Genomic DNA, 72,089 nt, shown 5'->3' with positions numbered 1-72,089 from the left:
CTGGGTAGGATGAGACATTTGGATCAACCAGATAGTTTTTGCTTTGAATCTTCAGGAGTGATTGTGAGAGAACTTCATCAGTGTTTGATTGAGTGCCAGCCATTGTTAGGGTTTGAAAGAGATGAGGTTGAAAAAGTTTGAAGCTTTTTAGGAATATGAGAGTTTTGTTCGCGTAACCATATACAATAATCTTGATCCCCCATTTATAGGTTACCCAAATCGATTTGAAATTAAAGCGGGGTACATTTAATGTTATCTGACGTGGCACCTTGAAAATCGGACCATTACTACAAAAGTTAGCCATGTGTGAAAAAGCAACTGTCATATCTCCTTGAAAACCGGACCGAATACCATTCATCACGTATACACAGCCTGTCAATATTCCTTTGTTGAATTGTAACCGTTAGAAACCTTCGCATGGAGGCAAGGCTCTTTCACTTTTGGGATGTAAAGTGAAATCATGTGCCAGATTTGCGAAATCATTAGCCTGAGTTGGAATTACTCACCTCAAGGATTTCGTGTGTGCATTGTTCCAAAGAAATAAGATGAGAAACAATTATAAAAAAATTTGGAATTTTGTGATGTCAAAAATTGAATTTGACACGAATGTAGTTGAACCCCAGGCATAGGTTGCTTCGTTAAACCTTTTCCCTTCATGCCCGCTTCATCTACTCGAAGGAGGTTGTATGATTATGACAAAATAGTTTTCATTGTTGTTGTTCAAATGATAGGTCAATATGAACTGATCATAACAAATGGGCAGATTTTTCAACACTATGTCGATTTCCAGCTCTTCGTCAAATTTCACATTGAGCTTGATTAGCCTATCTACGTATCGTTGCATTCTCAAAATATGGTTGCTCACAGACTCTCCATCCTTCATCTTGCTAGCAATGAGGGGCTTTACTACCTTGTACTTTTCTTGACGAGCTCGCTTATGGTATTTGTCCATATGGTCCTTGTTCATCTTCTACTACCAGTAATCCTCATAGTGCCTTTGCAATTCTGGAGTCATTGTTGCCACCATGATGCACACAACTTTTATGGCATCATTATAGTCGTTTTTGTAGGCGACCATTTCATCAAGAGTGGCCTTCGTTTCTTCAATCTCATCCAAAGGTTTTTCAAGGACGTATTCCTTATCTTCGAAGCAAAGGGTCATTTTGATGTTGTGCATCATATCATTCTAGTTGGTGCCATCTAATTGCACCTTCGAGCAGATGTTCAACAGAGAGAAATTGTTCTTGTTGTTGGAGGAGGATGAGGAGGAACTAGAAGTATCAATTGGAGTATACATTTGAAAGAGTAGAAAGGATAGTTTTAGTTAGATAAGAATTGTTGGAAAGAGTTTCCATGGTCATTAACTATTGGTAATATTTCTAATATTTCCAAATTGAGTAGAATAAATAAATGAGATATTGACTTATTAATTATTATGGTTAATAGTTAATTAGAAACTAAATTGAAATATATTTTGGGAATTAATTAACAGTTTAATTAATTAAATGGTTGAATATTCATTAGTCGATAGTTGGTTAATCAAGAATGTTGCAGAACTCTTATGGAATTAGGGTTGGATGAAAATAACTCCATCCCACATGGGAAAATCAGTGAATTTCGTTGTTGGACTCTTATCCCACATGGGAAGGAGTACAAAATCTAGGAAGGTATCCAAGGTTTTAAATAGGGCATTCGGGATTTGATGTGTGTAAAACTCACTTAGTTTTAAACCTACTTTAATTATCAAATAACACACAAAAGGCAGTGAACCTATCAATTGTGGTATAGCTAAATAAGCAGGGTATCGAACACAGGGAACGGCAAATTAAATTAAAAACTAATTCTATCTAATTTAATTAAGCAAATAAGGGTTTTTTCTCTAGTTTTACAAGACTAGAAACTTACTAACTAAAACTAATGCAAGACTAGAAAAGAACAAATTAACTAGATTCAATAATGGGAAAGAAACTTCTGTTTAGTTCAACTCGGTTAACTTTATGGTTGATTTTAAGGTAATAGTGCAATGGATTAATTCTTTCGTTGGTTACCGATTCAAGTGATTAGGTTTGTGTTCACTACCCTAATCCTTAGCAAATAAACTAATTCAAACAGTGGCCAATTGCTTAATTTAATTATATTTACTAGATTAATTATTCGGGTTAAGTTAGACTTGCAATAGCTAATTAATTTGTTATTCTTAATTAACCTCTTGTTTGATGGTCATCTTACAAGCTTGCACATGAATTTACTCAATTTCCTTATTAATCCTAGTTTCATGTTCATTAATTCTAGATATATGGTATAGTGGTCACATATCATATGAGGTTGATAATCAATAGATGTTCATGCTAATCAACTATCTTCCTATTAACAGAAAATTAATTATCATTCATACACAAGGTTCTTTAGCAAGCTAAAATAACAATTAATCACCAATTTAGAATTAATCCTACCAATCAATCAAACCATATTGTCAACTTTGTATTCCCAAACAGAAGTCTAAAGAACTTAGTTCATAACTAAGGTAAATAACAGCAAACAAATAAGTTCAAGTTGCTTAATCATGTTGACAAAACAAAAGAATTAAGTAGAATGGTGAAATTACGCATTAATTACTCCCGGGATTGGATTCTAGCTTCCCTGGTCGACTTCTAGGGTTCTTCTGGCTTCTTATTCGCAGCTAAGCACTTCTGAAACTTCCCAGAATTCCTTCTTCTTGAATTGTACAGTTATCTTTATATATGCGTTCCGACTCGTCGAGTCCCTCTCACATTAGTCGTCATCCGATAACTATCTTGACTTCCGAATGGTTATCTTTCTGAATCCGCGACCAGACTCGTCGAGTCAAGGGGCAACTCGACAAGTAGAAGCCTTTTATGGGTGTTTTCTTTCTTCTTTCCACTCTTGAGCTCCTAACCGCTTCTCTTGCTTCCTTTCGCTTCCGAGCTTCATCTTTGGACTGAAAAACATAATTTAACACTTTTAAGTACCTTTTGTCCATAATATGCAACAATTTAGCTAATATATGAATAAATACTACACTTAATACACACTAAATATGCACATATCAAAATACCCCACACTTGTCTTTTGCTTGCCCTCAAGCAAAACTGAATTTTAAACACATTAAAATCACATTAATAACTCCAATCCAACCCAGCCATTATGCCAAGACCGCAACGCATGCATTTGTGTCTAAAATTCCTAAAAACCCCCCATACTTCAAATAGTCACAATCCTCATAAACATTCGCCCACTCACCCCGAACTATGCTCATTTTATGCAACCCTCCGAATCCATCCTCAGAAAACCTCTTTACCCTCAAGGTATTTTTAATTGAGCAACCCAAGCATACATAATCTAGAATTACAACTTTTCGATACCACTATGGAGCTCTTTGGAATTCTTCACTTGCTTTACATTTGATCTTTGATATATTTGAATTCACCACCTTTATTGTTTGATTTTTGGTATCTTCAACTTTTTGGATTTCTTGGAATTTTGATCTTCATATTTGACATTTGACTTTGATGCTCCAAAAATTCTTCAAACTTTTCTTGTAATTCTCTCTCTTTTTTTTTTACATGTATACCTCACTTTTTTCACTCAAATCCCTACATGCTTAAGCAGGGGCGCTCAATCTCAACCTTTATTGGCTAATGATAAAAATCTTCCTGGATACATTTCAGGTTTAGGCTGCTAAACATATTGCATCCCTCGGGCTGAGCAAGGTCGTGTTTTTGTCTCATGATTTCACTGAAATAAGGAAGCCACAAATGCACTAGAACGTATATAGGCTCAACTAAACATTTGGGTCTTCATGCAATTATTAACACAATTCTAACATGGAATCCTAATTTTTTACCAAAATTTTCTAAATTAATATCCTAAATAATCTTTTTGGTATGCAAAAATTTTTAAAATTGACTAATATGTAACCAACCCCCTACCCCACACTTATGTGATGCAATGCCCTCATTGCATATTACACATAAAAACAGAAAAATAAATAGGGAATTGGAACAAACTCCCCTAGGATAGCAGTGGATAGGTCGATCACTCTCATTTAAGCTCCATCTTCAATAAACGTTATACATGGAAACATCCCATCCATGTCTCGTGTGGGTCGCTCTAAATATGCGAAAATCGGCGTAAGATCTTCAAGAATGGATATGGAATTAGAAGGATGCAAGTGGTATAAGTATTAGCATCAAATCAGCAGTCGTTCGGCTCAAAAAATGAATGACTCGTCGAGTCTGATGATGGACTCGTCGAGTAGCAGCGCGCCGTCTCAGAATTTCTGGAAATACAAAGCGACTCGTCGAGTCAGCTTAGTGCACTCGACGAGTTGGCCACTGAATGAAAATTCTTGGTATGCGGCAACTGTTTTAGCCTCTAACAACTTCTTTAACACTTCCTCACATGCGGACTCAATCGCTCATACCCCTAAGACCGGACTTGACACTTTGACGTTAAAAACTCGCTTCCTTGACTCGCTCTCACACGCAAAAACATCCATGCTTTATTTCTCTATACCATCCTAAGCAAGCAATCAAAATGCAATCCTGAAAATAACTAAAGGAAACAACTATTAAACATAATAATATCTCAAAGCATACACACCAAAAAAAACAAAATAAAAATTGAAATTGTTTGATTAAAAACACAAAAACACAAAGATCAATCTTCATCTTCCTCCTCATCATTGTTGGCTCCACTTCCCCCAGCTCCGCTTTGTCGTGCACCAATCCTCTCGTCCCACGATGGAATGTATGGATAATTCCCACCATCAATATGTGGAATATTGAAGTGGTCAAAAAGTCGTATGTGGGATTGGTTGCTAAAATTTAGCCCCCTTGCCATTTGATCTTGCATCCGCCTCATCTCTACATTGTACCAATCCATTGGTACATCTTCAGTCTCTACCGGAATCACTGGCGGCTCATCCTCCACATCCCTTTCCCTTCGCGATCTCACCCTCCTTCCCGGTGCTTCGGGACCTACAACTGGGTCATCATTTGGGATGGCATAATGGCCACCACCATAGTCTTCAATGATTCGTGCTCTGCGGAAAAGAATAGGATTAAATGGGGGTGTCGGGATCAATGTCAGGAGGTTCCAGGCACCACGGTTCATCAACCCGAATGAATTAGCCAATCGAGTGACAAACATGCCTCCATTGATACGAGACGTTTTGCGATCTTTGACCACACCCGCTGAGAGGTATGAAGCAATGCACCACGGGATGTTGCAAAAGACGCCGGGTGTGATAATGCTCCATAGGTAGAAAACATCAAGGTTGGAAACCTTGTCATCGTCCTTCCTTTGGTTGATGGTAGAGGATATAAGGCGGTGAATGAGGCGGTGAGTCGGGGATCGGATGCTCCCTTCTTGTGCTGACTTCGGGATGTAAACTTTATTCCCTATAGTATTCCACCAACCCGTGCTAGTAACTCCATCGGGGAACACCATGTGAGTGTTTGCCAAAAAGACCCGAAAGAGGCTCGTTGAAACCAAAGGTTGATCATAAATCCCTAGTCGGCAAGCAAGATCCACCACCGAGCATTGATGATACTCGCCCCCAAGACAAAACGTGAAGCTCGCCGGATGATATAAATCCACTCCACCGGTAAAAGATACCGTGGAGAAGAACTCCAAGCAAAGCTCTAAATATACCGGCTCTTGTATGCGGAAGACCCGGCTCCACCCATCACATATCATCGTCTCACCGTTATGTTGGAACTCCTTTAAAAGGTACGGAGCTAATTCTTCTTCATATCGTACATTTTGCAACCACTCCTAATCAATTCTGTTCGGTACATATATCTCCTTCTTTTTGATATCGGAAAGCTTCTTCTTCCACTTCCGCATTGTTGAAGCGGATTCGATTTACGGGAAATTCAACCATGGAAATTCCCCTTGGCTACCACTTGAAGATTGTCCTCTTCTAAACATGATTCCTGCAAAACATATAAACCAGACCCAGAAAACACAGAATATAATTAAAAAAAATCGAATTATTTCTGTAAATCGACTGGACTCGTCGAGTCCATGCCCGACTCGGCGAGTCGCGCGACCTGTACGAGTCGGTCGACGGGTCTCACAAAATTGAACCATGAAACCTTTAAATTCTTGCAAGGGTTTTGTTCAGGGACTTCCTACTAAGTAATAAGGCCACAATAAACGTTCAAAACAACAATATTCATGAAAAAATCGAAAACCTAGAATTTAATTACTTTTCAAAAACGGGTTTTTTTCATGAAATTGCAGGTATAGATGACCTTATAATCACATTCTATCTATAAATCAAGAAGAAAGTTGTTACCTTTTTGGTTTAAACCTTGAGAATTTGAAAGCAAAGTTGAAGAACACTTGAATGCTTGAGAGAGAGTTAGAGAAAGAGGCACCCGGCGAGTGTGGTGTGGAAACTGAATTTTTAGGGTTAAAACCCTATTAGATGTAAAAGTAATTTCGAAAATGATTATTTTTTTTCTGTAAACAAAATAGACTCGTCGAGTCAGGGTCAGACTCGGCGAGTCCAATCGCGCAGTCAAAGTTTTTTTTTTCTGAAATCAGTATATACTCGTCGAGTCAGGTCAGACTCGGCGAGTCTCTTGTAAAACATTACTACTTTTTAAAATTTTATTATTTATTCAAAATCTTTTCACCCCACTCTTAAGCTAGGCACTCCCTTAAGCAGACAAGTCCGATGATTTGGAAGATTAAAATTGAAACGCAAAACCAAAACAATAAAAAAAACTAAAGAGTAAAAGAAAGCAAACTCTAACGACGGGTTGCCTCCCGCCAAGCGCTTCTTTTTGAGGAGTCATTAGCTAGACTCCTTCCCATTTACGTTTTGTCGTCTTCAAGCATCGGGAATGTACGCCTCACTTTTTGTGGTTTGTACTTAGTCTTGTAGGCGTGAATCTTTTTCTTGTAAGCCCTTTTCAATTCGTCTCTTCTCCTTTTCTCAGTATCTTCCTCAGCTGGTCGGGCTTCTCTTTTCCTCTTCTTCTTTTTCAACCCATGCTTTTTCACCAACTCTTGAACATCCTTTTCTTTGAATTTAATAACTTCATATTTCATAGTGGTCCGTGCTCTAGGTTTAGTGGTGAACTGGTGACCAGCTTCCGCTCCGCTTCCATTTATGTCTTCATCCTCTTTTGTGCTCAACTCTTCTCCAAATGGCATTGTATCAAGGCATGCCACATCGGCGTGTTGGACCTCCATTCCTTTTACTTCTTTTGCCGATTGTTCTTCCAAAGAATCAATAACAGTAACTGAACCCAGGGTATGTGAAGAACTTTCAACAAACAAATCAGCTTTGGTCAAGTTTTTATCCAAATCGACTGGACTCGTCGAGTCCATTATGGTGACTCGGCGAGTCGGATCGAGTTCCATCAATTCTGGAGTGTTGTCTGAGTTGGCTCCTTCCAGTAGCTTTTCTAGCTCCTCCAAGTCTTTGTTAGCATCTTCAACTTCTTCTGAGTGTAGCGTGAACTTACTTGGGTCTTCTTTTAGTAAAATTTCAAGCTCTTTTTGTAATACCTCATCATCCAATTGGATAAATGAGATTTCTTCTCTCTTTTCTTCTTCTTGCTTGACCTCTGGATTAGCTTTAAACGTCACCGACTCATCACCCACTCTTAATGTCAATGTAGACTCACATATGTCAATTAGGGCACATGCGGTGTTTAAGAATGTTCTTCCCAAAATAATTGGTATTTCGGGGTCTTCTTTCATCTCCACCACCACGAAGTCTACTGGGAAAATAAACTTGTCCACCTTGATAAGGAGATTTTCACATATGCCTTGTGGATGAATTATTGTTTTGTTTGCCAAATGGATTCTCATATTTACCGGCTTTGGTGCTGGTAAATTCAGCTTCTTAAAGAATGAATAGGGCATCAAATTAATGCTTGCCCCTGAATCAGCCAATGCTCGTGTAGAAACTTCATTACCAAATTGGCACGAAATTACTATGTTACCCGGATCACCCTTCTTCTCAGGCAGCTCACTCATCAATATCTCCGCGACTTCAGCAAGATCTTTCCTGGCAGCAAACAGGCCTTTAAGCAAGTTAAAGTATTTAGGAGTTTGGAGCATTGTGTCCACGAATGGCATATTGACTTGTAAGGATTTAACATGCTCCATGAAGGTTCTATAGGCTTGAACTGTTTCTGAAGGCATGGCTCTGGTTGGGTATGGCAAAGGAGGATTGTATGGCTTCAGCAAACTGGCATTTTCTTCATTCCCGACTGGATTCGTCGAGTCCATTATGGTGACTCGGCGAGTCGGATCGAGTTTTTCTTTTTCTGGTTTTTCTTCCTTTTCTGCCTTCTTCTTGGAGACTCTTAATGTTTCTGGCAATTCTTCTTCACCGCTGGAGGTTATTACGCTCACGTTCTCATTTCTTGGATTGGGTTGGGTGTCGCTCGGAAGTTGGCCCGGTCTTCTTTCGTTTACTTGATGTGCAAGTTGGCCCAGCTGTTTCTCAATGTTGGGAATAGAAGCTTGCTGATTCCTCAACATGTTTCTGGTTTCTTGCATTGCCACATCATGATCATTATGTCTTTTCTCGGACGCGGTTATGAATTTTGTAAGTATTTCTTCTAAATTCGTCTTCTTGTCCGTCACCGGTTCTTCCTTTTGATAATATCCCCTCTCCCTCTGTTTATACTTCTCCTCCTTAGCCTTTCTGTACTCTTCGTATGGGAGCCATTCCTTCTTCGGTTTCCTCCAGTCTTCATCGTATCTATCGCCGCTGGAGTAGAATACTTGAGCCTTTTTATTTCCATTCTCGTCTCGATCACATTCCTTGGTAAGATGGGGACCGCCACAATTTTCACATCCAACTCTAATAGCATGGATCGTTTGATCCATTTTCGTCATTCTTCGGTCTAGGCTATCGAGTTTAGCTATCACCGCCGCCATGCCATCATTTACCGAGTTTACTGCTCCGCGACTCACTTCATTCCTTGGGTTGTGGTATTCTCTAGAGTGCCTGGAGAATTCTTTAATTAACTCCTTTATTTCCGGAGGTGGCTTTCGGGTGAGTGGGCCTTATGAATCGAGTAGTTGCCTTATGGTGACATTTACTCCATCATAAAAGATAGAGACCTCTTGTTGGCTATTAAGATCGTGGTGGGGGCAATTTCGAAGTAGGCTATTGTATCTTTCCCAAGCTTCATAAAGGGATTCGTCGGGTTGTTGCTCGAAGTTGGCAATGGCTTTCTTTAGCTTGGCTATCTTTGAAGGTGGGCAGAAGTGATCTATGAACTCTTCTTTCATTTTGGCCCATGTGGTAACTGATCCGGGAGGGAGTGACTTCAACCAATCCTTTGCAGCTCCTTTAAATGTGACAGGAAGCATGCATAGTAGCTGGATCTCGCGGGGCAAATTAGGTACATTGAAGTAATCCGCCACATCATTTACTTCATCTAAGTGCTTATAGGCGTCTTCATGATCTCTCCCGTGAAAAGGTATCTCCTTGAGTTGAGCGAGAATATGGCCCTTTAGTTCAAACGTAGCGGTAGCGGGGATTGCGGGTTGCACAAGTCCCGGGCCGGTGTCATCACGCATCCTTTTCTTCCACTCCCCCATGGGGATTTCGTCAATATTAGCCATAGCGGTGGCTAAGTCTTCTTCAAACTTGGATGTGTGCTCGCTTTCTTCTTCAGTCTCGTAATCGGTGTCTTATGGGATCAGATCTTCGGTGGTCAACGATGCATTGGATGCTCCTGATTTGCTGCTCCTTTTCTTGCTAAAAACGGATTTGAGGTTTTTGAGTGGTGAGTTCTTTGAAGAAGCGGTTTCTCCAACGGTTTTGCCCTTGTTTCTTCTTAATGCGGTTTCTGGATCTTCAAGAGGGGGAACTAGAGGCGTAGCAGATCCTCGGGTCATTAACCAACTGCAAACAAAAACAAAACAAAACGCGTAAAAAAGAACAAAAATTAAATCTGATTCAGCGTCAGACTCGCCAAGTCGGGGCGAATGCACTCGGCGAGTCCAAGTTAAAATCAACGATTTTTTTTTTAACTAAAAAAAAAAGACTAAAACAAAAATGAAATAGAAATTAACTTTGTATAAGATAAATCTTACACAAAGGATCGATTGAATTAGAATTTTAATGCTAATTTTAGAACCGTTCCCCGGCAACAGCGCCAAAAACTTGATGTGTGTAAAACTCACTTAGTTTTAATCCTACTTTAATTATCAAATAACACACAAAAGGCAGTGAACCTATCAATTGTGGTATAGCTAAATAAGCAAGGTATCGAACACAGGGAACGGCAAATTAAATTAAAAACTAATTCTATCTAATTTAATTAAGCAAATAAGGGTTTTTCTCTAGTTTTACAAGACTAGAAACTTACTAACTAAAACTAATGCAAGACTAGAAAAGAACAAATTAACTAGATTCAATAATGGGAAAGAAACTTCTGTTTAGTTCAACTCGGTTAACTTTATGGTTGATTTTAAGGTAATAGTGCAATGGATTAATTCTTTCGTTGGTTACCGATTCAAGTGATTAGGTTTGTGTTCACTACCCTAATCCTTAGCAAATAAACTAATTCAAACAGTGGCCAATTGCTTAATTTAATTATATTTACTAGATTAATTATTCGGGTTAAGTTAGACTTGCAATAGCTAATTAATTTGTTATTCTTAATTAACCTCTTGTTTGATGGTCATCTTACAAGCTTGCACATGAATTTACTCAATTTCCTTATTAATCCTAGTTTCATGTTCATTAATTCTAGACATATGGTATAGTGGTCACATATCATATGAGGTTGATAATCAATAGATGTTCATGCTAATCAACTATCTTCCTATTAACAGAAAATTAATTATCATTCATACACAAGGTTCTTTAGCAAGCTAAAATAACAATTAATCACCAATTTAGAATTAATCCTACCAATCAATCAAACCATATTGTCAACTTTGTATTCCCAAACAGAAGTCTAAAGAAATTAGTTCATAACTAAGGTAAATAACAACAAACAAATAAGTTCAAGTTGCTTAATCATGTTGACAAAACAAAAGAATTAAGTAGAATGGTGAAATTACGCCTTAATTACTCCCGGGATTGGATTCTAGCTTCCCTGGTCGACTTCTAGGGTTCTTCTGGCTTCTTATTCACAGCTAAGCACTTCTGAAACTTCCCAGAATTCCTTCTTCTCGAATTGTAGAGTTATCTTTATATATGCGTTCCGACTCGTCGAGTCATAAGGTGACTCGTCGAGTCCCTCTCACATTAGTAGTCATCCGATAACTATCTTGACTTCCGAATGGTTATCTTTCTGAATCCGCGACCGGACTCATCGAGTCAAGTGGCAACTCGACGAGTAGAAGCCTTTTATGGGTGTTTTCTTTCTTCTTTCCACTCTTGAGCTCCTAACCGCTTCTCTTGCTTCCTTTCGCTTCCGAGCTTCATCTTTGGACTGAAAAACATAATTTAACACTTTTAAGTACCTTTTGTCCATAATATGCAACAATTTAGCTAATATATGAATAAATACTACACTTAATACACACTAAATATGCACATATCAGGATTTAATTCTTCCTTGCACCTTGGCTTGAAGTTTCGCCTTTTCTTCCTCCTCCCATAGGGATGATTTCTAACCCTCTTTGTGTTTGTGAAATTGACCTTTCTCCTAGTTATTTTATTCCACCCTTTGGTTTCATTGGGTGTGATACCATTAGAGGGATTCTGTGTTGGGTCCTCTCATCCAAGCAACTTCATGGAGGATCAAGATCTCAAGCATGAAGATTAAGAGCTAGATAAGAGTGTTTTATTCTTTATGTTTTTGTTTTCCAGGGTAGATGTAATTAGCATGAAACCATATATCCATAGGTTGCATGTACACTTAGGTATATCATTGTTTCGATTTTTTCGCTACCAAGTTTAGAGTCTATTTGATGCATAGAAAACCAAACAGTGGTATCAGAGCCATTAGTTCATGATTACATTTACCCTAGGTCCATATTTTCTTAAAATAATTGTTTGAAATTGAATGAAAGAAGAATAAGTGAAAATTTCATAAGTGTTAAAACCTAATCGTTGCTCACGATGTGAGCACGACAAAATTAGGGTTTCGATTTTTCTTCCATTTTTCAAATTAGAAGTTTTATCAAATATGGATAAATACCAAATTTAAAATGTTTTAAATATGGAAAATTGATAAATATTATTTAAATATGTTTATTTGAGTTTGAATATTTATTTATTATTTAAATAGTGAATTTAAATATTTAATATTATTTATAATAGAGATTTATAAATTTGAATATTAACCCCTTATGATTTATTAATTGTTACATTGCGTCCTCGCAATTAATTAGAATTAATAATAGACAACTAAATTTAAAGAGTTTTAAATTACCCTTTATATATATATATATATATATATATATATATATATATATATATATATATATATATATATATATATATATATATTAGAACTGTATCTATTATATGTATAAGAAAGTACCAACATGTGTCCTCGCATGTTTAAATGTTGACATTATCAGTCTTACCATGACTAGGCTCACTTAATTTTATGTAGGGGTTTAAGGAGGTCTCTATGATTCCTAATAAGGTTACATCGTGTCCTCACATTTAATTAGAATTAATAATACATAATTAAATTTAAATAGTTTTAAATTTACCCTTTATATATATTAGAATTGTATCTATTATATGTATAAGAAAGTTACAACATGTATCCTCGCTTGTTTAAATGTTGACATTATCAGTCTTACCATGACTAGGCTCACCTAATTTTATGTAGGCGTTTAAGGAGGTATTTATGATTCCTAATAAGGTCGGTTTTTAATATGCTTCGTGCTTACCACCCTCATCGCCCTGTTGCATTTTAAGAATGGAGTTACGGAAAGGGTTTGATAGTGGTAATGGTCAATCTAAAAGTATTCTAAATACAAGTATAAAACAAAATCTCATTTTATTAATAGAATGTGAGGTTTATAGTATCCATGAGAATTACACATTCTCTTTATATTATGTTGGTGCAGCTCATGTGGTTAACCGACACATCAATCTAAAATATAGTTGAGAATGATATGGAACTCGTGAATCTCAAGCATAACTTGAGCTATGGACCATGCGATTTTGCCTGGTTAATTCACAATCTATTTAATGTGAATCTAACGTTATCCATAAAAGTTTCACATTCTCTTTATAACTTGTAGATGGATCTCGTGTGGTTACTCGTCACATCAATTTGATAGTATAGGTAGAGAATGATGTGGAACTCGCGAATCTCAAGAGTAACATGAGTCAGGGACCACGCAATTTTGTATGGTCGATTCACCATCTATTTAATGATCCGTGGCGACCCTACAATTGAATTTGATATGAATGTAATCGAGATTAACATGCCATTGATAGTTAATGAATCTTAAAGATCTAGGAATTTCTGGTGATCGAAATTGGCAAAGGGGTTTACCTACCTAAATAACTTTATGGTGTGTTTACCACATCCCTTTACACATCATAAAACTATATATGGATCCTAACCTTCTTAAATAATTTTGTTAAGGGTAATTATTTTCTAAGGATAAGTAAAAACAAACTATAATGGAAATTGATATTGAATGATGTCTGTAACCTTATCCACTAAAGTCAATTGCTATAACACCTTTGAAAGGATAATCTATGAGGATGATCAATCTTGTCAAATTCGTAGTTTGGGAATAGTTCTCATAAATGAAAGGAAAGATCATGCCTTTGATAAAGCTCTTCCTAAGTTACTCCAAAGATTGCATTCTAAACTATTAGAAAAAAGAAGTTATCAAGTGTACGTTGTAAATTGATATATTGAAGTAAAATGGAATTTCCTTGAGTTAGAAGTTGACTAGGGTTGGTCAACTAGTTGACATGTACATATAATCAGTTCACTTTGATTTTCATATGAACAACTTGGAATGTCCATGAAGGAGTTGTGTAGCATGTTGCGGTTTCCTTTTGGAACTAACATGGCCAATCATAGAAAATCAAACTTCAAAACACTTCCATATTTTTACTATCATGCATAAAGTGTCAAGAAGAAGAAAGAAAATTGCCCATGGGTTAAAAGGCGATTAGTGTTGGTATACCTAATCTAGTTCCAAATGCTAATAACAAATGAAGGCCTATTCTGAGACATGTTCTGATAGCTATTCGTTTCCATAACAAGAAAGGACTAAGAAAGCATACATGCCCAATATATATATATATATATATATATATATATATATATATATATATATATATATATATATATATATATATATATATATATGAGGTGAAAGGACTAAAACATGAAGAAGTTAAACTTGATCATGGATCACCAGTCCTTGCTACTTTCCTAGGATCAAAAGATAACTAGTTCTCCCATGTTAGGTGTTAAATCAAATATATGGACTTATAATGCCATTAGAACATTACTTCCAATCCTTTAGTGTTTTACTAAGGATTGTGTATTGACATTTGCAAGAATGTGCAGTGACTAAAATGAAGTAAGACTGAAACATGGAGAAGATAATTTGATCACGAATGTCAAGCCCTTGCTACTATTCATGGGATCAAAAGACAACTCTTTTCCAAATGTTTAGTCTATGGTATCATAATTGAAATTATTTATACTATGATTCATGAGATAGTTCTGACTTATTTAAAGGTGGAACATTCTAACATGTTAAAAGAAATTCATGAAATCTATGAAGTTAGTATAGTAGCAATAGTTCAAAGTTGATTTGAATATTTGAATAAGGTGTATTATTGTGGTGCAAATATCTGTTGAAATTAGTTTACCTAATGGATCATTCAGATTGACCATAATACGTACTGATTCAAATACCTCTAAATGGTTTGGGTGAAGTGTATTTGTGGAATCATACTCTTGGATACATAAATGAGAGATGCATTACCAAGTATCCAGTTAGATCAGATTTTGGATATCATTTGACCTCGAGGATGGCACACTTATTGGCCCAAAATTGGGCCTTCAGTTAAATATCAAGAAAACCGAGCTCTTTTGGCCCTCATGTGATGGCAGGAAGCTACATGGGGGGATATTCCCAGTTGGCATCGAGAGGCCACCATTGGGGGTGAAAATTCTCAAGGGAGCTGTTAGCAGAGATGCTAGTTTCATTAGCAACTTAGTCATAAAGAGAGTTGAAGGCGTTGTGAATTTGATGCGCCTTTTTCCCCAATTTTCTGACCTACAGAGTGAGATCCTTCTACTTCGTTCTTGTATGGGTATTGCTAAACTTTTCTTTGGGCTGAGGATGTGCCAACCAGTTCACATGGAGGAGGAAACGTTGTGCTTCGATAATGGATTATGCGGAGCGATTGAGGACATTGTGGTTTGTGGTGGCCTCTTCTTTGGCGACTTACAGTGGAAACTTTCTTCCCTACCCATTAGGTTTGGTGGTTTGGGTTCGGCAATAGAGGATACCAAATATGCGTTTGTTGCCTCAAGGGCCCAATCTTGGGTATTTCAAGACCACATCTTATGGGATAGCGACATTTATGGTATGGATTCTGATTATGCTTGTACCTTAGATTCTATTCGTAACAAGATTTCGGACATTGACCTTAGCAGTTTTACTACTAAGGACACCGCCCCCCCCCCCCCCCTCCAAATCCCAGAATACACTGGCAAGTGCCCTTTTTAGTAAAATTATCCAAGATATGGAAATGAATTTCAATATGACATCTAGGTAGAAAGCAGTTTTACAATGTTTATGTGCATCACATGCTCAAGATTTTCTTCTAGCTATCCCTATATATGGGCTTGGCCAAGATATGTCTCCGGTGGAGTATCGTATCATCCTCAAGTATCGACTCATGATTACTATATTCCCAGCCAATGGATATGTCCAGTGTGTCGCAAGGCATGTTTGGACTCTTTCGGCGAGCATACAGTTCATTGCAAAGAATTCTCGGGGTTCAAATACAGGCACGATATGGTTAGGGATTTTTTGGTCAACATATGTAATCATGTCGGGGTTTCTGCCAAGAAAGAGGCTCCTATGAATTTCTTGACTGACCCGATAGAAGGAAGGTCAACCCTTAGACCGACTGGAATTTTGATTTTTGGATAGGTTGGAGGGAAGCACACATGTGTGGACCTTACAAGGGTATCCCCTCTCGTAAGCTTAAGGGTCAGGGGTTTCACGGCAGGACAGACTGCATTAAAATTTGCTACATGAAAGGTCACCAAACATGAGAAATCGTGCATGAAATCAACACGCGTTGCATTTGATACGTTTGGTTTCCTTACGCTAGATGTGGTGGAGCTTCTTAGTAGACTACAACGGATCATGCATAGCAATGTTATATCCCCTAGATCTATGGATGTAGTCTCCAAAAGAATCGGTTTTACCATACAAAAGGGCTTAGCGGCATAACTTGTTGCTCGTTTGCCTTCTCATTTGTTGTATGATGATAACTAAAATCGTATAATTTATGGTTATTTTAAAACCTATTTGAAATATTTTTTTTATCAAGATAAATGATGAATACATCATTGGGTGATAAGAATATATGTTGGAATTAGTTTGCACTAATGGACCATTCATATTAACCACGATACATGGTCGGAACAACCTCATATGAGTGTGAATCTAGAACCTTTTAGGTGTTCAGAGCTCTCATAAAGCAAAGTTAAGAGTCAACTGGGCAATAGGATGAGACACTCATAGTGAGCATCTTATTCCCAACTTTATCGATCATCTAAGAAAATTGTGAAAGATTCTCAGGAACTATCTCCACCCAAAACACTACCACTAGGAAGTGTTAGTTGGATAGAGAAACAAATCATACATTGACTTTGTACTAGATGAGTCACATTGTGCATACTAACAATTTATGGATTATACCATGAATAATGTTATGAGAAGTCCTTTGGTCTTGTACCAACTCAGAAGATTCATGAACCACTCTATGATATGTAAAGTAGGATTCAATCCTCACTATAACATATGGAAGTCTATGATTATGAGGCTTACGCTCGTCATGAAGCGCTTAGCAATCTCAAACTTGAATAGAGATGTGTTATCTCGTTGGAGAGCCCGTCAAGCATTTTGGATAATTATTCAACAATCCTTTTGAGAACACAGTGTATGTTGCTCGAAGGGAAGTCTTCCAAGAGAGGGAGCTGATATCCAAAAGGGCTAGTGGGGGCCATATTGTTCTTGATAAGATTCAAGAGTCGACCAACAAAGAACCTAAAGTTGGACCTAACATTCAATTCGAGATTGAAAGAGCTATTGAGGAAACTAACATATTTTCAACTCTTCCTTATATATATGATAGAGGACGTCATACGCCTAGTTATATAAGAGTTTATATTACTAAGGTAAATGAGTCGCTGGTATGGAGAAATCAGAGTGTACTGGCTATTGGAAGCTATGGTAGACCCTAAAGGCTACAACATGGAAGGAGGAAATGGAGAGCGAGATTCAGTCCATGTATGTGAAAAACTTGGTAGATCAAGCACTTGGCCTTAACCATTAGTTATAAGTGGATCTTCAAGAAGAGAAAAGCATGGATAGGAACATAAACATAATCAAAACAAGTTAGGTTGTGAAGGATGTATAAGCTTGAATGAAACAAGCATCTCGTAATAGGAATCTTTGTTTCAATGACAAAAGTTCAAGGAGTTTAACTTTCGTGAAATAAAGATGTACCATACATATGTCAAAGCTAGTGAGAGTGACTGGAATCTTTGTTTCAATGAGAAAGTTCAAGGAGTTTAAATTCCGAGAAACATAGATAAACCATATATATGTCAATGCTAATAGGAGCATTGTAGTCACCCTTGTATTGTACATAGATAATGTACGATTTATAGGAAACTATATTCTAACTTAGCAAGTGTAAAAAATTGGCTTGGTATGAGAATTGTTTCACTATGATATACATAGGAGTTACAGAACATGTACATAATAAGGATCTATGGAGATAGATCAAAGTGATTCGTTCGATTAAACCAAAGTACATGGACTCTTGAGGAAAATCAACATGCAGAACTTGGAAAGGTTCAGGATAAATAAATATGGCATGATATTAAGTGATGATAATGTCCTCGTTCTACTAGTGAAATAGAGGTTATGAGTCGTGTCTTACATGCTTTTGCTATGGGATCGATCATATATGCCATGACATGTACCATATTTGATGACTCGGATGCCTTGAGCATGACAAGTTGGATCAGACCAATCTGGCAAGAACCAACAAATCAATATCAAGAACATTCTTAAGTGTGCTAGGAGGACAAAGGCAATGATCTTGACAATATGGAAGATGTCATTGTAAAAGTTACATTGATGCTAAGTTCCACACCGATAAAGATGATTTGTTCGCAGTCGGAATTCGTGCTTTTACTGAATGGTGAAGTATCGACTTGGAAGAGTACCAAGTAATACACCATAGTCGATTTGAAAAACTTAGAGTACATTGTAGTTAGTTAAATTGCAAAGAAAACAATGTGACTATAAGAGATTCATTAGTGACATCTTTGTTGAAATTCAATCATTTATGGTCTTTTTGGAGGCTATTTGTGACTTTAAGGGTGAACTTACCTCGAGTATGGATCCCAAGTCACACAATCTCACATGATACATACTTAGTAAGTTCCAACACATTTTATAGTGAGTCAAATGTGAAGACATCATCGTCAAATTCATATCAGAAGATAATCTTGTCGATCCATTCCCTAAGCCAATGTCACTGACCAAGTCTGACAATCAGACAAAGTCAGGAGGCATTAGATTTACAAATGAATTGGATTAAACACTTTTAGTTTAGTTTGTTTTAAACTTGAGAACTTAAGCAGTATAAGTGTTAATTCGATTTGGCGATTATTAAGTGGAGATCTTACTATATGATGGAGATCAGTCATTTCAATTCTCTTATCACCGTGTTCTCCTTTTTCATGTTTGGAACCCACTTCCCAAGTATTAATTTACTCAAACGTCCACAGTCAATCATACTCTTAGAAGTAAGTAGTGATTCAAGACTGTCATAAATATTAGTGGATTGTCCATAGTGATTGGGCATAACATAGAGATAGCGCTAACACTCATGAGTACTTAATATAGATTTAAGTATTAGACCAACCCGTGCTTAGAGATTACTTCATGGATCCAATCACAAGTAATTCTTAGATGATAATATCTCCTATTCTTCAAACCTAGATACATGTGGGTTTTTGCTATATGATTTTGTTATGCATTAGTCTACTTCAATGCTACCCGTAAGTGGTAGTTATAAAGGGTTTGTCCATGTGTGACATGATGAAGTAGACAAAAACTATGTACTCAAAGTTTATTTGTTCCTTCTACCTTAAAAGGAGAAGTGATATCTATGGTCCCCTCGATGATTTGGTGCTGACATCTAAAGTGTTTGGCTGACCTTGATTGGAATTGATGTGTTCAATTTAATAGTCAGATGCAGTCGTCACAAATCTATATCGGGAAACATAATCTTGAATTCTGAGATTGACCATTATCCATGTCTTGAATTCATACAGATATCATAGAACAAAAGGATAGTTGATCACTTATCTAAGGGCTGAATCTTGATTAGATCAAAAGTTCGGTAGTTGCATTTTATGGCTAACTCTCTGTTGATTATTGGAGAAGTATTGGACCATGTATAGCTGATGACTTATCCAAGTGGGAGGCTGTTGGAAAGAGTGTCCAAGGTCATTAACTATTGATAATATTTCTAATATTAATAGGTCCTTTTGGGTAGCCCTCAAGACCCAAATTGAGTAGAATAAATAAATGAGATATTGGTATATATATTGGGAATTAATTAATAGTTTAATTAATTAAAGGGTTGAATATTCATTAGTCGATAGTTGGTTAATAAGGAATGTTCCAAAACCGTTATGGAATCAGGATTGGATTAAAATCACTCCATCCCACATGGGAAGGAGTACAAAACCTAGGAAGGGATCTAAGGCTATAAATAGGGCCTTAGGGATTTCATTCTTCCTTGCACCTTGGCTTGAAGTTTTTCCTCTTCTTCCTCCTCCTATAGGGACGATTTCTAAACCTCTGTAGGTTTGTGAAATTGACGCTTCTAGTTATTTTTATTCTAATCTTTGGTGTCATTGGATTTGACACCATTACAGGGATTCTGGTTTGGGTCCTCTCATCCAAGCAACTTCGTAGAGGATTAAGATCTCAAGCATGGAGATCAAGGGCTACATAAGAGGTGTCTTTTCTTCTTTATGTCTTTTTTTTTCAAGATAGATGTAATTAGCATGAAATCATAGATCCATAGGATGCATGTACACTTAGGTATATCGTTGTTTCAATTTTTTCGCTACCTAGTTTAGAGTTTATTTGATGCATAGAAAACCCAACAAGAATAATCCTCAATATAACATCCAAACTGAAATATCAAGGTTAGGATACAACTAAATAATTTACAGCTTAGAAAATGGATTCCGTAATCTAATTGTAACTTACACATAAAGGTGGGTAAATGACATTTTACCAATTTCAACATCGAAAGCATAATTTTAACGAATTTGGTTTTAAATAAGATTCCTAGATCCTTTTGAGAATCATTGAGCTTTTCAATGGCATGTTTAATCTCGATTATGCTCTTTCATTTGTGACTGGGATATCAAGGATCACAAATAAGATGTGAACAACCATGAAATTTAACTTGGTACTCTCAATCTCATTTATCATCGCATTTTAATGTGTTGGTTAGCCACACAAGCTCGATTAATCAATGATAATTTCCGATACACCCGTTGCCACTCTTTATTCGTCCCTAATAGTGTGTCAATTAACCACACGTGCTCCACTAACGACTCGTATAAAGTGTAATGTGTAATTTCATGGGATAGCATATAAGTTCACATTTTTCCTAAAGTAACTAAGATTGAGAATTCTATAAAATATGTTTAGTTACTTTATAATTCAGTATACTTATTAATGAGGATTAGGTTGTCTTATCACACCCGTTCGGCTAATGGCCCTCCACTAATCAATGGAGAGGTGGGTAAGAGTGGATACTCAATGACGGTTATTTTCTAGGCCGCTTCTTTAAACTCCCCTTATAGATCGGCTTCATGAATGATCGTAATAGCGGTTCGACTGACTTTTCTTATATATATATATATATATATATATATATATATATATATATATATATATATATATATATATATATATAGTAATATTAGACTTTTAATGTTACATATAATATAAGGGTGTACTTTTTAAAACTTTTCAAAAAATACTAGGTTATATTTTTAAAATTTTCAAAATTAGTATTCAATTAATTAAATTAAAAATAAACCAATCATGAATTCAAGATAAGGATATCAAATTACTTTTTACAAATATTCAGTTTTATACAATAAAAACATTATTAATGGTATCTATCCTAATCAACTCATGAGATATCTTTAAAACCGAATTTTGTGGATTTGCCTATCAACCACGTCGTGGTAAACAATCACCGTGTTGTGTTTGGATGATTTCGCAGGTCAACACGCCGTGGTAGAAGAACACAATGCCATGTTGGCGGAACATAATGACGATGATGTTAACTTCTTCTTGTTCAAGTTAACTATTGTATCAATTTAATTGAAAACTAAAACTACGCTATGATACCACTGATGGGTATTATGCAGAACATATAATTCCTATGTATGCATGCAACCCTAATTGTTGATCTATTTTTCTCTAACTGAACATACAACTTGAACAACAAAATAGAAAACATAGAACACAAGCATATTTTCGAAATACGCAACTAGGGTTAGAAGAATCATACCTTGACTGCTATATAGTAATAGCAATGAAAATCCTTGTGTTGTTGAAGCCTTGAGAGCAAGCGTCAAAAATGACACGCCTCTAGTGGTTCACACTCAAAACTAGAAATGGAAGATTATTGAGAAGGAGGAAAGATGATCTAAAATTCGGCTGGCACTTCAAAAGAATAGGTGCTCGGAATTTCTAGGGTTGAGGCTGTTTATATAGTGCAGTCAGGAAACCTTAGATAAACCATAAGCCAGGATAATCTTAAACTGGGTAATGATCCACTTTCCTGTTTATCTAGCTAGGACAATTCTAGAAGCCCTTAGGTTTCAGGAAACCGTTCATGCCTTGTGGAGGGTTCTAGATTGCCTCTTGCTAAACTATTGAACAAATACATTTCAGTCCCTGCACTTTTAATTAATTCATTCAATCCTAAAATTAATTCCAATTAATTTTTGATTAAGTATTAATAAAATATTACAACTTCTAATTAATATATTATTTTCATAATATATTAATAAATCATTTATTTCAGTTTATTAATCAAATAATAAATCAACTTCTTTCTCCAAAATGATCCTGTCTATTTTCATAATATATTAATAAATCATCTATTTCAATTTTTTGTTACTTGTTGGGGTGATGAGATCTTATAAAGTTTGAAACTTTATGAATTTCTGGGACATTTGGTATAAGTTGTGCCTTAGATCTGGAGTTTGGGTTGAATTTCAAGGCACACATGAAATTTAGGCCATGAACCCTCATTTTGACATAATATGGGTTCAACACATGCATTAGGCATGCATGTCTATAAAGCACTAACTTTTAGGTTAGTTTTGGTGCTAGAATCACTTCTGGAAAGGATGTGGCTTGGACTTTATCACTTAATTTCTTATTGGTTAAGTCTTGTATAATTAAGCGTTTTATGACTTAGGTTTTAGGCCTTTGGGGTGGTTATGATGGATAAAGTTGGAAACTTTATCATTTTAGATCACATTTTAGACCAAATCTGAGCATTGGGGTTATTAGAATCGAAGAAAATAACTTAATGCATTAAGTTGTTAGAACCTCGACAACCACGACATGGTCCTAGGTCACCACGGTGTAGCGGTTGGGATTTTCCCGCCTGTTTGGTCGTATATGGACCACAACGTGGCCAAGGAAGACCACGTCGTGGCGGTCGGTTGAAGTCAACATTGACTGTTGACTTTGACCGTTGACCTTAAGGGTTGAATTTTTTACTTATAGATTTTGTTTAGCTAATGATAGATAGATTAAGGTCTTTCCTTGTGTATTGTCTAGGTGATGTTAGCACCTGTAGTGGGATTTTGAGAGTGTGTTGGCTTTTGAGCTGCTTTATGAGGTGAGTTTCCTTCATTATACTTGTTGGTCGAAAGCACCAATGCCGACCTACTAGATTATGTTTGTAGGATGATAATTGTCTTCGTGGCAATTTCCTGTTGTGCAGGTATATGTTTGTTGTCCCAGTGACTCTTATTGTTATGATTATATGCTGGTTGTAGGGGGTGTAATAGACCCGATATCGGTTGAAAGAGATGAAGGGGTTGAAATATACCCAATACCGGTTGAATGAGACCAAAGGATGGGTGAAATAGACCTAATACTGGTTGAAAGAGACCTAAGGGGTTGAAATATACCCAGTACCGGTTGAAAGAGACCAAAGGGGGTGAAATAGACCCAGTTATGTTTTAATTGTTACACATGTATGGTATCGGGTATTTTGAGGGAGCTCACTAAGCTTTGTGCTTACAGTTTCCAGTTTATGTTTCAGATACTTCCAGCTTGAAAGGGAAGGGCCCAACTTGATCGTACCGCATCCGCCCTTGTTTTTCGCATTATGTGATTTTGGGATTTGTGCTCTGATATTATAACATTATGATACACTTTTGGTTGTTTTGACATGATTAATGGATGTTTTGAAATGAATTAAAAATGAAATTTTTTTTCTGAAATTTCTGGGATGTTCATGCAGTGCGATCAAGTCGAGCCCTTCCTTTTGAAACCACAAGTACATGAAAACATTTTAAACATAAACCTCAAGGACAGAGTTAAGGACATTGTATCTTTTCTTTTGGCATCTATTGTGTTGTTTTATAATGGATCCATATCATTGAGATGATTATTACTCTTTATGGTGGCTGCCATAGGCTACACCAGGGTCTTACAACCAAGTGGCATGGGGCACCCCATGGTATTTCCTTGGAATGTCATAGGCTACCCCCAGGGTCTTACAGCTAAGTGACAAGGGCTACCCCATCATCTTTCATGAAAAAGCCATGGGCTACCCCTGGGGTCTTCCATGCAAGCATCATAAAGACAACTAGCATTCTACATAACTCAATTTAATGGGCCGACACTGGTGCCTTCGACCCCTAAGTACAGTGAGAAGACTCACCTTAACTACTCAACAGAAGCCCAACATCTACCTCAACATCAAAATAGCCAACCCAAGCTTCCTAAAACCAAACCCTAACCAACCCTCAGTAAAAAAAAAAAAAAAAAACTTAATTCTAACCAAGTTTTACTATAAGCCAAACTAATGAAAAAGCCAACGATCAAAGCTAAGGTCAAAATTGCCAACAACAGCCCTCCAGGTCGTGGCCTTCCTTGTCCACGTTGTGCGCTCAAAATTCCTAAACAACCGATGATTCCCCATTCACCACACCATGGCAGCCTAAGGCCATGTTGAAGGGATTGGTCTGAACAACTTAAATGAGCTTAATCTATTTTCTTCCGATTTCAAGAGCTCCAAAGACCAGACCTGATCATTTTCAAGGTCTTAATGGATAAAGTTTCTAACTTTATCTATTAGGAAGGTCCAAACCACCAAGATGTAGACTTTATGTCTCAAATGGACCCAAAAATGCATCTTTCTCCACTTAATCCATTAATTCCAAGTCTCCCACTTTCAAATATGAATCAAAAAGATTTGTAGAGGGATAAAATTTCCAACTTTATCCATAATAATACCACAATCTTTCAAGATCTAAACTTTAATGCACCAAAATAACCTAAATGACCAAGATAACTTACATGGCTAAAATGGAAGGCAAAAGATCTTAATTTTTCTAGTTTATGAGGTCCAAGAAGCATTCCAAACTAATCAAAGATGTTGGAGTCTAATCAGCTCCATGATCACTTATAAAATGGACCAAAGTGCCAAAAACTACAAATGAATAGATCTAAGGAACTAAAGAGCCAGACTGGAACTTTATACTCACAATGGTCCAGAAATACAGTATCTTTGATGGATCCAAACCGGAAGCATCATTCCTTGCAATCAAAAGAACTGATGTGTGTAAATTCAACTAGTTTTATCCCTACTTTTTATTAATAATTTGAGCACACAAAGGCAGTGAACCTGTCTTTAAGTGGTATAGATTGATAAGTAAGGTATCGAACTCATGGAACGGAAATTAAACTAATAGCTAATTTTAACTAAAACAAATAATAAAAGTAAAGGGTTTTTCTCTAGTTTTGCAAGACTAGAAACTTAAACAAACTAAATTTAACTAATTAACTAAAGCAACAACTATTCACCAAATTTAATAAAGATGTTTCTATTTAGGTTCAACCAATTCACTCCTATGGTTATTTAAGTTAAGGTAGATTAATTGCTATTGGTTACCAATGATAATAGTTAGGTTCATGTTCATTACTCCTAACCCTTAGACAATTAACTAATTTAAGCATTGATCAAGTGTTTAAACTAATTAATTCCCTAGATTAATTATTTGGATTAAATAAGATTTGTAATGGTCAATTAAGTTATTAATTCAATTAATCTCTTGTTGATGGTTTCTCAAACAAGCTCACACATTAATCTTCCTATTTTCTTATTAATCTTAGTTTCATACTCATTACTTCCAAGCATACGTTTTAGCATTCACATAGACATATGAGGTTAACAACTAAGTGATGTTCATGCAACCTAATTGCCTTCCAATTAACAGAAAATAGTAGTGATTAATACATAAGGTTCTTTAACAAACTTAATTAAATAAATCACTAATGGACAATTAAACAAAATTCAATAATTAAACCATAGGATTTCTTTGGTATTCCCCAAACAGAAACAAAAACGAGTTTAGCTCATAGTTGCAGTAGAAACAAGCATAAAAACAAAGTTTATGAAAGCAAACATGTTTAATTCCTAAGTCTAAGTGGTAGAATTAACCTAATTGCTTGAATTCTTCCAACTCTTGAAGCTTAGGGTTCCTTAGCGCCTTCTAAACCTTTTAGTCGTAGCTAATCCTTCAAAATTCGCCAGGAGTTATATCCCATGTGATAAGGATTCGTCTTTTAAAGATATCCCAAAACAGAGGGTACTCGGCGAGTAGCAAAATCAACTCGCCGAGTAGGTCCATACTTATCCGTCTTTAGATTAGCAGTCGTATATATCTTCTGGCATATCATCGTGTACTCGCCGAGTAGGGTCGATCTACTCGCCGAGTAAGTCCTTCCTTCACTCTTTAATCTTCACTTGCTTTCCCTTTTCTCCTTTTTGCCTCCAAGCATATCTTTTGGACTGAAAACACAATTCAAAGCATTTTAAGTACCTTTTGTCCATATTATTCTCATAATTAACAAAAAAATAACTAAGAATATATGTTAAATAATTAACTAATTATGCACATATCAAAATACCCCACACTTGACTTTTGCTTGCCCCCAAGCAAAACTAAATTTTAAACACATTAAAATCACATTAACAACTCCAATCCTTCCCAGCCATTATGCCAAGACCGCAACGCATGCATTGTGTCTAAAATTCCTAAAAACCTCCCATACTTCAAATACTCACAATCCTCATAAACATTCGCCCACTCACCCCGAACTATGCTCATTTTATGCAACCCTCCGAATCCATCCTCAGAAAACCTCTTTACCCTCAAGGTATTTTTAATTGAGCAACCCAAGCATACATAATCTAGAATTACAACTTTTCAATACCACTATGGAATTCTTTGAATTCTTCACTTTCTTGATAATTTGATCTTGGATATCTTTGAATTCACCAACTTGTATTGACTTTTGGTATCTTCAACTTTTTGGATTTCTTGGAATTTTGATCTTCAGATCTTCACTTCATTTGCTCCAAAATTCTTACAATTTTTCTTGTAATTCTCTCTTTTTTTTACATGTATACCTCACTTTTTTCACTCAAATCCCTACATGCTTAAGCAGGGGCGCTCAATCTCAACCTTTATTGGCTAATGATAAAAATTTTCCTGGATACATTTCAGGTTTAGGCTGCTAAACATATTGCATCCCTCAAGCTGAGCAAGTTTGTGTTTTTGTTTCATGATTTCACTGAAATAAGGAAGCCACAAATGCACTAGAACGTGTATAGGCTCAACTAAACATTTGGGTTCTCATGCAATTATTAACACAATTCTAATATGGAATCCTAATTTTTTACCAAAATTTTCTAATTTAAGACCTAATCATTTTTAATATTCAACAAATTTAAAAATTAGCCTAAATTAAGATTCTAAGTGTTCTAAGATGTGATGTGACTAACCCCCTACCCAACACTTATTTTATGCAATGCCCTCATTGCATTTTATAACAACTTAAAAAGAATGCAAATAGAGAGAAAGTTGGAACAAACTCCTCTGGGGTAGCAGTCGCTAGGTTGACACTCTCTTCTTCAACTCCTTCTTCTAGTGACTTTAACCATGGGAACAGCTCATCCATGGCACGGGTGTCATATGTCTCGTGTGGTTGATAGCTCGAAAACTCCAAGGAAAAAGGGTTGTTGCACAATCCTCAGTAATAGTGCATAAAGAATGTATGAATGGCGCATAAACAGTAGCCAGAACAAATCAATAACTCCTCCTGCAGCAGGCTACTCGGCGAGTATGCGAGTAAACTCGGCGAGTAGAAGGTGTCGGACAAAGCAGATCATGCAGAAGCAGATGTACTCGCCGAGTAGTATTAGTGCACTCGGCGAGTAGAGCGTATAATTCCAGAAATTTTCTAACCGCTGTCTCTCTTTACTCTAGTGTTGACATGCAAATATAAATGCACTCTCCAATAAACTTCCTAAACAGCAACACTTTAATAAACTCTCGATTCGTACGGACTCAATCCTAGGAACAAGACTCCATAAGCCCTCATAAAAATCCTCATTTCTCGCTTCTAAATAGCATGCATCCTAGCTTCAATACCTGAAAAGAAAACTGAAAGTAACACTAATATTCAAACCACATAGCCAAGTTCACATGTCCACAATTGTCTTAAAACAAACATCATAATCAAACAAAAACAAAAGCAAATAAAATCTTCATTCTTCCTCGTCCATCCCGGCTCCTCCAGCTCCATTACCTCCTTCTCCACCCCTTCTTCGCATCCTTTCGTCCCAATCCATAATGTAAGGATAACCAGGTCCCGGCCGCGGGGCAATATGCATTTGTTGGAAAAGATAGTCGAAGGATTGATTGGTGTAATTGACTCCTCGCCCTATATCATCCAAGTATCGCCGATACTCCACTTGATTCCACCCCTCGTTATCCTCCACCAGAATCACCGGTGGGTCTTCTCGTACCCGCTCGTTCCTCGGCCTAACCCGCCTTCCCAGCTCCTCAGGGACCGCCGGCTCGTCCTCATTCGGGATAGTAAAAGAATCACCAAATTTTTCCACTATCCGAGCCCTCCTATAGAGTGCAGTATTGAACGGAGGAGGGTGGATAATCGTTAGCATTTGAGCTTGCGGTAATTCCAATATCCCAAATGATCTTGCAAGCCGAGTAATGAACATGCCCCCATTGATCTTCGAGTTCACTTTCTCCTTAACCGCTCCCTCCACAAGAAATTTAGCAATACAATATGGAAGGTTGCAGAAGACATCGGGGGTGATGATACTCCACAAGTAAAAGATATCAAGGGTTGGCACTTTATCCCCATCTTTCCGCATATTGATCGTGCTTGCAATGAATCAGTGAATGAGTTGATGGATTGGAGAACGGATATGACCTTCTTGAGCAGTAGAAGGTATATAGACCCGGTTAGCAATTGTACTCCACCATGTCGACGCCACCACCCCCTCGGGAAGTTCTTTGTGGGTATTTTCCAAAAAAGCTTCAAAGTATTATGTCATTGCTATGTCTTGATCGTAGATGCCCAACCGCCAAGAGAACTCAACCATGCTGCATTGTCGCAGCTCTCCCCCCAAAGAAAACGAAATCGTGTTTGGGTTGTAATACTCACTACCACCTCGGAATGAAATGGTAGCAAAGAATTCCCAACACAACTCCGCGTAGACTGGCTCTTGGATTTTAAACAATTGCAACCAACCATCACAAGTGATGTTGGCATAACCCAAGTTACAGTCTTTCACCAAATATGGAGTAAGTTCCTCTTCCAAGCCGACATTGGCCATCCATCCCCAATCTACTGCAGTGGGCAAGTGAATTTCCTTCTATCGCAGCGCTTCCAACCTGTTTAAGGCTCGGGTTTTGGAGGATTTGGAGGTGATGTGTTGAAAGGCTAACCATGGCATATCACCATGGCCTCCTCCACGTGATGGCTGTCCCCTTCTTGCCATGCTATCTGCATAAACATTCCAAAAACACAGCAACAAACAATACCCCATTATTAAAAACAGGAAAAAATTTCATCTTTTTGGGATCTACTCGCCGAGTACGCGAGCATACTCGCCGAGTAGTATGAACACTCGGACAAATCGAAATCGGATCTGTGTAATCTGTGTAATAGTCCAATTTGTTCATAGGGGTTTGTTGTAATTGTGTATCTAACCATATATCTTGAAGAAATTACACCAAATAACCTCTAATTCATGAGTAAATCAAAGCCCTAAAAATTGGGGAAAACTCCCCAAATCCGAAATCATACCAAATATGGGGAGATATGTGATAAAGATTGGACCTTTCATAAAATTAAAGAGTAAAGATGTTACCTTGTTACTTGAATTAAGAGAAAGAGGAAGAAAATTGACTGGATCTTGAAGAACCCTTGAGAGGCGGCTGAGAGAAGATGCTCGGCGAGTGTGGGGATGAAATGTTGAATAATAGTAATTTTTACAGACTTTAATTTACTGGGTTTGAACCGTCTACTCGCCGAGTATAATGGATCTACTCGCCGAGTAGATACGCGTGTTATGGACTTTTGGCTGTATACGAACATTTACTCGCCGAGTATAGCCGATATACTCGCCGAGTAGATGTCTCAGGTTGAAAATTTTTAAATTTTGCCAATTTTTACTATATTAATTTCTTTGTTTAGACTTTCCACCCCACACTTCCAGTAGAGCTTGTCCTCAAGCACTTAGAGAAGTAGAATGAATGAAGAAAAATGAAAAAAAAAAAACAATACGAAAAATAAAGAAAGGGAAAGAAAATGCAAACGTGAAACTCGGGTTGCCTCCCGAGAAGCGCTTCTTTTGATGGAGTCATTAGCTAGACTCCGCCCCTCCTACGTGTTTGCGATTCCGCACAGCAGCAGCTCCTCCATTCCTTCATTTCGGGGGACTCCTTCTTCATATTTCTTCACTCGATGGCCATTGACTTTAAATGGCGTGCCATCTCTTGAGATCAATTCTATAGCCTCGTGAGGAAACACCGTCTTGACCACAAATGGACCATCCCACCTTGATTTGAGTTTGCCCGAGAAAAGTTTTAGTCGGGAATTGAAGAGTAGTACTTTTTGGCCTTCATGGATGTCTTTGCTTTTGATTCTTTGTTCATGCCATGTCTTGGTCTTTTCTTTATAGAGCCACGAACTAGAATAAGCCTCATTTCGGAGTTCTTCAAGGGCATTCATTTGCATTAAACGGTTGGTCTTCAATTCTTCCATGTCAAAGTTGCACCTCTTTAGCGCCCAATATGCCTTGTGCTCGATTTCAACCGGTAAATGGCATTGCTTCCCATAAACTAACCTATATGGTGTAGTACCAATAGGTGTTTTGAAAGCGGTACGAAATGCCCATAGCGCGTCATCCAATTTGTCCGACCATTCCTTGCGGTTGCTTCCCACCGACTTCTCTAAGATACGCTTCAAAGCTCGATTGGTCACTTCCATTTGCCCACTCGTTTGCGGGTGGTATGATGTGGAGAACTTATGGGTCACCCCATATTTCTTGAGCACCTTGTCCAATTGATCATTGGCAAAGTGTGTGCCATGGTCACTAATTAAGGCCTTCGGAACACCAAACCGGGAGAATAATTTTTTCAAGAACCGTACCACTACCCGTCCATCATTTGTAGGTAAAGCCTGCGCCTCCGCCCATTTTGAAACATAATCTACTGCCACTAGGATGTACTTGTTTCCTTTGGATGTGGGAAATGGCCCCATGAAGTCTATGCCCCACACATCGAACACTTCACACACTTGAATGCTATGTTGTGGCATTTCATTACGGGATGAAATGTTTCCCACCCTTTGGCAAGCATCGCATTCTCTGACATATTGGGCTGCATCTTTGAAGATTGTAGGCCAATAGAACCCAATGTCAAAGATCTTCTTCGCGGTATAGTGTGCTCCATGATGTCCTCCCGTGGGCCCGCTATGGCAGTGTTCTAGTATTTTTCGACTCTCCTTTCCGAACACACATCTTCTTATAATTCCATCTGCGCAGCTTCAGAAGAGGTATGGATCGTCCCAAAAGTAATATTTGATCTCCGCAAAGAATTTCTTCTTTTGCTAACTATTATAATCCTTCGGGACGTAGTTGGTAGCTAAATAGTTAGCTATGTCTGCGAACCATGGCTCCTCTCCCACGGACACCATAAGGTATTCATCCGGAAAGTCGTCTCCATCCTTATCTTCTTGCAATGTCGGGTTCTCGAGCCTAGATAAATGATCGGCCGCTACGTTCTCCATTCCTTTCTTATCTCGTATCTCTATATCGAATTCTTGAAGAAGCAGCACCCATCGTATTAGTCTTGGCTTGGCATCCTGTTTGGAAAACAAATACTTGATAGCCGAGTGGTCAGTAAAAACAGTGGTTTTAGATAAAACCAAGTAAGGGCGAAACTTATCAAAAGCGTAAACTACGGCTAACAGTTCTTTTTCAGTAGTAGTATAATTCTCTTAGGCAGGATTTAAGGTCTTGCTTGCATAATAGATGGGTTGAAAGTGCTTATCAACCCTTTGTCCAAGGACCGCTCCTAGTGCATAGTCACTAGCATCACACATGATCTCGAAGGGTAAGTTCCAATTTGGTGCTATAATGATCGGGGCATTAGTTAATTTTTCTTTTAGAAAGTCAAATGCCTCTAAACACTCTTTAGTAAAATTAAAGGGTGCATCTTTTAGTAATAATTGTGTTAGAGGTTTCGTGATTTTGGAAAAATCTTTAATAAAACGCCGGTAAAACCCTGCGTGTCCCAAAAAACTTCTAATGCCCTTCACATTAGTTGGTGGGGGTAATTTGGCAATGGTGTCTATTTTTGCCCGATCCACCTCAATTCCCTTTTTAGAGACTTTATGTCCCAAAACTATGCCCTCCTTGACCATGAAGTGACACTTTTCCCAATTTAGGACCAAGTCGGTTTTCTCACATCTAGCAAGCATCGAGTCAAGATTTGTGAGGCAGTCATTAAAAGAAGATCCGAATACAGAAAAGTCATCCATAAAGACCTCCATGAAATTTTCCACCATATCATGGAATATGGCGGTCATGCACCTTTGAAGTGTCGCAGGTGCATTGCATAGTCCAAATGGCATGCGTCTATAGGCGAAGGTCCCACTGGGGCATGTAAAGGTGGTCTTTTCTTGGTCCATTGGGTCTATGGGTATTTGGAAATACCCGGAAAACCCATCTAAGAAGCAATAGTACCTATGGCCCGATAGTCTCTCTAACATTTGGTCTATGAAAGAAAGGGGAAAATGGTCTTTGCGAGTGGCATCGTTTAGCTTGCGATAATCGATGCACACTCGCCAACCGGTTACCATTCGCGTTGGAATTAACTCGTTCTTCTCGTTGGTAATGACCGTCATTCCTCCTTTCTTGGGCACCACTTGGACCGGACTCACCCATGGGCTATCGGAGATGGAGTAGATGATTCCTGCATCCAAAAGCTTGACCACCTCCTTTTTGACGACTTCTTGCATGTTCGGGTTTAATCTTCTTTGATGTTGCACCACCGGCCTTGCTCCTTCTTCTAAGTTGATTTTGTGAGAGCAGTAGGATGGACTTATTCCCTTTATGTCGGAGATGCTCCATGCGATGGCTCTTTTCCTTTTCTTCAACACCCGTACAAGCTCCTCCTTTTCCGTCTTGGATAGATCCGAGGCTATAATCACCGGCTTCTGATTTCCTTCTTCCAGAAAGGCATACTCCAGATGGTCAGGTAGTGTTTTGAGCTCCAATTTGTTGTGCACAGTGACGGACTCGCCGAGTGCAGGTTTGGTACTCGGCGAGTTGGTGGCGGCATTCACGACTGCTGGCTTTTCTTCAGATGTACTCGGCGAGTAGATCGGGTCTACTCGGCGAGTAGGGCTTTCAGCTTGGTTCTTTATTTCTTCATACTCTGCTTCTTCCAACAGTCTTTCAATCTCTAATAAGTCTTTTTCTAGATCAAATACTTCTTCCAAAGCTGCAAACTTGCTGGAATCTTCAGGTATGTCTTCTTCCAATAACTCGTCAAGCATGTCGATTGAGAACGCCGTGTCGTCACTACTCCTTGAGTACTTCATGGCTTGGTCTACCCCGAATGTCACTTAGTCGTCCCCAACTCGCAATGTGAGCTTAGAATCTCTCATGTCTACTATGGCGCTAGCGGTGTTGAGGAAGGGTCTTCCAAGGATGATTGGTACTTGCGGATCCGCCTCCATGTCGAGGATGATGAAATCAACCGGGAAGACAAATTTGTCTACTTTCACTAGCAAATCTTCACATATGCCTCTTGGGAAAGTAACAGTCTTGTTTGCCAAATGAATTGCCATCCGAATTGGCCTTGGCTCCGGAAGGTCCAGCTTCTTGAAGAACGAGTATGCCATAAGGTTCACACTTGCTCCAGAATCAGCTAAAGCATGAATTGCAGCCAAGTTGCCAAATTGGCAAGGAAAAGTTAAGCTCCCCGGATCACCCTTCTTTTTTGGTAATTTGTTTAGCATTGCGGCGGAGCAATTCTCATTAAGTACTACTTTCTGCACTTCCTCCATCTTTCTTCTATTAGTGAGGAGTTCCTTAAGGAACTTTGCATACTTGGGCATTTGCATGACGGCTTCAATGAAAGGAATATTTATTTGAAGAGTTTTAATATGATCAAGGAACTTATGATATTCCTCTTCCTGCTTCTCCTTCTTGGCTCGGGCTGGGTACGGCATTGGAGGCTGGTATGGTTTCAAGGGAGGCTGTTCATTTGTTTTTGCAGATGTACTCGCTGAGTCCATCGGTCCTACTCGGCGAGTATGGCTCTCAGATTGTGAGTGTTGGTTTTCGACTTGTACTTCCGTTTCTTCCTTCTGTGAGTCCTTGTTCGCTTCAGTTCGAATGGGGGCCAGGAGAGTAATAATCTTCCCACTTCTTGTGGTAACAATATTCACTTGCGCGCCTCGTGGGTTGTTCTCGGTTTTGCTAGGAAGCTCACCCAGTGACCTTTGGTTTAGTTGTTGAGCAAGTTGCCCAAGCTGGGTTTCTATGTTGTGGATGGATGCTTGCTGGTTCCTGAGCATTGTTCTTGTTTCTTGGATAGCAACATCATGGTCACTGTGTCTTTTCTCGGAAGCAGCCACAAATTTAGTTAGCATTTCTTCCAAGCTTGGCTTCTTCTCTTGCACCGGCTCCTCCTTTTGGTAAAAGCCTCTCCCTTTTTGTCTATACTTCTCCTCCTTGGCCTTCTTGTACTCTTCGTAAGGCAGCCACTCCTTCTTTTGTTTGCGCCAGTCTTCATCATACCGGTCACCGCTCGAATAGCATACTTGTGCCTTTTTGTTGCCGTGCTCATCCAAATCACAATCTCTAGTGAGGTGAGGTCCATTGCAATTCTCGCAACCCACCCGTATGGCATGGATAGTTTGATCCATTTTGTCCATTCTCCTATCCATGGTTTTTAACATGGCCATGACCGCGGATAAATCTTCAGTAGCAGCGTATGCGGCTCCCCTCGTGACATCATTCCTAGGGTTGTGGTATTCTCTAGAGTGTTTAGAGAATTCTTCAATTAATTCTTTGATCACCGGGGGTGGCTTCTTTGTAAGTGGGCCTTGTGAGTCTAGCAGCTGTCGGGTCGTGACATTGACTCCATCATAAAAGATGGAAACTTCTTGTTGGCTATTTAGATCATGGTGTGGGCAATTTCGTAGCCGACTTTTGTACCTCTCCCATGCTTCATATAACGACTCTCCAGCTTGTTGTTCAAAGTTTGCAATGGCCTTCTTGAGCTTGGCTATCTTGGATGGTGGGCAAAAGTGATCAATAAATTCTTCCTTCATTCTGGCCCAAGTAGTGACTGGCCCGGGAGGAAGTGATTTGAGCCAGTCTTTAGCAGCACCCTTGAAGGTTACCGGAAGCATCCGAAGTAGTTGAGTTTCGCGGGTGACATTTGGAATGTTGAAGTAATCAGCAACATCATTTACTTCATCCAAATGTTTGTAGGCATCTTCATGATCTTTCCCATAGAAAGGTATTTCCTTGAGTGAAGCTAGGATATGACCTTTTAGCTCGAAGGTGGCAGTTGCGGGAATTGCGGGTTGCACAAATCCCGGGCCATGGTCGTCGCGCATCCTCTTCTTCCATTCTCCCATGGGAATGTCATCAATATTAGCCATAGTGAATGCTAACTCTTCCTCCGATTCGGTTTCTTGTTTGTAAGTTGCCTCGTCTTCTTCCTCGGTTTCGTATCTAATCTCTTCTTGAATTGGCTCCTCAATTATCAAGGAAGCGCTTGAAGCTCCTGATTTGCTGCTCTTCTTTTTCCCAAAAACAGTTTTCAAGTTGGACAATGGTGATTTCTTTGGTGTACTTGAACTCTCCACGTCCTTCCCTTTGTTTCTTTTCAATTCGGATTCGGGGTCTTCAAACGGGGATACCAGTGGTGTGTTTGCTCCTCTGGTCATGAAAGTCCTGAAATTAATCAAATAAAAAGCGTAAAAAGAACAAAAAGATTGTAAACAAATAAAAGAAAAAAATTTCTAACTAAACTGTTACTCGCCGAGTAGGTGCGAGTGCACTCAGCGAGTATCAGTGATTTTTCAAAAAAAATCTAAGTTTTTAACCTAACTAAAACAGATACTAAAACCTAATTACCAGTTACTAAATTGCAATAAATGAACTTTATGCAAGTAAACTCACACAAAGGATCGAAAAAATTAGGAATTAGCTTAATTATTTAGAACCGTTCCCCGGCAACGGCGCCAAAAACTTGATGTGTGTAAATTCAACTAGTTTTATCCCTACTTTTTATTAATAATTTGAGCACACAAAGGCAGTGAACCTGTCTTTAAGTGGTATAGATTGATAAGTAAGGTGTCGAACTCAGGGAACGGAAATTAAACTAATAGCTAATTTTAACTAAAACAAATAATAAAAGTAAAGGGTTTTTCTCTAGTTTTGCAAGACTAGAAACTTAAACAAACTAAATTTAACTAATTAACTAAAGCAACAACTATTCACCAAATTTAATAAAGATGTTTCTATTTAGGTTCAACCAATTCACTCCTATGGTTATTTAAGTTAAGGTAGATTAATTGCTATTGGTTACCAATGATAATAGTTAGGTTCATGTTCATTACTCCTAACCCTTAGACAATTAACTAATTTAAGCGTTAATCAAGTGTTTAAACTAATTAATTCCCTAGATTAATTATTTGGATTAAATAAGATTTGTAATGGTCAATTAAGTTATTAATTCAATTAACCTCTTGTTGATGGTTTCTCAAACAAGCTCACACATTAATCTTCCTATTTTCTTATTAATCTTAGTTTCATACTCATTACTTCCAAGCATACGTTTTAGCATTCACATAGACATATGAGGTTAACAATTAAGTGATGTTCATGCAACCTAATTGCCTTCCAATTAACAGAAAATAGTAGTGATTAATACATAAGGTTCTTTAACAAACTTAATTTAATAAATCACCAATGGACAATTAAACAAAATTCAATAATTAAACCATAGGAGTTCTTTGGTATTCCCCAAACAGAAACAAAAACGAGTTTAGCTCATAGTTGCAGTAGAAACAAGCATAAAAACAAAGTTTATGAAAGCAAAAATGTTTAATTCCTAAGTCTAAGTGGTAGAATTAACCTAATTGCTTGAATTCTTCCAACTCTTGAAGCTTAGGGTTCCTTAGCGCCTTCTGAACCTTTTAGTCGCAGCTAATCCTTCAAAATTCGCCAGGAGTTATGTCCCATGTGATAAGGATTCGTCTTTTAAAGATATCCCAAAACAGAGGGTACTCGGCGAGTAGCAGAATCAACTCGCCGAGTAGGTCCATACTTATCCGTCTTTAGATTAGCAGTCGTATATATCTTCTGGCATATCATCGTGTACTCGCCGAGTAGGGTCGATCTACTCGCCGAGTAAGTCCTTCCTTCACTCTTTAATCTTCACTTGCTTTCCCTTTTCTCCTTTTTGCCTCCAAGCATATCTTTTGGACTGAAAACACAATTCAAATCATTTTAAGTACCTTTTGTCCATATTATTCTCATAATTAACAAAAAAATAACTAAGAATATATGTTAAATAATTAACTAATTATGCACATATCAAGAACCTTCTTGATCTTTAAACTTCATCAAAATAACATAAAAAGCTTTCAAAAAGAGGAGAAAGGAAAGAGGAGAAACTCAAATCTGGAAGGTGGAGGCTAGGGTTTCTCCCAATGGGTTATAAAGGTGATTGAGGTTGATAAAATGACCAAAAATTCAGAACCTTTTGCTTAAGTACGTTGAAAACCCTAAAATCATATGCTTAGGCTTGACTGATGGTCGTGCCATGGCAACGATTCGCCGCGCTGTTAAAACTGGCGTGTGGTGGCAATTCTCGCTGTGTCGTGGCGATGGTTTTCACCCAAATCCACCTCAACTTAAAATAACCATAACTTCTTCGTTTCAACTCTGTTTTCGGCAATCTTTATATCCACAGAAAGGCATTGATGAGCCCCACACTTTTATCTAGTTACTTTTGCTTAACACGTATCGAACTAAAAATCATAATCCATGCAAGAAGCATAACATGTAACTTTTACCATTTTACCATTTGGCTCCAAAACACAAACGAAGGGCTTAGATTACACCAATATTATCAAAATCCAATAATTTCTAAACCCTATTCCCTTGAAGCCCAAGGTCTTTAATCAATCCATTTATTGTCCATAATCCCGAAATAAGAAACTTCTCGAAACAGAATGTTACAATGTCCTTGTAGAAAAATTTGAAAAAGCAGCGAATAGCACGAATCAAACAATACTAGGAGAAATAGAAGTATAAAAAAATACTTCGATGGTAATTCCTTAAATTTCAAAAATGATGTCATTGAGTGTTTTGGATAGGTCAAAGCAAGTAGGAAAATAATGCAAGATCCATAAATTGTGTTAAGTTTTCGGAATTTAGAAGGAGAAGCCCCGGAGGATTTATGAGGTTCATGTTGGAAGAGTGATATGATTATGCACTATGTAATATTGTATTTAGACATTATTTTATATAGCACGTGGTTAATTTTTATTTTATTTTATTTTTTTATACAATTTTAGATTGAAAATAATGAATAATATTTATTTTTTTTATATTATTATATATAATCGTTTTGTTTCGATTTAAAAATGTTCTTTTGATTTGTATGTGCTCAAGAAATACATGTTAGTTATTATTTTTTTTAATTTACATTTTATAGAAGAGTTCAATAAGGAAACGTTGCAATTATATAAAACTTTGTCATTTTTATTTAAAATATAATAAGTTACAAAAAACCACCAAAATGTACTTTTCTCATGTTACAAAATTTATTTTTCAATCCTGTTAAGAAATAAAAAAACCAAACAGAAAACAAACCAAACAATTTCATGTCAACCAAATACATTTAGCTTCTAATATATTTAAATTCTAATTCTTTTGATATATTTTATTTCCTTTAAAATTATTTTATGAACCAAACGCAACTTTATATTGATACTAATACAAAATTGATGGTCATTGTGTATAAAAAAAGAAATTCTATAAAATCTATTAAGTTAAAAGAAAAAACGAATTCGTAGTTGCCATAAAAATCTCAAAAAAGAAAATTCCAAAAAGGAAAGGGCAAATCCACAATATTAAAATCAAGTTTTTATGAATGTTTAATGCCATGTTTTAAAACCCGGGTCGACCCGGCCGGTTCAACCGGTTGGACCGTGACCCGGGGTAGAAGGCGGGTCAAATTAGACCGGTTTTTTGTAAAAATACGAACCGGATCGAACCGGCCGGGTTTCCCCTAAACCGCGGTTCGACCGCTTATGTTGAACCGGTTAAACCGGTTTGACCCGTTTCAATAGAGTTTGGATGGTTGGATACAAGTAGCGAACGCCAAAACAACGAGCCGTTTGCGGTTTCTTCAATGTTTAAACTTTGTGGACATCAAATTATTGGTTTTATATGTTTATGCATTATGCATGAAAGTAAAAATATATAGAAATAGAAAAAGACCATAAACCGGGTTGACCCGGCGGTTCAACCGGTTGAACCGGTTGACCCGTGAACCGGTCATCACACCGGGTCAACTAAAAACCCGAGTTTTAAAACATTGGTTTAATGGTTTTTATGGAGTTTGTCCTAAAAAATATCTTTATATTAAAAATCTCGACCATTTTGACTTTTTTTTTTTTTTTTTTTTTTTTTTTTAATTTATGATTTTCCCAAAAATGAAACATAAATTTATTCATTTAACCTTAATCTTCATATTAAAAAATAAATAAATAAATAAATAAATAAAATCAAATGTACTATCGGAGATGCAAAACGTACACCCCTTTTCTTTCTGTCAAGACTTCACCGTCTGCGCCATCACAGATTATATAAGTTTAGGCTTTTTACGTTTTACCCCCTCCAAAACCTCCACCCACCGTCGCTGCTTCCCGCTTGAAATCCCTAGCTTTGTGCTGTGTGGGCGATGCTCATATACTCCCTCCCTCCAAATTCCCAACTCCATATCCACACCACCTCTAATTCTTGTTGCACATTTCTTCCAAGGGTCTTCGCTTGTTGACTAGTTCTTCTTAATTTCGGTTTTCCCCCAAATTCTATAGCGTTGAATCTCTTCTTAAAAGGTAAATTATTTTATTCTCGGTCATTATCAACTCTTCTCGTTTATTTTCTGCTCAAATTTACAGTTCGTGTTCGGTGTAATTTCTGTTTCTTGCTGTGTGTTGTGCTGATTTCTTTGTGCTTCTTCGACGTGGTTTTTGTTTGAAGAACAACGTTTTGTTTTTGCTCGTAAGGTTGTCATTGTGCGAGGGCTTAGGCTGTAATTGATTTTGTGAGAACGATGACTGGTAATGCTGGAAATAATACATACTATACTTTTCGGATCGTATCGATTGCTTCATTTGTGATTTTGTCATTGACTTTTAATCAAATTAAGTAAGTTAAGCCGTTAATTTGGAACACAAGGACGAATTATAGAAGGTTAATCATCTTAGCCTGTTGGTGATTTATGTTAGTAATTAGTTTTTTCGAGTAACTCCTTTCATGGTTTTGCAAATCTGATTCTTTTGATCCTAAAAATCAGAAAATCAAAATCATAATAAGTTTTTATCAACCATCCTAAACTAATGATTGTGATTCAGTTTAAGAACAACCTGTAACAATGCTGAATAACAATGCTGGCTTATGTTTATAGATGACAAATTTCAACCTATTTATGTGTAAATTGGTTGATTTGGGATAGATTCTATTGATATTTATCTATGAACTTTAGAAAAAAATAGAAAATAAAGTGATGGCAGGTCAACCATACCCGTTTTGACTTGACCCAATCGACCTTAATTCACTCATCCCCCCTATAGTTATATCACCTTCTACCTAGAAATTCTGTAATTGTGTTTAAAACATTAAAAGATATATAGATATTTTACAAAAAACAGTCAAGTTTATGTTAATGCTAACATCAATAAGTGAATAATATTAAAGTTGACTTGAATTATATATCAACATTGTCCAACATATGTTGATGTTTCAACAGGTAATTACTAAAATACCCCCGACACAAGTCATTCACCATGGTTGAACAAATGGTCAGCTCTAACCTCAGCAAATACGGGCTCGGAAAATTTCCAAGCATCATCAGCAGCAGCCCTGATAAACCACCAACACCGCTAGTTACCACCAAGGACAAAACCGTAAAAAACTTGCAAAATCCTCCACCGGTTGCCGCCAAGGACACAAATGTGAAAAGCGTGCAAAATGACAGTAAAACTGGACCTCCCGAAACCCTTGAAGCCAAGAGTCCTCCCGGGGGTAGTAATGTCAATAACCATAATCTTGTTTATGCACGTAGAAAATCCGATGGAGAACATATAGGCGATAAAAGGCGCAGTAGTCCTCAAAAGGGTAATGATATCGTGAATGAGCAATCGAGTGTCGTTAATTTGTCGGCAATGGAGCACTGGAATACGAGATTTGTTCAGTTGCAAAATTATTTGAAGCAGTGTGATACCTCGAATCATGAGGTTTATCTTCAAGGTTAGTTTCGTACTTTTACTCTAGTTATATTTTGTATTCCTGATTGGAATTTGGAATTGAATCGATTCAATTCCAGTCCCACCTTTTTTAGAAGGGATAAACGTCATCCCATCTAAAAAAGGTGGGACATACGACACTCATTGTCCCACCTAAAAAGGTGGGACATGGGACAGGTCGTTGTCCCACTGTTTCATAGTCATTGTCTCACCTAACTGGAAAAGGTGGGACACGGATAGTGAATGTCATACGTAAAAAGGTGGGACGTGTGGTTCCGTTTGATTTCTTCTGTGCAAAAGACGTGAATGTCCTCTTTATTCTATTACACTGATATGATTCGTTTCTTTCCTATGATGCTAGAACTCCGATCGTTCTCTCCCGATGAATGTAGTAGACATGCGGTTGACCTCGAGAGGCGTGCCATCCAACTAGTTGTGGAAGAAGGTAAAAAAATAGTTAATATTTCAAATATTATTATAAAAAAGGACAAAATAAATGTTGATTGCAAAACAAAAAACAGGGAGAGAGATACAACGGGTGAAGGATTTAAATGTACTCGGTAAATCCACGGGAAACCATCTACTTCTTCGACAATCTATTCCTATATTCAAGTCGGAGAAGCTTGTGTAAAGTACATTGCTATTTCTTGCTTGTGTGATTTTATCGCGAATTGTTGTTTTTAAAATGGCCTTCATGGACGTGTATAACTATCGAGATCTTTCATGTTGGAGTAGATGAATATATATATATATGTAATGTTAATGGATTATTGCAACTCTCTTACCCTCTTAAAAAAATCTTATTTCATGGATGCAAAATCACAAATAGCAAACATAGATCTAAAAATTTATGGTGAAATTTGAGTTGTTAAGGTGGTCTTCTTCATATGTTTACAAGAGACTACTAGTTGATACTGGTTGAGGTGTAGAATTCCAAAAAGAAAGTTAAAGCACATACAAAATATTGCTACTTGTCAGCAATTTATCTGTCATGTGATGGGCCTTAGGACAGGTTCGATGTGAGCCTTCCTGATTGTGTAGTTTACTATTTTTATAAGTTGTAGTGTGGTTGACATTTATTGAAATAAGACTCGGATTGATACCATTGAAATAAATGTTGTAATTTTCCGTCCCATAAAAAACAAGTTGTAGTAAATGTGCCAAATTGATTTTTCTACTTGGGGTTTTACGATCTCTTTCTCATCTAAGAACTTGGACATTTAGATTGTACATGTCAGTAAAAATATAAATAAATCATGCAAAAAGGGTTAAAGTTGTCAATGATATGATTTGACTGATTTATAAAGTAAATCTGGCTTCTATTATTATGGATACAAATCATACAATCATATCTTTATTTCCTTTTGATGTTAAAGTCCCTATAAAAGAACATCCATAAAAATTATTTGACGTGTGACAAAAATCTTGTAATATGCTAATAATGTAGAATCAAAATTTGTCATTACAATGTTTAAAAAAAAAAGGATAATCACAAAAATATCACGTTCTATAAAGTATTAATTTGACAAAAAAAATTATTATTATTATATTTTTTAAAGTAAATTACACGAATGGTCCCTATGGTTTAAGGTAATTTGCGTATTTATCCCTAACTTGTTTTTTTTAACTCGAAAGGTGTATATTGTTTGTTTTTGTTACACGTTTTGTTCTTATGGTTTGTTTTTGTTACGTGCTTGGTCTCTGTCTTATCTAAAAAAGACTATTATTTAAATAGGAAAAAATTGCGGGTTGGTAAGGTAAAGTGAGGAGGGTGGGATTAGGGGTGTATTTAATTAAATAATTTAAAATTAAGGGTAAAATAGTCTTTTTAGGTAAGACAGAGACCAAACACGTACCAAAAACAAATAATAGGAACCTTTCGAGTTAAAAAAATAAATTATGGACCAAACACGTAAATTACTCTGAACCATAGGGACCGTTCGTGTAATTTACTCTTGTCTAAAATATCACCAAGTTTGAAAATTGGTTATTTTCGAACTCCACAATAAGTTTCAGACTCAAATTTTGCGGCTCCCTTATTTAACTTATTCACTTTTCACAAATGTCAAACGTCTATCAATTTCAAATCATCTATATACTTCTCTTAATTTGTAATTAGAAACTATGTTCTGTGATGATATGAAAGGTTGTCGTGAACATTGAGCACTAACAAGGTATAATATTATCCCATTGTGTATAAAGGGCACAATCGCCGGTTTATACATAGATATAATGAGTTTGAAACTTACTATTAAGTTGGAATATGATATATTACAGGTTTTTGTTATAAGTTTTGTGAATAATTATTCATTGATGAATAAGTTCGAATTTCTTTATAAGAACAGCTTTAAAACCCACCAACAAGTTCAAAACTATATTTTTACCGTTTTTGTTGTAAGTTTTGTGAATTATATTGCTTAGTAAGTAAACATGGTATGTAGGGGTCACTATTCTTCATTTACTTTGAATAACATGTTTCGAAAATCCTCTGATGATAGAACAAGTTGGAAATTATCTATTAGAACAAATTTGAAACTCTACTTACTACCACTTTTGTATATAATTGTTTTATATTGCTTAGGGTGTGTTCATGAGATTGCTTATTGTGCTTTGGCACCGATAATAATTAGTTATTTTAAACATTTGAAAAATAGAATATTATAAGCACTCATTGATTAATAATCAGGTGTAAAATTCATGTATTAAATGGGTTCATTTAAAAGAAAATTTAAATATGAAATTCTGAACATTTAAAAGTTTGAAAGAAAAATATTGAATTATTAAAATTAAAGTGTTTTTTCTTTTTTAAATTTAAACAAATAATTTAGATAAATAAACAAATGAAGCTAATGAGGTTTTAATTTATAAATTTTAAAATTAAAAGGAAAGTCAATTAATGAAATTGATATGCATTTATTATTACATTTAAATATTATATGGAATATGATAAAATGAAAAAAAACCACAAAATATCATATGGAAAAATTTTAATTAAAAAAAAAACCACAAAATGACATATGATCAAATCAATAAGAGTATAACATATGATAAAAAGATTTTCATGGATGGGTTTATGATAAGTTATATTCTCATTGCCTATTAAGCGCCCCACATTGAACCCACTGCAGGAACCATCATCTAAGGGTAATCGTGGAGGACTAATGTTATTTTATGCATGTCATGGTTTGAACTAAATGAAATTCTGCACCTCAACCATTAGACTCCGTCGATGGGGTTTGACAAGTTATTTAATGTTAAGTTAAAAATAGAATATGATTCCATATAAAGAGCAATCTGAACGCTGAGTAAGTTTGCGAAGGTTTATTTATTCATTCAAATCAAACATAAGAAAACAAGCGTAACTTTAGGAGCAATTATTAGAAGGCCTATCGCTACTTGAGGCTCCCAACTTTGAAGTATCTACCGGTAACAATAACATACATAGAAAGTTAAGGACATTGTATCTTTTCTTTTGGCATCTATTCCATTGTTTTATAATGGATCCATCTCATTGGGATGATTGTACTCTTTATGGTGGCATGCTTGATGTTTGTTTCTCAACGGTGGTATAACGATCACTACTTTGTCGGAATGTTACCATTTAGAGGGGATGATAAATGATGCTCTTCTCCTGGTACACAACTTGAAAACGCTCTATGGAGAACCATGTCGCAAGCTAAACATGCTAGTGTGACTATCCTAAGTATTGACATGAAATCCTTACATGACCACACGGTAAACTAGAGCATTGTCACTTTTTACATGTACAAGTTTTTTTCTTATATATTAATGGTGACATTCGTTCCACTGTCACGTACTTCATTTTTCAATTATAAAAGGAGGTATACATTATATGTCTCACTTCCAAACATTCTTCTTTTTACTTCGTCTCTTTCCAAGGGTGATATCGTGTTTAACAATCATTTCAAAATATGAATAAATAATAAGCATCTTTTATAAATTTCTTCAACGTATAAACATTTGAAACATTTATTTTTGCATCATGGAACAAAAAATATCAACATCATTATTGGCAGTTTTAATTTAGAGACATATAATACATTGATAAATTCGACACTATTGGATGTCGTTATATCATAATGCACCATAGAGAAGCACGCTCTTGCCTATATTTAATGATGAATATAATTACCATGTAACATTTCAAAAATCACGATAATATTTTTCATTTTTAAATTAAAAAGAACCATTGTTTTCAACCAAGTCATATCAAATCAAGTATCAAATACAAATATCCCCAATATCAGTGTATCATAAAATCTCCCAAACATATCGTCGAATGATGTGTACGATGACGCCTTCGCCTTGCTCCGGTCACCCAAAGTACCTGAAACATAAAACTAAAACTGTAAGCCAAAGCTTAATGAGTTCCCCCAAAGTACCACATAGTACAACCAAACAGATATACAAAATGCATGTTAGGTCTACAACCTCCCGGTTGGCTTACCCTGGCCCACAACCTCCCGGTTGGATTGACCTGACCCATAATCTCCCGACTGGATTGCCCTAGCCCACAACCTACCGGTCAGATTGCCCCGGGTTTGTTGATTGTCCACACAAAGCAATACAATCTCAACCCAACTATATTATGTCGACATATAACATATAGTATATACTCAACAGACATATAATCATATAGCCACACAACAGACTCAATATAATTCATGCGATCATCAACCTGAACATCATCCAAATGAACAACTACTGATTCATAAGCCACACACTTCCAAAGCTGCAAAACATGAAAGGTGTTGTGAATCTGACTAAGCTCCTCGGGCAAATCTAGCATGTAAGCTACTTGTCCCTCTTCCTGAATCGTATTACACCCTTCCAGGGTGATACCTTCATCAAAACCATGTCACAAACCTGGAACTCTAGCTCAGATCGATGCTTGTCGGCATAACTCTTCTGTTGACTCTGAGTTGCCTGCAGCCTCCGCCTAATCTGTTGAATAAGATATGTTGTTTGAAGGACTACTTAATTCCTTCCCATAACCCGATGACCAACCTATCCCCAGTAGATTGGGGTACGAATATTCCTCCCACAGAGAAGCTCAAACGACAGCACACTAATACTGGAGTGATAGCTGTTGTTGTAAGAAAACTCCACCAGAGGAAGGTAGGAGTCCCAACTCCCACCTAAATCTATGACACAAGCTCTAAACATATCCTCAACTATCTGGATGCTCCTCTCACTTTGGCCGTTAGTCTGTGGATGATAAGTAGTGCTAAAATGCAACCTAGTACCCAGTTCCTCATGGAACTTTTGCCAAAAACGAGATGTGAATCGAACATCTCAATCAGATACAATGGAGACTGGAACACCATGATGGGCCACGATCTCAGGCACATAAACATCGGCCAATTTCTCAGTCAACGAGCTCTATCAGATGGATAAGAAGTAGGCACTCTTGGTCAAACAGTCTACTATATCGCATCAAATCCCTTTGTAGTACGAGGTAATGTGGTGATGAAATCCATGGTGATCTGTTCCCATTTCCACATGGGAAATTCTAAAGGTTGAAGCTTTCCATGCGGCCTCTAGTGCTCGACTTTGACTATCTGACATGTCAAACACCGCTCGACATACCAAGCTATCTCTCGCTTCATGAACGACCACCAATAACTAAGCCTCAAGTCTCGATACATCTTGGTGGCTCCCGAGTGTATCGAAAATCTAGACTTATGTGCCTCCTCCTACATAGCCTGTATAACCCCACCAAAATCTGGTAACCAAACACAACTATACCTGGTCAATAATCCATGATTGTCGGTAGAAAACTTGTCAATCTCACCTCTAAGTTGCTCCTATTTTCAGTTTTCTTTCTTAACTCCCATAGTGTGAGCCTATCTAATCATAACCAATAATAACGAATCAATTGAAATCCTCATACAAAGGCTCCCAACAGAAGAACTAGCCGTCTTGTGGCCAACAACATCAACGACCACATTTGCTTTCCCCGGGTGGTACAGAATCTCACAGTCATAATCCTTAACACGTTAAGCCACCTACGATGTCTCATGTTTAGATTTGGCTGGTCCATGATATATCTCAAACTTTGGTGATCCATGTAGATAGTACACCGGACCCCATATAGATAGTTCTGCCAAATCTTGAGAGCAAACACCACTGCTCCCAACTCCAAATCATGGGTCGAATAACAAACCTCATGCATCTCCAGTATCCGGGAAGCATAAGAAATAACCCTCCCTCACTGCCTAAGAACTACTCCCAGGCCGGTGATGGACCAGATATACTGGAGCAGAAATAGGTGCAAAACTAGGATGAGTTTCGCATCCCCGATAGGGAGAAAGGCGGTCGAGTGGTTGTCTAGATTGAGGATTGTGAGTTGGGAGTTCGGAACATGTTCCAACATTTGGTTCATGCTTTTCCTTGGCGTTAGATAGCAAGCTTTTGGGAACCAGGTTAGAGCTTCAGTTAGGATTCAAGTTCAGTTGAGTGTTAGGTCGAGTGCATGTTTGACCCGATTTGGACAAGTGTTGTAAGACTATGGGGGTAGTCGTAGTATTCACTAGCAGTCAGATAGTATGGAACGTGTTATAAGACTACAGGGGTAGCCGTAAAATTCACTAGCTTTCTGTTAACATGGAAAGTGTTGTAAGACTATGGGGGTAGTCGTAGCATTCACTAGCAGTCAGTTAGCATGCAAAGTGTTGTAAGACTACAAGGGTAGCTGTAGCATCCACTATCAGTCAAATAGTGATAGAATTTTGTAAGTCTATGGGTGTAGCCGTAGCATTCATGAGGTTAGCAGATAGTGATAGAGTGTCGTAAGACTGCGAGTGTAGCTGTAGCATTCATTAGGTTGGTAGATGGCATGAGCGTGTTGTTAGAATGTGGAAGGAACAGTAGTACCCACCAGTTCAGGTGTAGAAGTGAGGGCATGGCAAATCCATGGATTGGTTTATGGATTTCCCTAGAGGGATTAGATCTAGTTGAGCCAGTGATACGACTGTAGGAACGCCGTTATAGTTATGGGTGTTGGATTAATGTCTAAGTCCATAACTATATTTGGTATGTACTTGACCCGACCTGGAATGGTCCATTTGGGTTGCACTTCACTGGCACAATTTATATGGATAGTCTTTTGAGAATAGTATATTTATGATTAATATTAATATATTATAAGTCCTAATATATTAATATGGAATCATATTATATGGAATGGGCCAAGTTCATTTAGGTTGGGCTAAGCTATCATGGATAGTCCATAGAGCTTTTAACCCATGGATCCTATGTAAATGAAAGGTCATGGTATTAGGGTTTACATGGATGTAACCCTAATCCTCCATAATATATAAAGGGGTCCTTGGCTAACAAAATTGGACTAGTGTATGGAAATAAGAGTGGGCCGATTTTAGTGTGCATATATATTCTCTCAAGTTATTCCAAGGTGTTTTGGTGATTTGTCATTCCACTTGAGGCTTCCACACTATTGGGGCTAAGCTCTTAAAGTTTGAAGACATCAAGCTACATCAAAAGGTATGTTATCTAACTAGAACTTTGTAGTATAGCTTCATAATATGCTAGTTAGGATGAAACCTTGGAATATTTAATATTTTCATGTGTAATAGAGAAAACATAGATCCAAGGTTTATAGGGTTGCATGTACACCATAGGAGTGTTAGAATGCTCAAAACCCATCAATGGGAACAGGGAAGCGATGAACCGTATGAGGTCGTTTATGATATAAGGCTACCATGGGCCAGACAACAATCACTTTTAGCTTTGGATTTGTGATGTTAGGACTCGACGTATGGACCCGATTGGTCAGGTCAGGAGGTTGTTAGAGCCATAGTGGTAAGATAACAAATGGTAATTATTGACAGAAGAGAATTCCATTCGAAGGTCATTTGGGAACCTTTATAGCTCAGTGATCGGGTTGAAACCCGATATTTCAGATGGTTGGCAAACAAATTGAGACCAGACAGGTGTTGGTAGATTTTGGAAAGCAGCTATGTGGCAACATACTACTTCAAGCAGTTCAGTGTTCGGGCAGTTTCAGCGTTTGGGTAGTGTTAGTATTTTTGTTCTAGGTTGCAAGTATGGATAGAATAGCTGGTTGATTAGGAAGTGACAAGTCGCTCCCAGTGGGATTAACTGAGCATTGGCCACGTATAAGTGATCTGCAGGGATAATTAGGTTTGTGATCCTGTTTTATAGTGGGAACCCCGAGCTATTAGAAGTTGAGTAGTTAGTTGAGGGATAAACGGACTGGATTTAATGATAATGATTCAGTATGAGTGGTCTGTCGGGGATTCAGACCATCTCGAGACAGCAGATTTCAGACGGAGTAGATGTGATTTTTTTTCGAGGAATTCGTTCACCTGTAGATTTTAGTGTTTTGCAAAGATTGGTCACGGCTACCCTGGGAAGGCTAGGGTGTGCCCAGGATGGTGACCATGTTACTAGAGTGGTTGGGCATGTAAGGAATGGTAAGGAATGATTTCGAGGACGCAATCTAATTTAAGTGGGGGAGAGTTGTAACACCGCGTTTACTAAATAAATACATCAATTAATTAATAAGTGTATAGTAGCCCTAAAAGCAATAATTATATAGCAAGGTGTTGATTTTGAGGAGTTAACTGACATAATTTAGAAGTTGGGGGTTAAAAGTGTAAGTTTCGGGTTGGTTTTGTAAGTATTTATGAAGGTAGGGACTAAATGGTAACTTCTGGGACTTTATTTGAAAAGATTTTGGAGGCAAAGGGGCTATTTGGTAAATATTGTACCTAGATTGCAATGGATTATTAATGCTGGGGTTTAAAGGGTAAATATAGGATTTAATTTGAAAAGATATTTCTGGAGAGGGACCATTTCTACCATTATGGAAATGACTTTTGTAAGGCATCGGATATATAGATCTTAAGGAACTCTAAACCTAATAAAAGCAATCAGCCGCCACCTTTATACCTCCAAGCCTCCGGCGCTGCTACCTTATACCAACCTCCCTCCGCCACCATTATTGAAGCTGGTGTTGGATAAGGTGTCTAAGTCCATAACTTATTTGGTATACTTGACCCGACCGACATGATCCATTTGGGTTGCATCTCATCCAAACTATTATGGATAATTTTATGAGAGTTATACACATATGTTTATTAATATATTATGAGTTATAATATATTAATATGAAGTTACGTTATTTAATTGGTTTTAGTCTTAAATTAATTATGAATTAATTTAGAGATTAAAAGGAAGACTAATTAGATTATGGGCTATTTGTTTTATATATAGTGTGGGCTAATACTCATTTGTTAATGGGCTAGGCTTATGTGGAAGTCCATGGATGATCCATGGAGCTTTTAACCCATGGATCCTTGGAAAAGGAAAAGACATGGGTTATTAGGGTTTCACCCTAACCATGCATACTATATAAGCATGCTTATGGAGCATGACATGGAGCCTAAGAGAAAACTAGTGAACTAGTGTGTGTGTGTGCATGTGTGTGGCCGATTTTATACAAGGTGTATACTCTCTCAAAGTTTTCCAAGAGTTTGTGGTGTTTGTGATTCCATTTGAGGCATTCACACTATTGGTGCTTGGCCCTCAAACTCCTTAGAACCAAACTCACCAAAAGGTATGTAATCTCTTCTAACTCTTTTATGTTGAAATGTTCCCCATGCCATGTTAGATAGGTTATAAACCTTGGAAAATTATTATTTTGCATGTATTTAGACAAACATAGATCCAAGGTTTATTAGGGTTGCATGCAAACTTAGAAAGTGTTAGATTGCTCAAAACCTAACAGTGGTATCAGAGCCTAGGCTTGCTTGTTTGATACTTGATGCAAAATAGTGAAAAAAGTTGAAATCGTTGCTGTCTGCATGGTGGACTCGCCGAGTCCATTGGGGGGACTCGACGAGTCCAAGGCAAACTTCAACCTACTCGATGATTCAGTTCATGCACTCGACGAGTAGGATCGAAAGAGTGCAGATTCTCGACTTTTGCTGCTGGAAATGGACTAGAAACATTACCCTAAATTGTTTTGGTGTTATAAAACTTATTTTAGTTGGTGTAATGGTTGTTTTAATCCATTTACAATAGCATATATCAAAATTCCATGATTTTATGTGTTCATATAATTCTTGAATTTTTGATGATCATGTTCATGTTCTTATGAATTTAGAAAATGATAGGAATTATTTGTTGAATTGTTTAGGATTAATTCTTTATCATTTATGTGTTTTAATGGAGTTCATAATTTGTCTTCAAGTTATGAATTACCAAAGGTCACTTTTATTTAACACACACTTAAAACACATAAGTTACATGAAAATGAAGAGTCTTCATTTTTATGAACCTTTAATTCATAAGTTATGAAATGAAGAGTTTTGAAAAGTTACAAAACTTGCCCTCAAGTTTTGGAATTTGTAAAGTTTCACACACTTTAATAAACTTTAATTCCAACCCTTAGAGTTTTAATAGTTAAAATTCAACCCTTATACTATTTATAACATTAATGGTTAATTATTATATATATGTATAAGAATAAGTCGTTTTACCGTTAGTAGGCCTCATTCACGAAGCCGATCTATAAGGTGGGTATAAGGTTGTTGCCTATAAAAAGGCGACTTAATGGGTGTATACTCTCACCCACCGCTTGCTTGATCGGTGGAGGGTCGTTAGCCGAACGGGTAGAACAATGACTTTAAATCCTCATTAAAAGTATAATGAATATTATAAAATAACTAAACTCTTTTAATTCCCAATCTTAGTTATTTTAGGAAAATGTGAACATGGTGCTAGTGATGGGTTTTGGTCATAAGACATCCTATGTGCTCATACAAACCCTAATGCTTGGATCTAGGTTTCTCTATTGTACATGCTTTGAATCCAAGACTATAAACCCTAATTCTAACATATGGAAATTGACATTAACATATAATTAGGTTTAAGAACATACCTTGATTGTTATATAGCAATAACAATCATAACTCCACCTTGGATTGACTTTGGAATGCTTAGAGTCACAAGTGTCACTCCTCTAATGGCTCACAAACACCATAAGCAAATGGAGAAGGTATAAAGAGAGAGGTGAGAGGTTAGAATTCGTATCTAGGACCTCTTGGGAAGGGATACACGAATTCATGACCCTAGGGGTGTTTATATAGGTGTAGAGATAGGGTTTCAGTCATTATCCTTATCTAGTTGATTATCCATTAAGCAACCAATAAGATAATCCTTGAATCCTTATCATACTCGAATTCTAAGGCTTTCCAACCTTAAATTCGTCCACCATATAAATAAGATAATCCTTACCTTATTTTGTAACTATCACATAATTACAAATCAGCCCCTCTAGTTTAATTAATTACATTTGATCACAAAACTAATTCTTAATTAATTATTGACCAATATTAATTAAACAAATATGATTTCTCCTTTAATATATTATTCTTATAACATATTAATAAATCATATTATCCTCTCTCTCTTTATTCATTTCTCCAATCAAGTTGCTTTGGTGAAGGCAACCCAAAAGGACCATGCACCATCGGGTCAAGTACATACCAAAATAGTTATGGACTTAGACACTAATCCAACAGCTAGTCCATGGAATTCACACTTTGTACCTTACGAAGTCGTTAGTGGAGCGTGTGTGGTTAACCGGCACACTAACTAGGACTAGTAAGGATCACGAAGGGTGACTTAATGTTTGTCATAGATCAATGGAGCGTGTGTGGTTAACCGGCACATTGATTAGGTGATAATATTAAGGGTACCAAGTGAATTAGCATGGTTATTCACACCTTGTTTTGTGATCCTCGGCATCCCATTCACAAAACTTGAAGGGCACAATCGAGATTGAAACATGCCATTGAAAAGTTCAATGAATCTCAAAAGAATCTAGGAATTTCAAATCCAATTAAACCTAATAAATCATTTCGTTTTCATGGTGGAAATTGGTGAATCGTCATTCACCTACCTTTCAAATATATTATTACTTAGATTACGGCATCCCTCTTCTAAGTGTAATATATTGTGATTGGATCCTAGCCTTAATATTACATTTGGGTGTCTTATTAAGGATCCTATATATATCTAATCTAAACTTACTCTCTTTTCAGATGTCTTCCAACACTAATGCTTCAGGCTCTAACCCAACTGGTTCTTTCTCTCTCATGAATCTTTGTGGGAGGGTCATCTTTGATGGTTCCAACTTCATGGATTGGATTAGGAACATCAGGATGGTTACTCGTTATGAGGACAAGGAATATGTCCTCGATAAGGAGTTAAAAGAACTTGATGAGTCTACTGCTACTCCTGAGGAGATCGCTGAATTCAGGACTCATGAGAGAGATGCTAATAAAGTGGCATGTTTATTAATATATTATGAGTTATAATATATTAATATGAAGTTACGTTATTTAATTGATTTTAGTCTTAAATTAATTATGAATTAATTTAGAGATTAAAAGGAAGTCTAATTAGATTATGGGCTATTTGTTTTATATATAGTGTGGGCTAATACTCATTTGTTAATGGGCTAGGCTTATGTGGAAGTCCATGAATGATCCATGGAGCTTTTAACCCATGGATCCTTGGAAAAGGAAAAGACATGGGTTATTAGGGTTTCACCCTAACCATGCATACTATATAAGCAAGCTTATGGAGCATGAAATGGAGCCTAAGAGAAAACTAGTGACCTAGTGTGTGTGTGCATGTGTGTGGCCGATTTTATACAAGGTGTATACTCTCTCAAAGTTTTCCAAGAGTTTGTGGTGTTTGTGATTCCATTTGAGGCATTCACACTATTGGTACTTGGCCCTCAAACTCCTTAGAACCAAACTCACCAAAAGGTATGTAATCTCTTCTAACTCTTTTATGTTGAAATGTTCCCCATGCCATGTTCGATAGGTTATAAACCTTGGAAAATTATTATTTTGCATGTATTTAGACAAACATAGATCCAAGGTTTATTAGGGTTGCATGCACACTTAGGAAGTGTTAGATTGCTCAAAACCCAACAGTTGGAACCACCGGGAAGCCACCAAGCTAGCTGAGCTCCCCCGACGTTGTTTACTGCCGACGAACAAATGATTCAAGGTCGATGTCGGGGCCCCTGTGCCTCTATCGTCTCCGGTAATGGCGCACCCTTTCCCCCTCTCTCGTTCTTCTACCATTTCCTTCATGACCATCACCATCTCCACCCCGACGACTATCAAACTGTGATGATACCCTTTTCGGTCACCGCAAACCACCATAATGTGGTGGTGCTGTGTGTGTTATCCGGTGTGTATGTGTTTCAATCGCCATATCAAGTGTGAGGGTGAGTTGTCAGCTAGAGGAACGCCAGAAGACCACCATGGCAGCCAACCACGGTGGCTACCGCCATGCTACCGTAATCTTCCGCCACTAGCCACCGTGAAAGGTGGTTGTGTGTGTGCTTTGGTCGTTTATGTTTATTTATGTAGTGAGACGTTGTCATGTATGGGTGTTTATTTGGCCGGTAAAGCTACCACCACCACCGTGAGGTGGTCGCTGCCACCACATGCCACCACCGGCCACCACTAGGGTGGTTGTGTGTGTGTGTGTTTATTTTGGAAATTTCATTATATGATGTAATCGGTAAAGGAATAATGAAAAGAAACTCATAACCACCACCGTGAGGTGGTGGTTACCGCCTCCTGCGCCACTAACTGTCGTGTTGGGTGGCGCTGTGCTTTTGCTTGTGTGTAGTTTCTTTTTGGATGCTTGGACAAAATGGACTAGAAACCCTAACCACCACCATGAGGTGGTGGCCGCCACCGTGAGTCGCCGTTGACCACCACTACCCGAGGTGGTAGTGGGTGGTGCCGACTAGCAAAACCCTAATGATCCTAGTGAAAGCCTAATGGGCCTAGTGAACCCTAATTGATTAAAAGACCTAGCTATTGGGCCTATTGGGCTATGACTGGGCTGTAATTAGGGTTTAGAAAACCCTAACTTTGGATATATGGGCCTTGGACTTATCGGGACCCACATCTGGGCTATTGGAATGGAATTGTGAATTACACCAAATTACACAATATGACTTATCTAGTAGAGTGATGGACTTAATGGATTAAGTCCTTAATGAGTTAAGTGAGAAACACTTAACCCTAATTGTTATTTTATGTGAAACCTTAATTTCACTTAGGCATTATGTTGGCCTTTTTATTGGGCTTTGGTGTTTGGGCAAATAATGGACCATCCAAGAATAATCATATGGACTAGAATATGTTGATGGGCTTTAGGGTAAGGCCCATATGAGAGTTTGGGATCGATTTGGAAAATTAGGCCATAGATGGGCCATAGTTTGGGCCTTTATGATTATGAGATATTGGGCCATTAGAAATGCCAAATGTTTGGACTAGAATAAATGGTTGGGACTTTGAATAAGTTCATGTAAAGGTTTGGGCCTAATTTGGAAAATTGGGCCATATGTTGGGCTTTGATTCCTAGTTTGACTTTTGGGCCTTTGGATTGGGCCTTAGGTTTGAATCAAGCCAAGATGGGGTACTGTAGTCTATTACTCTAAGAACTTGTGGTTATGTGTTGGGACCCAATTATTAATTGGGTGCTGTTTTGATATTGACAGTTTGGGAATCTGTCATCCAGTAGTTGGAGTTGTGTGTACGGGACTTCAACAGTGTGAGGTGAGTTGCCTTCAAGTAGAAATGGGTCTAAGGCCATAATGTCGGCCCATTAGTAGGAGTTGTTTGATAGATGATTGTCTTTGTGATAATTATCTAGGTTTTCTACTAACTGATATGTTTTATGTGTTAGCATGGTACGATGTTATGTGATAGTAGGTAGTAAGGGGAATAATCCCCGTGTCATGGTCGTAAGGACCGAAGGGTAGGTCGGGCACCCCAGAATTATCTAGTAGTATGTTTATGTTATATTATTATGTGGTAGTGGTAGGGGTGAAATAGTCCCTAGTAGTCGGTTGAGATAAACTGACGGGTAAGTCAAGCACCCCAGAATGGCTTGAGATGGGTAAGTCAAGCACCCTAGAATGGTTTGACCTGGGTAAGTCAAGCACCCCATAATGGCTTGACATGGGTGGGTTAGGCACCCTAGAATCGACTGGTAGTATGCTATTATATGGTGTGTGGTATGATAGGGGAACTCACTAAGCTTTGTGCTTACGGTTTTCAATTTTGGTTTCAGTTACCTCGTTTTCAAAGGAAAGGAGCCGGCTCGATTGCATCACATCACACTATATTTCCGCACATGATATCTTGGAGATTACACTCTGATATTGTTTTATGATAACATGTTTTGATTATTTCAACTTTGGTTTTTGGCATGAGATGTTATTATGGATGTTTTATTACTTATGATTTTATAATAACTTATTTAAAAATGAAATTTTAAGCCTTGAATTTTGGGATGTTACAATCTCACCTCTAAGTATATACAATTATGAATTCCTTGGTTTGTTGATATTTAGTATGTTGTTATGTTGTATTGATTTATTAGATCTGTGTTATGGTATTTTAGTATGCTATTATGATCTGTTAGATCGGTATCCTGGTAAATAGGATGTTATTATGATGTTATGATCTGTCTAATCGGTTTGTTTGTATATAGAATGTTATGTGATTATATGATATATGTTCACATGTTTGATTAGTGGTTGAGGCTTATCTGCTTTGCGTGAGAGCCAATAGACCTGAGCATTCCAACCCGATGGTTGTGGGCCATGAATATTCCATCCCGATGATGATTAGACTCGTAGTATGTGGGCATTCCAACCCGATCACTACTAGAAAAACAGCCTTTTACGACGCTCATTGCGCATCGTAAAAGGCTCAGACGACGCGCAAATGCGTGTCAAGGAAGGCCCTGTCATAAAGAGAGACGACGCGCTTTTGTGCGTCGTCTATAGACGACGTGCATTTACGACGCTCATTTACGACGCGCAATTACGACGCGCGTTTACGACACGTAATGCGTATCAAGGAAGGCCCTGTCATAAAGGAAGACGACATGCATTCGCGTGTTGTAACCTTACGACGCGCGTGTTAATGACACACAATGCGTATCAAGAAAGCCCCTGTCAAGAAAGGCCATGTCATAAATGAAGATGACACACATTTTTGCGTATCGTAAATTTAAATGGTAAAAAAAATAAATTTATATATTTATTAATTTTTAAATTAAATTTGCATTTAATTTCTCATAATAGAAATAAAATACCATATACAAAAAATACAATCCATTGCATAATATAAAATAAAATTTCATACTCAAAAAAATAAAATAAATTGCACAAATTGTAATGTCATACAAAGAATCATTCAAATGTTAAACAAAAATAATACATTGCTAACATGGGTTATACATTCCTATAAACTAACAAATAATCATACAACTCTGTTTCTTACTGGAAAGGAATGTCAAACATGATTACAAGTCTCCCTTAATCTTGATTACTCACCTGCTTAAGTAGAATGTTGTTGTTGAGAAGGTTACCTAGCAACAGAGAAAAACACAACACCTCTCCCACAATCACAACATCATTTACAGAGAAAGGGTTGTCAATTACTTTCATTAAGACTTTCATTCAATCACAAAAATATTAAATAAAAGGGTGAAACAGTAACTTACTTTTGATAAGTTGATCTCCCTTAGAGCAAACACAGCTAAAGCATTGAACAAGACCCTATTTCAAAATTTTATAAATACACAAATCATGATACCTGATATTGGAATACACACTTTGAGACATGGATAAATACGAGTAGATTAACCTGGATACATAGGAAGTAAAGATGGAAGGTGCCAGAACTCTGGGGGCATTGGGTTGGTTCCTTCCCACTCGCACACACCAAGCCAAAACTCCACTTAATCCAGCACCAAAATAAGCCTGCATTTAGAAAGCTGCAGGGGTGAGTCACAATTCAAGAATCTGTTAAAATTTGAGGAATAACATGTTCAACCAAAACAATATTAGAAAACAGGGTTAAATGTGAAACATAGCAATGTAATAATTATCAAGGTGCTGGAATACTTGAAATCTAGATTATTTGCTTGTTTGTACATCTAGATGATTTTATCACGAACATAAGTCATGTTATCAACTTTCTGAAGAAGTATACCAAGACATTTGTAGGAGAAGAATACTCTCAATAAGATAATTTAATTAAAAAAATGTAATGATAATGATAATGAGTTCATACCTGTGAAGTAGTGCAGAATGCTCATCATCATATGTATAAAGCTCATACTGCTTTGCAAAAGCATTTCCAAGAGAAATGACCCAATCAATGTCTTGAACAACATCCAAAGTTTCTGCAAGAAACTGCAAACAAAAAAAGAAATAAATAATAATGACATGAAAAGTAAGACTATCAGTCTATAACCTCAACAATAAAACAAAACAAATTATTATTAAAATCAAATAATGATAATACAGATTGTTACAAATTATGGGACAGCAGGGTCTTCTATGATGACATATAAAGCAGCCCTATTACAATATTACCCTTGTGGGACAGCAGGGTCTTCTTCTATGATGACAAATTGTGGGACAGCAGTACATGACTAAATGCATGTAGATTGATAAGGTTGTTTCTTTTTTACTTAATAAAATCAAAATGACTTGACGTGCTAAGTGAGAGGTTGGTCACTTTATGTATTAAGACCCTCCCTTTACAATATTACCCTTGTTTATTTTTTTATTTTATTCAACTTTTGACAATCTCATGAAAAAGGCACTATCAACCTCGTTTTTTTTCAATGTTCACAGAATTTTAAGCAAAATGTTGGCATCTATTTAGCTGTTGTTATTTGTTTTAGAATTTGGAGAGAGAGAGAGAGAGAGAGAGAGAGAGAATCTTCATGCCTTTATGGTGTATCAAAGGAGGGCGCGAAAAGACAACCCAGTTACCATCCTAAGCAATTAGTGGTCCTAGACCATGTGAAAAACAGAGCTCATATAAACATTGAGATGTAAGTTAATGTGACTGAAAATCCCTTGCACATTTAAACTGCTATGCTGTAATAGAAGGGGAATGCTATAATACACAAATTACAAATAGATGAAAGTATGTTGATATTTCTGGCATTTAGCCCAAATTTATATGCTTTCAAGTATGAAGAGATCACTTACTTCTTTATGCCTAGGTACATAATTTGAAAAGGCAATCAATGAAAAGAAAAAAAATGATTACTCCATGTTTGCAGCCAAAATCCTGACATAAAGACCAGTTTCGCGACCCAAACGCTCCCTTTAGTAAACATCCTTGTCTTTTTATTTAGATTCCTTATCTGTTTATTTTGTTTCTTTATCCTTTTATTCAGTTTGACTTATCCTTCTATCATCAGGATTTTTCCTCCTGTCATTTAATTTGCCTTTTATGGAAGATTATTTTAGTTTAATTTAGGTTTCTTTTTAGTAATTAGGAAGCTGATATATTGTTTGAATTGACTGAATTAAGTTTCCTGTCTAGGTTGGCGATACTGTGTCAATATTTTATTAGTCTCATCAACAGAGTGATTCAGAAAAATGTAAATGCATTACTTTTTTTTTGGAATGGCTAAAAATTTTACAAGCATACCAGCAAGGCTCTAGAAGAAAAAAAAAGGAAGCAAATTACATAAGATCCAACTGTAAATGCATTACTAATTATAAAAGGAATTTCAAATGTAGTAGAATGTATTACCCTGAAATGCAGTCTCATCAACAGGGTGATTAAAAGTGATGTGAATTATTTATTCCTAAAACTGAACAAAAAATTCAGTTAAGTATAAATGATTGTATGAAGGTGATTACATTTGTAAAGAAACACAAAAAATAGCATTTTGATTATTATTAGCCATGAATCTAAATTCAATTCTAACCCAAGGCCACTTTCCTTATACAAGATTAAAAGAGACAGATTTGACTGGTAGTGAAAGTGCATGGGATTTTCATGTTGAGGTCGAGCAGGACTACCTCCAACTTCATAATGACCCTCCATGGGATTGGCAGGAATTGGAATCCAATTCCACATGGCAACTACAGATTATTACAGAGTTAATCTAATAAACATTGAGATGTAAGTTAATGTGACTGTATCATCCCTACCAACTATGCACGATTCAATTAACCCTAACCCTAAATAGAAACTTAAGATAGTGTACAGAAAAACACACACACACACACAAATACGAATTATTGAGTTAATTTCTTACCTTACACCTTCTGAATCAGAGCAAGAGCTCAATATAGTTTGGTCACTATGTAGCCATGCAACTGTCCTCATAGATCCGGGGCTAGACTTCTCAACTTCCCGTGGGAGTGCATCCAGTCGATTTAAATCTAATATGCGAAGTATCTTCTCAAAACCACCCGTCAGTAGAAGATGTGTATCCTATATATTAAACAGAATTTGTTACTTTTTATATTATTTATAAAAAAAATCACGTTTTTAGGTAAAAATATGAAATTACCTCAGAGAAGGAACATGCCCTAACAATATGTTTGTGGTCAAACAAGTGCAATTCATCCCCAGTTAATGCATCCCATATTTTCCTGCAAAAAGAAAGATCAATTATATTAAAAGCATGTTACAATTTCAATTTATCAATAACAAGTACAGAAAAAAAAAATCTTTTTGAAGTATGCATTCTAGTGCAATAATTATTGTTTCATGATCTTTTATACCATATATAGTTGAGAAAAGAAAATGTTTGACTATATACACAGTGAAATCAGCAGATGCTGAAGCAGCACGAAAGGCATTAGTGTCCAAACAACAACTCCATCTTATTACAAAGAGGTTCCTACAGAAAGGAGAAGATCACATTAACTTTTTTTCAGAAAATAATACAAACATGAACAAAAAACAGAAAATGACTACAAGTAGAAAGTTGAAAATGAACCTTGCTAGTAACATAAGACAGATTTCCAGCCAGGCAAACAATGATGGAGGATGATGTACTATGGAAAGTATTTCTTTAATAGCCTTATACATTACCACTGGAAGCAACCTGGAAAAAGTAATCAATAAGAACAATCAATAAGTTTTTCAGCAAACAATTTTTAATTATCTAGTTGCAATGAAAAGAGAAAAGCAGAACCTTTGGAAAAGCATGTTCATATCTTCAACAAAAGGAACAACAGGGAAATGAACTAAAGCAGCATGCTATCAACCAAAATAGAAGGCACCAGCAAACCAGATAGTGAAATAGCTTATTAGATAATCTCAAAAATGTGTATAGCAAACAAACCTGGTATAATATATGTGAATCCCCACCCTGATAAGATGTAACAGCAGCTTCATGTGGTAGTTGACTTTGATTTACAGCAGATGTTACAGTATTTTGTTGAGATGACACAACATCTTTGTTACAGAAATTGGGGTTTCCTTCAATTTTCCTGACCCTGTCCTTCAGAAAAAAAATCTATCATTTTCTCAGAACCAAAATAAAAAATAATAATAATAAATAAAAGTTTACCTTGAGACTGTTATGAATTCAATCCAAGGCCATGCTACCAAAATCCTTAAGCATCCCGGTGATGAATTTCTACATTAAAAATTATAAGTTTCTATCAAAAGTATCCAAACTTTCACATAATGATAGCTTTAAATATTCACCAAATGTCTTAAATACCCTTTGATAATGATGCAAAAAAAAAGGCTTATAATTCTCAGACTTGGAATTTATAGGAAATGTACCTCATAAACAGTCATTTCTTTGCAAAAAGAGGCTACTGATCTTTTGGAATTGTCATCAGCTACCAACTCTTCATTACTAATGACAATTTTACCCCTATCAGAAATGCTAGTGTATATAAGTGGTCGTTAGGGTCATTGCTGGAAGATTCTGAAATTTTCCCTACACCAGTAAAAAGAGGGTTAAGTGATTAGAAATAAATCTTTATACTATTAAAAAATAACATGTGAACAAACCTACACAAGTAAATTCTTCTTTCTGTTTAAAAAAAGTTATCAAATTTATTCAATTATGTTATCAATCAATCACCTTCATAACATGAGAGCATTTTTTGATACCCTTCCTGTGTCTACTTTGCTAATTTCATTTAACACTGCATCAATTGATGCCTCCATCTCAAGGATAGCAGTTGATTGAATAATTGGCCCAATACTCATGGCAGGATCATTACCTTGGTCAGATCTTCAATCATAGATGTTGCTTTGGTGTACTCTCCCAATTCTGTTAAGGTTACTGCTACCCCCTGCAAAACCACTTAGATAGTATTTGGAAGTTGTCTCATGTGAAGAAACAAATTATAAGATGAAATCAGGGTCAATGAGCATTTGTTGTCTTGCTTATGGAAGTAGATTTTGGCAATTTATATGTGATTACCTAACATACTCATGACCCCAGGAACCAATATCACCTTCAGATACCAACAAGCGATACTTTAAACTCTCCTGAAATCTGCATGATGTGTGAAAATATTATTGGAAAACAAAAGTGCACCAAGGATTACATAGCAGAAACTCTTGAGACAATGGAAATCACATCATATGTCATAAACCAAACTAAATGCAAGCACTTCTCTTACCCGGTCAAAGCTAAAATAGAAAGTATATCAGCAAGTAATTTCTGCAACAACAGTAGAAAGTATTCTATTATCAGCAAGTAATTTCTGCATGGAAATGGTGAAGCAGGATGCTAAAGAATGAAATAAATGCATTTAAGTCTAAATCTGGCATTGTGTCATAAAATAATTTTAGAGTTCCATAATGTGGGCGTAAAATCTTCAGTGGTTTTGGGACTGAAGTCATAGAGCTGGTTGATGTCTGAATTTCTTTCCTACAACCAAATAATCAATATTGTTAGTCTAAGTGACAATTTGCAAAAAAAAAAAAAAAACACAAGACCTCTTATATCAATAACTAAAGCATGCATAAAACCACTTCAAGGAACAAGAAAATAAGGAATTGCAAAAACATGCCCACATCTACACTCAAGAATCCCTCTTCAATCAACATTTATTTAACATAACAGATTCATTACAAACAATGACTCTCAACAGTAAATATGAATACCACAACACACCAATTATTATATGGAACAATCTAGATAAAAATAATGAAGGTGTCCCTTCATGTAACATTTATTGATCCAACATCCCAAACCATTGAACATAAATAAAAGAGTTTTCTCCAACTCCATTCCCAGAACTGTGTGTTGCAACGTGATGCACTTCAACAAACTCACACATCTTATAAAAGATTATGACCCATAATTACAAACCTTCCAAGGTTTTTAAATATCTAAAAGGTTAAATCATTTCTCAGCATTAACTTTAGTTAAGTACTTGAAACTTTAGAGTTCTAGATAATTCCTTAATGATGAAAGCTTTCCTCAATGTAGATTATCCTTCACAGTACCATGTGTATATGCTCACATTCTTCAAGTCAACTCTGCAAATTATCCTTTCAAACCGATCATAACAATATTTTAGTTTGCTCTTGCTAAGAACGTGGTAGGCTTTTAGGACTATGTTAGACCAAGTTCTCATTGGGCTTCAACGTAATTATATTAATTTCATAATCCTAACTTACACCTGCTTAGCTGAGAATAACATCAAGAATTTTAACACACACAGAATAGTTACAATCAGGACAATTCAGAACAGATCTCAACAAAACTGAACCAACAATGCTTGCAAATAAACAATCCATGAAGTGCGCCCTTTTAATTAAAGAAGAAAAAACATAAAAAAAAACATCATCGATAAAAAATATTAGTACCTTATATTTTCTCACGGATCTCAATGAGTGGTGCCCTCATACGCAAAACTGCGGCATCGACATCTACAAGTTTGGTGCTAAGATTCATGAAGTCAGCATAATCTCGGTTAATTCACTCTACTAGTTCATGTTTAAGGGATGAAAGATGAGACAGCAGCTCCGATCTTGGGTTTTCAAAGGGGACACAGCTTCATAGATCGGAGATGTAGGATTCCGAGTCGAAATCAGGGCTGAGAATTGAGGAAAGAGAAAATACACAGAAAGTGTGTTTGTGTGTGTGAGAGAATTCAAGCCTACGTCTTCTGATCAACACATGGAAGACGATGTTATTGAGAGGGTAGATGAGACAGCAGCTCCAATCTTAGGGTTTCAAAGGGGACACAGGTTAATAGATCGGAGATGTAGGATTCCGAGTCGAAATCAGGGCTGAGAATTGAGGAAAGAGAATGTACATAGAAAGTGTGTTTGTGTGTGTGAGAGAATTCAAGCCCTGCGTCTTTTGATCAACACAGGGAAGACGATGTTATTGAGAGGGAGGCTTGTTGTGCGAGACAGATCACAAAGAAGATCTGATGGTCGTTAAACCAGACCTAGGGCTTGTAAACTTGAGCATCTGTGTCGGTCTTCGTCGAGGTAAGGTTAGCCCAAGATCGCCGGCTAAAAGAGATGAGTCGAGATCGTTGGTAGATGAGGTGAGCCAAGGTAGCGAACGTTGCAGAACACTCCCATCTTGAAAAGAACCCTATAATGATCCCTTCGATTTTTTGATAAAATAAATAGTCTCGAGGCGCGTTCAAGAATTATAAAGCGACATACTTACACGACACGCCTATTACGATGGGTGCCCTCCGTGTTTTTATTTTTATTTTTTTCTAACACAAATTGTAGGTCACGCAAAAATGCGCGCCCTAAATCCTTCAAATTTTTCAATAGATGACATTATTTTTACGTCACGTGCTTTTACGAATCGTAAATTCGTGCGCGTCATAAATTGCGTTTCATTAAAGGCCTTTTTTCTAGTAGTGGATGGTTGTGGGCCGAGGGTATTCCATCCCGATGATGACTGGACCCGTTATATATATATATATATAGGCATTCCAACCTGGGGTATTCCATCGGGATGGATGACTGGACCCGGAGGTTGATTGGGCTTGGGGTATTCCAACTCAATGGTTGATTAGACCTGACATATTTGTCATTATATGAGACTGGGTTGCTTCGTGCATCAGTCAACAGGCTTGGGGTATTCCATCTCGATGGATGATTGGACCCATAGTATACTGTTTGTGATTATATGTGTATTGTTATGTGTATGAGTATTTTGGGGGAACTCACTATGCTTTGTGCTTATGGTTTCAGTTTATTATTTCAGGTGCTTCAGATGTTTCGGCAAGGCGAAGGCATGACCGTACACATCCACGCGTTTTGGAATTTTGGTTTTTGGGATACTCTGATATGAAACTATTGTCTCAGATCGCGATGTTCGGTTCTGTAACAACCCGAAATTTCCGTATCATTTATTGTAACTCTTTCGTAGTACAATTCGCGCAACCAATCGTCGTTTCCAATTTCAATTTCCGATCTTCCGTTTAATTAAGTCATTATCTGGTATACATTTAAAATGACTTAATGGGTGTCTTAATACATTTAGAAATCATTTTAACACCCAACTTTAGTGATCGGAATATTTCTAGAAATTACCGTATCGGGTTACGGTAACTCAATCGGGTACGACCAAAAACCTCGTCTAACGTCGGTATCGGGTAGAATTCCACCGTGTCCAAAACTTAAACACTATATAAACGTGTTTAAAACTCCATTTGAAGCCTTTGGTCAATTTACCATTAAACAATACCAACCTCTCTCGTCATCCAAGTTTAAGGGATCAAAACTCAAAATTAAGGCTTCAAATCCCTAAGGTACTTCTCCTAGCTTGTATTGTAACCTTCTTAGCCTTCAAATTCGAGTTCAAAGCATGATTTAGGACTACATTCATGAGTTTACGGCCATGGAACCTTCATGGGCCGTAAACTCATATATCAAGGGTTTTTAAGCCCTAAAACCCTTCCTTAGCATTGTTGGACATTAGATATGACTTAATGGCTTAATGGAAAGGACTTATAACATGTAAAACATTGATTTAGAGGGACAAAAGTGAGTTTACGGCCAAGACACATTCTTGGGCCGTAAACTCATATTCAAAGGGTTTTTGAGCCAATTAACCCTTCCAAATCATAGTTGGGACTTAGATATGACCTTTGGGCTTGCTAATCTAGACTTGGAACACTTTAAACTTGATTTTTGGGTAATAAAAGTGAGTTTACGGCCAAGACATACTCTTGGGCCGTAAACTCCTCTTAAATGGTGATTTAGTGCCTTAAAACATGTCAAAATGCTTTCAAACTCAACCAATGGCCTTGTGGTAAATCCTAGATTCATCTAAAAATGATTTGGAGACTTTAAACACAACATATGCCCTACATATGTGAGTTTACGGCCAAAGAACTCCTCCTAGGCCGTAAACTCCTAAAATTTTGTAAAATGGTAACCTAAATTCATAACAATGCTTAGAAAATTAGTTAGAATCACATGTGATTGTCCTATATAGTTCAAATTAACCATTCTTAGCCATGGGTGAGTTTACGGCCGTAAACTCTATGAGTGTGGCCGTAAACTCATGTTTTAAATGATGTAAATTCATTCCAAGTGTTCCAAGGCATTTTAGATAATCCATTCTAGCAATCCCTATGTCCATTTGAGCCCTTAAACCATCAAAACCACACCCACATGAGTTTACGGCCGTAAACTCATGTATGTGTGTGTTCAATAGTTGTAAACTCTTTAAAATGTTTACTCTTGGGGAGTAAACTCAAGTCCCAAGTCCCTAGTACCATTACATGTCCGAAGATGTCACCCGGGTCACTCCAAACGCTCATTTTGAGGTATTTAACCTCATTGAAGTGTAATGTTCCATATGATTAGTGAATGTATCCCTAATTGTATATATATGGACATTATTTCATTTTACATAGGGACTTCGCGAGTAATCAAACCCCGAACCAACGTCTAGCATTCAAAACCGACACGTTTCCGAGTCCGGTGAGTTCATACCCCTACCCTTTTTCACTGTTTTCACTGTTTTCAGTGGGGGGAATACAAGAAAAGTACAAGGAAATTCTTGTACTCAAAACATGTTTTCAAATGTGTGTTTCATATTTCATATGCTTTTATAACTGATTACTACAACTGATAACAGATTGAACATACAGATCACGTAACATATATTTGTGAAATAGGTCTTTAAACTAGTATATTTTACATATATTTCACAAATGGCTTTCCACATTTTATCAGTTAAAAGCATGACATTAAAACATTTGAACATAATACCTGTACACTGTTTTGTCCTCGGTAGCACTCCACACACATACACGAGTGGAGGACTATCATATTATTACTAGTAAATTTGTTATTCCTGTATGATTGGATACACGTCCTCGGAGAACACTCCACTGAGATACGCGAGTGGAGGACTACACCCATAACCAGAATCTCTGGTATTTAGAGAGCGTGACTTGAGTGTATAGATCTATACGGGGCTGACTACCCCACACCTGGCTGCTAGCTACAGCCGAACCGAAATGGTTCAAGGGTGACGAAAGTCATAAGTATGTGGACGACTTATTGCCACATGTGGACTACTTATTGCCACAGGTTTTAGTCTATTGTATGGTTATGGAACTCGCAATTAGGATAACAGAGATTTACTTACAGTAATAATGAACCACTTTATACATCTTTTACATCTTTTACATCTTTCACGTTTTGTAACTAACAATCAGGAAAGTACGGGACTTTCCTGGGGAAAACATGGAACCTAATCACGATTACATCTTTAACATTGTTTACATTAGAAACCTACATGCAGGAAAGCATGGGGCTTTCCTGGGTAACACTTACATAACTAGAAAGAGTAACAAACTGGATAACATTACATCTTTTACAATTTGTAACATACAATAAGGAAAGTATGGGACTTTCCTGGTAACACATGATAAGTAAACAGAACAGTTTAACCAGTCAGATAACCAATTATACATTTTCACATGAATAAACATGTTTTCAGTGTACAAACTTACTATACTTTACAATTGTGAAACAATAACCAACTATTAAGAAAATATGGGATTTTCTTGGTGCATATAACATTTCAGAAACAGAAAGGAAACTCGAAACATTTTCACAAACAAAAACCGCTTATGAACTCACCAGCTTTATGCTGATTTTCAAATCGCTTGTGTTCTTAGGTCAGCGTTAGAACAGGTACCTGAAGATTCCTTTTTGATCAGAAGACGGAGTACATGAAGGTCCGTTTCATTTTGTCTATATATACTATGTATCACAACTGTACAAACTTTACTTTTGAAATAACTGTAAAACTTTATTATGTAATGTAGTGGCTGTTTTACTTTACTTACTATGTGCATTGGATTTGATACTCAACGTGGAGTCAAACCCCGGAAATGTTTCCGCCTTCGGTTTTCGGGGTGTGATAGATTGGTATCAGAGCCCTTGTTTATAGTGAATGAGGTATACCAAACATTACATGGTATAAAACTATAAACACTAAAGGGCCTAAGTGCTCTGAATTAAAAGTATCTTCAAACTACAAGTATTTTCAAAAAGTATACAAGTATACCGAACCGTCGTCATCCGTAACCACAAGTAGAACCGAACCTAAGTAATTGGGTGTTGTGTACTATGGTTAAACCTGGGCAGTTATGTAGTCGTGTCTAGGGTCAATATGGCCTGGCCAACTATATTCATTCGAGACACGGCCAACATGTGCTTGGGAGTGACTGTGGTATGCGGCATGCCTAAAACTTACCCTAATATCCCAAACATCGAATCATTGTCGTAAACAATTCATGAAATACTATGGGAGTATTTCTCAATCCCGATCCTCTGTAGTAATCCTTATTCGAGTGGCTTTCTGTGATTACTCTTAGCGATAAATTATCTGTTCGATAACTTTTTCCTGCTTTATCGCTTACTCGAATCATATAACTGCCATATCTATTGATTCAATGTAGAGGACTTACCATCCTCTCTTTCTTGATCTTATTAGATCAAGATGCCTCCCCGAAAAAGACCTAGCTCAAAGAATGACAACAATCCTTCTTCACCGCCACCTCCTCCTCAGTTCGATCTAGCATCGCTCCAGACAATGATGACAGCTGCAATGGTAGCAGCTATGTCACAAATGAACCCTAGTGGTTCGGGTGGTGGTCCTCAATCTCAAAACCCCGAGGTTAACCAGGGACACCAGAGAGGGGGTTCCTACAAGGATTTCATGAACGCAAAACCGACATCCTTTAATGGCACTGGAGGTGTCATTTCCTTATCTCGATGGTTCGAGAAAATAGAGTCCATCTTTGAAATATGTGCTTGTGCAGAGTCCAATAAAGTCAAGTTCGCAGCCTGTACCTTCGTTGATAAATCCTTGACATGGTGGAATGGCCGAGTCAAATCTCTAACCTTACCCGTAGCCAATGCCATGGGCTGGGAGGCCATGAAAGAACTTCTCATTGCTGAGTACTGCCCTCGTGGTGAAATGCAGAAATTAGAGCACGAGCTCTGGAACCTGAAGATGAAAGGTTCCGACATTGCTGCATATACTTCCCGATTTGATGATCTCGCCCTTCTCTGCCCGGGACTAGTCACTCCTGAAAACAAAAAGATCGAAAGGTTCGTTTGGGGGTTATCTCAACCAACAAAGAGTCATGTTTTGGCTGCTCGTCCGGATACCTATGATAGTGCCAAGACTTTAGCTCAGATTCTGGTTGATCACAGCGACGATGTTAAGGAAATCACTACCACTTCTGAGCCGACTCAAAGGAGTGGTGAAAAGAGGAAATTCTGGAAGAAAAAGAAGGGTCAATCTTCTCAAGGATCTTCCAAGAAACAACAGACGGTAGCAGTCCATGCTGCTACTACTACCCCTGTTGCTGCTGTTTCTGTCATGGGATCCACAGCCTCAACTCCTACCAGTAAATATGCCGGTAACCTCCCTCTGTGTGATAAGTGTAAATACCATCATCATCCTGGTCCCTGTCGAGAATTGTCTTGCACCAACTGTGGTAAGAAAGGGCACACAGTTCGATACTGTAGAACTCCTACCCAATCAGCCAACCAATCATCGGGAGCAGGTGTTAGTCAAGCCTGCTACAACTATGGAAAAGTTGGACACTTTAAAAGGAACTGTCCCAAGAAGTCAACTGCCGATAACACTGGAAGGGTTCTAACCATGGGACGGGAGGAAGCAGTTGCTGATCCCACTGTTGTTTCGGGTACGTTCCTTCTCGACAACTCATATGCTAGTATTCTTTTCGATTCGGGTGCTGAAAGGAGTTTTGTTAGTCATGCATTTAAACATAATCTAAAACCTAATCCTCGACCCCTAACCGAAACGTTTACCGTCGAGATGGCTAATGGTGAGAAAGAAAGCGCTAATGATGTATTCATAGGTTGTACGCTTACCCTAAATGATCACTCATTTCCTATAGATCTCATGCCCGTTTCCATTAAGAGCTTTAATGTTATCATTGGCATGGATTGGTTGAGTCCCAATCATGCTGACATTCTTTGTTACGAAAAAGCTATCCGTCTCAATCTTCCTTCGGATCAAACTCTCGTAATCTATGGCGATAAACCCAGTTCCAATCTTCATATCATTTCTTGCATCAAAGCTCGAAAGCTCCTTCAAAAGGAGTGCATTGCATTCTTAGCTCATGTGATCAATGAGAAACAAGAAGTTAGAGACCTCACGAGCATCCCCGAAGTCTGTAACTTTCCTGATGTGTTTCCCGAAGAACTTCCAGGAATTCCTCCCGAACGTCAGGTCGAGTTCCGTATTGACCTAATACCTGGAGCTACTCCCGTAGCAAAATCTCTGTATCGCTTAGCTCCGGCAGAAATGCAGGAGTTATCCAGTCAACTTAACGAGTTGCTCAGTAAAGGATTCATTAGACCAAGTTCCTCACCCTGGGGAGCTCCGGTTCTGTTTGTTAAGAAGAAAGATGGATCCTTTCGGATGTGTATTGACTATCGTGAACTGAACAAGTTAACCGTTAAGAACCGATATCCTCTTCCACGAATAGATGACCTCTTCGATCAACTCCAGGGAGCCAACTACTTTTCAAAAATAGACCTTCGGTCAGGGTACCATCAGTTACGAGTCCAGGAGAATGATGTTTCCAAGACAGCTTTTAGGACTCGGTATGGACACTACGAATTCGTAGTGATGCCCTTCGGTCTAACCAATGCACCGGCTGTGTTCATGGACCTGATGAACCGGGTGTGCCGTCCCTTCTTAGACAAATTCTTCATCGTGTTCATTGACGACATTCTCGTCTACTCCTGAAGCGAAGAAGACCACAAGCAACACTTGAGGCTAGTGTTGGAGACCCTTAGATCCGAAAAGCTATACGCGAAATTTTCCAAATGTGAATTCTGGATACGGAAGGTAACTTTCCTCGGTCACGTAGTAAGCGAGGAGGGTATTCATGTAGATCCTTCCAAGATTAAAGCGATAGAGAATTGGTCGGCACCAAAAACACCCACAGAAATTCATCAATTCTTGGGTCTCGCCGGCTACTATCGACGATTCATTCAGAACTTTTCCAAAATGGCCAAACCTTTAACCACTCTAACACAGAAAGGTGTACCCTTTTTGTTGGAGTGATAAACAAGAAACCACATTCCAAACATTAAAGAAAGCCTTATGCAGCGCGCCTGTTCTGTCTCTGCCCGAAGGGACAGAGGATTTCGTTGTCTTCTACGATGCGTCTAATCAAGGTTTAGGCTGTGTGCTTATGCAAAGAGGAAAGGTGATTGCCTATGCCTCTA

At 37.3% G+C, this 72,089-nt stretch overlaps 2 protein-coding genes and 1 non-coding gene across 12 annotated transcripts; 2 read left to right on the top strand and 1 right to left on the bottom strand.

Annotated features, from left to right (window-relative positions):
* The first annotated feature begins 35,077 nt into the window (after nucleotides 1-35,077).
* On the top strand, nucleotides 35,078-35,184 carry LOC145013513 (small nucleolar RNA R71). The gene has a single exon (XR_013665067.1). It is a non-coding gene; the product is annotated as a small nucleolar RNA R71 (small nucleolar RNA).
* A 4,624-nt stretch (nucleotides 35,185-39,808) lies between these two features.
* On the top strand, nucleotides 39,809-42,233 carry LOC145007993 (uncharacterized). Its single transcript, XM_078966605.1, has 4 exons — nucleotides 39,809-40,044; nucleotides 40,959-41,458; nucleotides 41,816-41,899; nucleotides 41,976-42,233. Exons 2-4 carry the CDS (start codon nucleotides 40,996-40,998, stop codon nucleotides 42,083-42,085), a joined length of 657 nt encoding a protein of 218 aa, XP_078822731.1. The 5' UTR covers nucleotides 39,809-40,044; nucleotides 40,959-40,995; the 3' UTR covers nucleotides 42,086-42,233.
* A 15,539-nt stretch (nucleotides 42,234-57,772) lies between these two features.
* LOC145011773 (uncharacterized) lies at nucleotides 57,773-64,924 on the bottom strand. Of its 10 annotated transcripts, none has more exons than XM_078970506.1 (17): nucleotides 64,182-64,924; nucleotides 62,987-63,237; nucleotides 62,785-62,859; nucleotides 62,582-62,664; nucleotides 62,440-62,503; nucleotides 62,133-62,292; nucleotides 61,912-61,980; nucleotides 61,684-61,837; nucleotides 61,534-61,598; nucleotides 61,336-61,443; nucleotides 61,156-61,236; nucleotides 60,904-60,985; nucleotides 60,646-60,824; nucleotides 58,650-58,771; nucleotides 58,221-58,336; nucleotides 58,078-58,132; nucleotides 57,773-57,942 (listed from the first exon to the last, which is right to left on the bottom strand). In XM_078970506.1, exons 6-17 carry the CDS (start codon nucleotides 62,135-62,137, stop codon nucleotides 57,890-57,892), a joined length of 1,089 nt encoding a protein of 362 aa, XP_078826632.1. In that variant the 5' UTR covers nucleotides 62,138-62,292; nucleotides 62,440-62,503; nucleotides 62,582-62,664; nucleotides 62,785-62,859; nucleotides 62,987-63,237; nucleotides 64,182-64,924; the 3' UTR covers nucleotides 57,773-57,889. The 10 variants fall into 10 exon arrangements, with proteins under 10 accessions (XP_078826632.1, XP_078826635.1, XP_078826629.1 ...); XM_078970509.1 differs by having other exon boundaries at nucleotides 61,710-61,842; nucleotides 62,582-62,653; XM_078970503.1 differs by having other exon boundaries at nucleotides 62,582-62,653.
* Nucleotides 64,925-72,089: the final 7,165 nt, after the last annotated feature.

The sequence above is a fragment of the Lactuca saligna genome, chromosome 8, assembly GCF_052625555.1.
Source record: "Lactuca saligna cultivar CGN05327 chromosome 8, ASM5262555v1, whole genome shotgun sequence".
Classification (NCBI taxonomy): Eukaryota; Viridiplantae; Streptophyta; class Magnoliopsida; order Asterales; family Asteraceae; genus Lactuca; species Lactuca saligna.
The sequence above is the reverse complement of the archived record's forward strand: the minus strand, read 5'-3'. Positions and strand labels throughout refer to the sequence as shown.

Excerpts from the sequence above, each read along its gene's own strand:
- LOC145007993 (XM_078966605.1), top strand. The coding sequence starts at position 40,996 with ATGGTTGAACAAATGGTCAGCTCTAACCTCAGCAAATACGGGCTCGGA. Across the intron at positions 41,459-41,815 it reads TCATGAGGTTTATCTTCAAG|AACTCCGATCGTTCTCTCCC; the intron begins GTTAGTTTCGTA and ends CTATGATGCTAG. Across the intron at positions 41,900-41,975 it reads CCAACTAGTTGTGGAAGAAG|GGAGAGAGATACAACGGGTG; the intron begins GTAAAAAAATAG and ends AACAAAAAACAG.
- LOC145011773 (XM_078970506.1), bottom strand. Across the intron at positions 60,825-60,903 it reads GGGCATGTTCCTTCTCTGAG|GATACACATCTTCTACTGAC; the intron begins GTAATTTCATAT and ends TTTAATATATAG. Across the intron at positions 58,133-58,220 it reads TTTACTTCCTATGTATCCAG|GGTCTTGTTCAATGCTTTAG; the intron begins GTTAATCTACTC and ends ATTTTGAAATAG.